At 42.9% G+C, this 72089-nt stretch overlaps 1 protein-coding gene and 1 pseudogene across 1 annotated transcript; one reads left to right on the top strand and one right to left on the bottom strand.

Annotated features, from left to right (window-relative positions):
• Positions 1–4572: 4572 nt before the first annotated feature.
• On the bottom strand, positions 4573–27658 carry FBXW12 (F-box and WD repeat domain containing 12). Its single transcript, XM_007984109.3, has 10 exons — positions 27409–27658; positions 26921–26958; positions 26576–26733; positions 24581–24699; positions 21856–22065; positions 20808–20966; positions 19462–19672; positions 18466–18644; positions 18259–18389; positions 4573–5516 (listed from the first exon to the last, which is right to left on the bottom strand). The coding sequence occupies exons 1-10, from the start codon at positions 27496–27498 to the stop codon at positions 5420–5422; spliced, it is 1392 nt and encodes a 463-aa protein (XP_007982300.3). The 5' UTR covers positions 27499–27658; the 3' UTR covers positions 4573–5419.
• A 40506-nt stretch (positions 27659–68164) lies between these two features.
• LOC140709758 (uncharacterized) lies at positions 68165–69576 on the top strand (annotated as a pseudogene).
• Positions 69577–72089: the final 2513 nt, after the last annotated feature.

A 72089-nucleotide genomic window follows, 5' to 3' on the forward strand; every position in this document is an offset into this window, starting at 1 on the left:
TCCATCTTGGGTGACAGAGCTAGACCCTGTCTCAAAAAAAGAAAAAAAGCAGCAGCTACTGAGTTGCAGTAAAACCATGTGCTTCTGATTGAGTGTGTGTGTGTGTGCTTTTATGAGGGGATAAAGTATTTACTTGTAACCCAGGAAAATATGCTAGTTTCCAGATTAACATATTTTGCTGCTTTTCAAATTATGATTTCTAAATATTTCCTTTTTTTCAAGTTTATGCCAAAATAATTTGAGGTATTGCTAATCTTTCAAATGTGAGATTTCCAACAATCACAAAGGAAAATATTAATTCTCCTGAAAGCAGCATTTTGGTAATCGTATTATATGAATTTATTTGAATTATTTTATTTCCCCTTTTTATTGAGATGGAGTTTCGCTCTTGTGGCCCGGGCTGGAGTGCAATGGCGCGATCTTGGGTCACTATAGTCTCTGCCTCCTTGGTTCAAGCAATTCTCCTGCCTCAACTTTCCAAGTAGCTGGGATTACAGGCGCCTGCCACCATGCCCAGCTAATTTTGGTATTTTTAGTAGAGATGGGGTTTCACCATGTTGGCCAGGCTGGCCTTGAACTCCTGACCTCAGGTGATCCACTCTCCTTGGCTTCTCAAAGTTCTGGGATTACAGGCATGAGCCACCATACCTGGCCTCTTACTGAGTTTCGAGAGCTCTTTATATATTTGGGATACAGATCTGTAGGGGTTTGAGGGACCTGGGAGCTGATCAAAGAAAAATATGTGACCATGGGAGGCAGCAAACTTTACTGAGTGGGGCTTGGGTAGGGTTGTGTGAGAGCATGAGACCGTCTAGAGGCTTGAGGTGCAGGAGCCACCATCCAGAAGGGGAGGAGAGCAAGGGAACACTTGGAGAGGAGATGGGAGTGGGGACCTTTGTGTCTAGGTGATGTTGCTCAGCAGCAGGGGCGTGGGAGCAGATGGGAATCTCTGGGTCAGAGAGCTCTGAATGGCTGTAGCAGCCTAGGGTGTTATAACCAGAAGGCACTATCTTACCAAAGGGCAATAGCTGTCAGATGAGGTCTGTGGGGAGGGATGGCATGGGAGATAGCATGCAAAGCAGGCAGGCTCTAAAGGACTAAAAATCTGCTTGTTTGGGCCATTTTAAAAATAATTAGGTAGGTAAAAATTTGAGTTTGTCCCCAGAATCTTAGGCTAATGGGCCTCAGCCTGCATCAGACAGTCCAGGGCCGGGCGTGGTGTCTCATGTCTGTAATCCCAGCACTTTGGGAGGCCGAGGCAGGCGGATCACGAGGTCACGAGATCGAGACCATCCTGCCCAACATGGTGAAACCCCGTCTCTTCTAAAAATACAAAAATTAGCTGGGCTTGGTGGCATACGCCTGTAATCCCAGCTACTCAGGAGGCTGAGGCAGGAGAATCGCTTGAACCTGGGAGGCGGAGGTTGCAGTGAGCTGAGATTGTGCCACATACTCCAGCCTGGTGACAGAGCAAGACTCCGTCTAAAAAATAAATAATAAACAGTCCCGGAGTCAATACTTGGAGGCTGTCTTTGGCTCATTTTTAACAATTGATCCCATGGTCTGAGATTCTTTCAAAATTGTGGCCAGCACTGTGGCTCACGCCTGTAATCCTAGCACTCTGGAAGGCTGAGACAGGATGACTTGAGCCCAGGAGTTTGAGGCCAGCCTGGGTGGCATAGTGAGATCTTGTCTTGATCTCTTTAATAATCATAATCATAATCTACATGGTATGTTATTTTGTAATGCCTGGGCTTGGAGTCAGTGAAAGCATCTTTAGGACCCAGAATACTGCAAGGGTACAAACTACAATTTCAAAGCCTATTCACAGCCAGTCTATGTATTTAGTGGGAAGAGCCAGGCAAAGGAGAAGATTTTGATATATCTGTTTAGCAGAATGATATATTCTGGCCCTTGGCTGTATGTCCCTGGCTATCTATAAAGCTTGCTGTAGACATCCACATACAGTGAAATGTGCTTACAAGCACAGAGACCCCTCTTTTAGCAGCCAGAAGGTAATGTCAGACTAGGTACAGTCAACACCAGTGAGGGTAAGACAGCCAGAAGGTAATGTCGGACTAGGTACAGTCAACACCAGTGAGGGTAAGAACTTCTCAGGTAAGGAAGAGGCACAGCGGCAGAGGAGGGGTTAAAATCATAGGCCGTCTGGAACCAGCACCAGAGGATCCATTTTTCTCCCAAGTGTCACCCAACGGTGCTACCTGGTCCAGGGGCAATTAGAATTTTATCTCCTGGGCATCAGAAGCAGGTCTAGGTTTGTCCCAAGTGCTTTCCATGGAACACATATGTGGGTGGTGATAGGGATGCTTCCATCTCCTGTGAAATTTTTACTGAATAGAACATGTCAGTCAAATCTGTAAACAATTCCCATGTTATCTTGAATGTCATCCATTAAAGTGATGCCATCTGGTAGAGGTGCTCTCATAAAGGGAATGGCCTTGTGTAATTCTCTGGAGTCTAGAGTTAGCTAACCTCCACTCAGCAGTAGTGACTAAGCTCAGGCCATACTGGGAAATGGAAGAGGCGAGATGGTAAAATTCAACACCCCTTCTTTATGCCAGCTACAACCAGCCATTATCCTTCAGTGCCTTGCTGTGCCCTAGTGACCTATTTATCACCCTCACTGGTAGGGGATGGTTAGCTAGTTCCCACTGGATGATGCCTAACAAGTAGTGCTTCCTGTGTCTGAGGAAGAAAGAAAATCAAACCTGGATTACTGAGTCCAAGTCAGAAGTGGGTGGCCATAGCCACCTAGGACCAGAGGGATGGCCACTAAAGAGGTGTTAGAATAACACTAGATTATTTCTGTGGCTTCTCTTAACTTTTTCATTCCTTTTTTTTTTTTTTTTTTGAGAGGGAGTCTTGCTCTGTCACCCAGGCTAGAGTGCAGTGGCGTGAATTCGGCTCACTGCAAGTTATGCCTCCCAGGTTCATGCCATTCTCCTGCCTCAGCCTCCCGAATAGCTGGGACTATAGGTGCCTGCCACCACGCCTGGCTTTTTTTTTTTTTTGTATTTTTAGTAGAGACGGGGTTTCACTGTGTTAGCCAGGATGGTCTCGATCTCCTGACGTTGTGATCCGTCTGCCTTGGCCTCCCAAAGTGCTGGGATTACAGGCATGAGCCACTGTGCCCGGTGCCCGGCTTTTTTTTTTTTTTTTTTTTTTAACAGATGCCTAAACCCTCTTTCACACAGTTATGCAAATTGTGAGGCCAAGGATATGACTGCAAACAATTAAAGTTTAATTTACATGAATAAGCTTTCTTCCCCATGAAAATACTATGTGTTGCTTCACACTTGGTCTAACACACACACAAAATCCCCACCTTATCTGACACCGACACACTCAACATCCAGTATTAAGTACAATTTCCATTTTATTTTTCTCCAGAGAATAGTCTTCAGTCTTGAAGGACTCAGCTGTTTACGTGGGCTTTGGTGGGGGTCATGGGGCAGCACCCGCAGGTCTAAATCTGGGTGGGGCTTTTCGGTCCTTGTGGCCTTCATGAGATTGATTCCTGACTAGTTTGCTGTGAATTGCACAACTCACACAGTATTATAGCTTCACATACAGCTTGGGAAGCACATAGGCATCGAAGACGCTCGCTTCAGTAATGTCCCTGACTGCTGTGGCCTCCACTAGGTTTTGAATGATGAATTTCTTTTTGTTTTTTGAGACAGAGTCTCACTCTGTCGCCCAGGCTGGAGTGCAGTGGCGCGATCTCAGCACGGGGTTTCACCGTGGTCTCGATCTCCTGACCTTGTGATCCACCCGCCTCGGCCTCCCAAAGTGCTGGGATTACAGGCATGAGCCACCGCGCCCGGCCTGAATGACGAATTTCTTAATGGCCTTGTCACTGGGCACGCATCAGGCACAGTTTATGCAGCGAATAGGCTGCACGTGGTCATGGCCCTTTTTGGCATGACTGTTGTTCCTTTTCTTCGTCATCTTGGAGGCACAGACTGGAGAGAGCCAATTCATCTACTCAAAAAACAAAAACCAAAAAACAAAACTGTGCCCCAAATTATAATAGTCCCTTTATTAAACCTTCCTCAAATTACCTTAATTTGTATGTGACATCTTTATCATCCTGGGACCTTGACTGATATAAATCCCAAATGTGAGTTTTTTGTTATGGTTAGGAATTCTTTGAAGATAATTGTTTTTCTATCCTGGTTTCACCCATCTCTAAAGTTGAGGGAGGTAGCTGTTCACTCTTCTCTAATGAATAGATTTTCCTTCAGTTTACCTACAAGGAGTGTTACTTTTCTGAGGGTCCCGGATCTTGTAGATTTCTGATCTCACCACCAATTTGGTGGAGGCCTGTATTTCATCATGTAGCCTTTGGAATTCTATGAAATAAGACATTAACTTCAGCATTTCTTGAATTTTCTGGATTTTTTTCATTCTCCAATTTTGGAAGTTTGTATTCTATTCCAGCCATCTAACCATGGATTTTTTTAGTTTTGTTTTGTGTTTGTAGTTTTTTTTTTTTTTTTTTTTTTTTTTTTTGAGACAGAGTCTCACTCCATTGCCCAGGCTGGAGTGCAGTGACGCAATCTCGGCTCACTGCAAGCTCTGCCTCCTGGGTTCACGCCATTCTCCTGCCTCAGCCTCCCGAGTAGCTGGGACTACAGGTGCCCGTCACCATGCCCGGCTAATTTTTTGTATTTTTAGTAGAGATGGGGTTTCACCATGTTAGCCAAGATGGTCTCAATCTCCTGACCTCATGATCCACCCACCTCGGCCTCCCAAAGTGCTGGGATTATAGGAGTGAGCTACCGCACCCAGCCTTGTTTGTAGTTTTGAACAATGCTGAGGTGCTATACATGCTTTGCTCTGGGCCACCATGTTTCTGGAAAATGAAAGCCCAACAACAATTCAATTTTACCCACCTTTTAACCTAAGTTATCTGGGAATTGCAGATCCTTGTGGGATCCTACTTATTCCTGTTCCCTTTGGCAAGTGACATTTTTTGTACATGATTCTACACATTTCTCTCCCTCTGTCTTATCTTCTACCTTGGTCTCCACTGCCCATGTATTACCTTATAGAATCTGTTATCTCTTACAATCAAGAAAATGGTTTAACCAGATCTCTTCAACCATGTCATATGACCACTTCCATTGTTCTTTAATTTTCATTTTCTTCTAAGGGTCTCACTCTGTTGCCCAGGCTGGAGTGCAATGGCACAATCACAGCTCATTGCAGTCTCAAACTCCTGGGCTCAAAGGATCCTCCCACCTCAGCCTCCCAAGTAGCAGGGACTACAGCCATGTGCCACCACTTCAGGCCACAACATCTAAATTTCACTAAAATAATCATTCTGGGCTTGCAAATGAATTCTCTTTACTACATTGCAGAAGATGATGCAAGGTCAATTTTGTTAGTTTCCATATTACGTGTTCAAAGAATACATCACCAGCATGCTGTATTCACTTACTGTCACCGTAAGTACTATGCTTGCATTATCACACATCACACTGGAGATGCAGCTGTCAATGGAAAAATAAGATCATCAGTGAACAAAAGAGAAAGTAGGTATATCCATTGTTAATACTGAATTGGAACTTGACTAAGATATCAATATTCTTTCCAGGGAAAGTTACACTGGTTATTTGCAGGAATAGCAATCTCAACCTGCTCTCAAATATTATTGCCAGAATTGTCAGTATCTGATTTGACAGATTATCTGGTTTAATGATGATTGGAGAGGTTTTTTTTTTTTTTTGATACAGGGCCTCGCTGTGCTGCCCGGGCTGGAATGCAGTGGCACCATGTCAGTTCACTGCAACCTCCATCTCCTGGGTTCAAATGATCCTTCCAACTCAGTCGCCCAAGTAGTTGTGACTACAGGCACACGCCACCATGCCCAGCTAATTTTTAAAAATATTATCTTGTAGGCCAGGCATGGTGGCTCATGCCTGTAATCCCAGCACTTTGGGAGGCCGAGGTGGGTGGATCACGAGGTCAGGAGATCAAGACCATCCTGGTTAACACGGTGAAACCCCGTCTCTACTAAAACTACAAAAAATTAGCCAGCGTGGTGGTGCATGCCTGTATTCCCAGCTACTTGGGAGGCTAAGGCAGGAGAATTGCTTGAACCCGGGAGGTGGAGGTTGTGGTGAGCCGAGATCGCGCTACTGCACTCCGGCCTGGGCGACACAGTGAGATTCATCTCAAAAAAAAAAAAAAAGTATATAATATATATATAATTATATATATATAATATAAAATTATATATATATTAGATATATATGTATATATATATTTTCTTGTAGAGATGGGGTCTCAGCATGTTGCCCAGGCTGGTCTCAAACTCCTGCACTCAAGCGATCTGCCTGCCTTAGCCTTCCAAAGTGCTGGGATTATAGGCATGAGCCATTGTGCCCAGCCCTGGATTTTTATTTTAAAATAGAATTCTGCTCCCTTTTGAGTATACCTGTTCTACTCCAATAGAATATCATAAGAGATGCCATGCTTCCCTCCCCACTGTGTGATGAGGGAATGGTGGGAGCATAGCTCTGTTGTTGATTCTTATTCTGCATTAATGAAGTGACAGTTTTACCCCTTTCCACCAGGAGCCCAGAAACTGTAGGGTTAGTACCCTGTTGACCACTCCTGCCTTGCACTAACTCAAGTAAAGGTGACACTTCTTCCCCTCCCCACCAGGCCCTGAAGACACAGAGATGGAATCCTGTTGACTATCTCCCCGAGTGCACTGACGTGAGTAGAAATGGTACCCCAGACCAGGTGTGGTGGCTGACTTCTGTAATCCCAGCACTTTGGGAGGCCAAAGTGGGTGGATTACCTCAGGTCAGGAGTTCTAGACCAGCCTGACCAACATGGCGAAACCCCATCTCTACTAAAAATACAAAAATTAGCTGAGCACAGTGGTGCATGCCTGTAGTCCCAGCTACTTGGGAGGCTGAGGCAGAAGAATTGCTTGAAACCAGGAGGTGGAGGTTGCAGTGAGCCGAGATCGTGCCACTGGCACTCCAGCCTGGGCAAAAGAGTGAGACTTCGTCTCAGGAAAAAAAAAAAAAAAAAAAAAGAAATGGTACCCCTTCCTCTGCCCACAAAGCACTGCAGAGATAATAGCTGAAAACGTCCCCAAATTCATAGACCTATAGATTCAAAAAGTTAATCAAACCCAAACAGGTTAAACCCAAAGAATTTCATTCCAGACATATCCTAATCAAATTTCTGAGAATTAAAAACAAAGGAAATAACCTGTACTCAACCAGAGCAAAATGACACATTATCTAGAGAGATACAAAGATTTGAATGACAATGAATTTCTCATCAGACATCATGGAAGCCAGAAGAGGCAAAACATTTTTCAAATGCTAAAAGAAGTTAATACACCAATTAAAACAGAGTATCCCTGGTCAGCAGCAGAATGTTATAAACAAACAACAAATAAAGCACACAAAGTGTAGAAGGACCCCAAATAGCCAAAGCCATCTTGAGCAAACCTCATTACCACATTTGCTGGAGGCATCACATTACCAGATTTTAAAATACATCACAAAACTATAGTAATCAAAACATCATGGTTGTGGTTTTTTTGTTTTGTTTTTGTTTGTTTGTTTGTTTGTTGAGACTGAGTCTTGCTCTGTCACCCAGGCAGGAGTGCAGTGGCATGATCTTGGCTCACTGCAAGCTCTGCCTCCTAGGTTCACGCCATTTTCCCACCTCAGCCTCCCAAGTAGCTGGGACTACAGGTGCCCGCCACCACGCCCAGCTAATTTTTTTTGTATTTTTAGTAGAGACAGGGTTTCACCATGTTAGCCAGGATGGTCTTGATCTCCTGACCTCGTGATCCGCCTGCCTCGGCCTCCCAAAGTGCTGGGATTTACAGGCGTGAGCCACCACGCCTGGCCGGTTCTTGTGTTTTCATCCCCAGAGACAAACTGTAAACAAACAAAAAATCCAGCATGGTACTGACATACATACAGATACATTGTCCAGTGGAATGGGATAGAAGGCCCAGAAATAAACCCTCACATTTAAGGTCAATTGATTTTTGTTTTAAACAAAAGTACCAAGAACAGTCAATGGAGAAAGGACAGTCTCTTCAATAAATGCTATTGGCAATGAAAAAGGAAAACTACAGACTAATATCCCTGATGAACACAGATGCGAAAATCCTCTAGAAAACAGTAGCAAACCGAATCCAACAGCAAATCAAAAAGCTAATTCACCATGATCAAGTTGTCTTCACTCCCGGGAGCAAGGTTGGTTCAACACATGCCAGTCAATAAACATGATTCCCCACATAAACAGAATTAAAAACAAAAAACCATATGATCATCTCGATAGACACCGAAAAAGCTTTCAATAAAATGCAGTATCCCTTTGTGACAAAAACCCTCAGAAACTAGGCACTGAAGGAGCATACCTTGAAATAAGAGCCATCCATGACAAATCCACAGGCAATGTCATAATGAATGGGCAAAAACTGGAAACATTCCCTTTGAGAACTGGAACAAGACAAGGATGCCTACGCTCACCACTCCTAGTAAACACAGTAGTGACTAGTAGTGATAGTAGTGATAGTAGTGATAGCTCTAGCTAGGAAGCCCTAGCTAGAGCAGTCAGCCAGGAGAAAGAAATAAAGGGCATCCAAATAGAAAAAGAGGAAGTGAAACTATCTCTTTGTGGACAATATGATAATATGATTGATTTTGTGTGTGTGTGTGTGTCTGTGTGTGTGTGTCTGTGTGTATAGATATATATAATATGTATTTTTAAAATCTCCCCAGAGAGGGTCTTGTTGTGTCACTCGGTCTGGAGTACACAATCATGGCCCATTGCAGCCTCAACCTCTGGGCTCAAGTGATCTTCACACCTCAGCATCTTGTGTGGCTGGGACCACCAGTGCACACCACCATGCCTGGCTAATTTTTTTTTTTTTTTGTAGAGACAGGGTCTCTGTATGTTGCCAAGGCTTGTCTTGAACTCCGGGGCTCAAGTGATCATCTTGCCTCAGCCTCCCAAAGTGCTGGGAATACATGCATGAGCCACTATGCTCCATGACAATATGATTCTATACAAAGAAAACCCTAAAGACTCTGCCAAAATGCTCTGGGAACTGAAACCAACTTCAGTAAGTTTTCAGTATACAAAAATCAATGTACAAAAATCAGTAGTATTTCCATATACTGATACTGTTTAAGCTGAGAGCCAAATCAAGAATGAAACCTCATTTACAACAGCACCCCACAAAATAAATTACCTAGGAATACATCTACCCAAGGAGGTAAAAGATCTCTATAAGGAGAACTACGAAACACTACTAGAAGCAATCATAGGCCAGATGTGGTGGCTCACGCCTATAATCCCAGCACTTTGGGAGGCTGAGGCGGGCGGATCACTTGAGGTCAGGAGTTCGAGACCAGCCTGGCCAACATGGCCAAACCCTATCTCTACTAAAAATACAAGAATTGGCCAGGTGTGGTGGCACGTGCCTGTGGTCCCAGCTACTTGGGAGGCTGATGCAGGGGGATCTCTTGAACCCGGGAGGTGAAGGTTGTAATGAGCCGAGATTGCACCACTGCACTCCAGCCTGGGCAACAGAATAAGACTCTGTCTCAAAAAAAAAAAAAAAAAAAAAAAGGAAATCCTAGGTGACATAAAAAAAAAATGCAAAAACATTTCATGCTCATGGAGTAGAAGAAGCAGTATCATTAAAATGGCCACAATCAACAGATTCATTGTTATTCCTATCAAACTACCAATGTCATTTTTCACAGAACTAGAAAAAAACTATTCTAAAATTTATATGGTATCAGGAAAGATCCTGATTCCATGTTGAATAGCCAAAGCATCTGGAGGAAAAAGAAGAAAGCCAGAGACATCAATTATCTGACTTCAAACTATACTATAATGTTATAATAACCAAATTAACATGGTATTGGTACAAAAACAGAATAAAGATTCAAGGAACAGAATAGAGAACCCAGAAATGAAGCCATACACCCACAGCCAACTGATCACCAACAAAAGTTGACAAAAAAACAATGGAGTAAAGACTCCCTATTCAATAAATGGTGCTGGGATAACTGACTAGCCAAATGTAGTAGAGTGAAACTGGACCCCTACCTTTCACCATACACAAAAATTAATTCAAGATGGATTAAAGGTTTAGATGTAAGACCCCAAACTATAGGAGTCCTAGAAGAAAACCTAAGGAAACACTATTCTAGACAACAGTGTTGGCTTCGGGAAAGAATGTATGACTCAGTCCTCAAAAGCAATTGCAATGAAAACAAAAAATTGATAAGTGGGACCTAATTAAACAAAAGAGCTTCTGCACAGGCTGTACACGGTGGCTCACACCTGTAATCCCAACACTTCGGGAGGCTGAGGCAGACAGATCACTTGAGGTCAGGAGTTTGAGACCAGTCTGGCCAACATGGTGAAACCCTGTCTCTACTAAAAATACAATTAGTTAGGTGTGGTGGCGCATGCCTGTAATCCCAGCTACGCAGGAGGCTGAGGCAGGAGAATCACTTGAACCCAGGAGACGGAGGTTGCAGTGAGCCCAGAGCCCAGATTGTGCCACTGCACTCCAGCCTACGTGACAGAGTGAGACTCCATCTCAAAAACAAAACAAAACAAAACAAAAAAGGTTTTGCACAGCAAAAAAAACTATCAACAGAGTAAACAGATAACCTATAGAATGGTAGAAAATATTCACAAATCGAGCATCTGACAAAGGTCTAATATTCAGAACCTCTAAGGAACTTAAACAAGTCAAGTAAAAAACAAACCCATTAAAAAATGGGCAAACATGGACAGCTCAATGCAGCCTTGAACTCCTGGGCTCAAGCAATTCCCCAACCTTGGCCTCTCAGAGTGGTGGGATTACAGGCATGAGCCACCATGCCTGATGATCTCACTTATACATGGAATCTAAATAAGTTAGACTCATAGATGTAAAAGATAAAATGGTGTTTACCAGAAGCTAGGCAGGGTCAGAGCAGAGGGTTAGACAGGGAACAGGGAGGTGTTGGTCAAAGGGTACAAAGTTTCAGTTCGTCAAGAGGAATAAATTCTGGTGAGCATGGTGGCTATAGTTAATAACATATTGTATATTTCAGAATAGCTCAAAGAAATTTTAAATGTTTTCACCACAAATAAATGATAAATATTTGAAGGGATGGATAATTAGCCCAATTTGATCATTTCAGTGTATACATGCAAGAAAACATCATATTGTACCCCATAAGTATATACAAGTATTCTTTGTCCGTTAAACTTTTGTATTTAAACTTAAAGGACAGATTAGCATAATGGATAAAAAGCGTGACCCAACCAGATTCTATCTACAAGAAACTCACTTCAAATATAATGATATAAGTAGGTTGGAAGTAAAAGAATGAAAAACAATATAACATGCAAATATTAACCAAAATAAAGCAGGAGTAGCTAAATTAGTATTCAATAAAGTAGACTTCAGGGCAAAGAAGATTATCAGGGAGAAGGAAAGACATTACACAAAAACAAAAGGGCCAATTAACCTAGAAGATATATTAATCCAAAATGTGTATGCAGCAAGTTACAGAACTGCAAAATACATGAAAACTAATAGAACGAAGAGGAAAAATAATCCATAATAGGAAATTCAACAGTCTTTCAATTGATAGGATCACTATACTGAAAAATCAGAAAGGATAGAAAAGAACTGAAGAAGATCAACCAAGGTGATCTAATTGTCATTTATAAAACATTGTGCCCAACAGGAGAAGAATACACATTCTTTTCAAGCTCACATGGAAACATGGAGCATTCACCAAGATAGAGCATATCCTGGGTCACAAAACAAATTTTAACAAATATAAAAGAATGAAGAAAATATGGAGGATGCTCTCTGGCCATAACAGCTTTAAATTAGAAAATCATGATCAAAAAGATCACAATAAAATCTCCAATCTTAGAAATTAAACATATTTTATAATAGTCCACGGCTCAAAGAGGAAAAGGGAAATAAAGTATATGGAACTGAATGAAAATAAAAATAAAAATATGAGGATTGCAGCTAAAACAGTGTTTAATGGAGAATTTAGAACACCAAATGCTTATATTTCAAAAAGAGGTCAGAAATCAATGATCTAAGCATCCACCTTAAGAAACTAGAAAAGGTCAGGCACCATGACTCATGCCTGAAATCCCAGAACTTTGGGAGGCTGAGATAGGCAGATTGCTTGAGCCCAGGAATTCAAGACTAGCCTGGGCAAATTGGCAAAACCCCATCTCCACCAAAAAAAAAAAAAAAAAAAAAAAAAATTAATTAATTAAAAAATAGCCTGGCATATAGGTGCACCCCTGTAATCCAAGCTACTCTGGGAGGTTGAGGTGGGAGGATCACTTGAGCCAGAAGGCAGAGGTTGCAGTGAGCCAACATAACACCCCATTGCACTCCAGCCTGACAGGTTCAGATGGTGTCTAAAAACAAACTAGAAAAAATAGCAAAATAAAAGTAACCAGAAGCAAGAAAATAAAATTTAAGAGCTGACATAGACAAATCCAGAACAGCAAAATAGAGGTTAAAAAAATAAAATAAAATAAAAAGAGACCAAAAGCTGTTTCTTTGAAAAAACAATTAAAATTAATAAGCCTCTAGTAAGGTTGACCAAAAAACAAAACCAAAACAAAAAACACAGAAATGGCACAAATTACCAATATTACAAATTAAGGAGTTCGTATTACAATTTTTTTTTTTTTTTTTTTGAGACGGAGTCTCGCTGTGTCGCCCAGGCTGGAGTGTAGTGGCCGGATCTCGGCTCACTGCAAGCTCCGCCTCCCGGGTTTATGCCATTCTCCTGCCTCAGCCTCCCGAGTAGCTGGGACTACAGGCGCCCGCCACCTCGCCCGGCTAGTTTTTTGTATTTTTTTTTAAGTAGAGACGGGGTTTCACCATGTTAGCCAGGATGGTCTCTATCTCCTGACCTCGTGAACTGCCCGTCTCGGCCTCCCAAAGTGCTGGGATTACAGGCTTGAGCCACCGTGCCCGGCCTCATATTACAAATTTTACAGGCATTAAGAGGATTAAAAGAAACAAATCTACACACATTTCACAAGTTAGATAAAATGACTGATTGCTGGAAATTCAAACTATAAAAACTCACCCATCATGAAATAGGTAATCTGAGTTGTACTATAACTATTAAGGAATGTATAGTTAAAAGCTTTTCAAAAAAGTCATCTCCAGGCCCAGATTATTCTACTGAAGTTTACTAAACATTTAAGGAAGAAATAACACCTTGAGGCAGGAGAATCACTTGAACCCAGGAGGTGGAGGATACAGTGAGCCAAGATCGTGCCATCACTCTCCAGCCTGGGGGACAAGAGCGAGACTTCATTTCGAAAAGAAAAAAAAAGGAAAAAAACCCTACAAACCAATATCCTTCATAAACACAGAAGCCAACAATCATCAAGTATTAAACTCAATTCAGCAATATGTAAAAAGAGTAATAAAAAATGAGTAAGTGGGGTTTAGTCTAGGAATGCAAGGCTGATTTAATGTTCAGAAATTCCATATATCCAATAAAATAAATGAAGAAAATCCACTTACAACAGCACCCAAAATTGAAATACTTGAGTAAATTGAACCAAGAAGGTAAAAGATGTGTATACTGAAAACTATGAAACACTGATAAAAGAAACAGAAGACATAAATAAATGGAAAGCTATCCCGTGTTCATAGATTGGAAGAATTAATATTGTTAAAATGTCCATATTCCCCAAGATGATCTACAGATTCAATGCAATTCCTATCAAAATTTCAATGACCTTTTCCACAGAAATAGAAAAAGCAATCATAAAATGAATATGGAACCACAGAAGACCCCAAATACTCAAAGCAATCTTGAGAAGGAATAAAGCTGGAGGCATCATATTATCTGATTTCAAAACATATTATAAAGCTACAGTTATCAAAACAGCATATTGGCATAAAATCAGGCACGTTGACCAACAGCTCAGAATAAATGATCCCAGAAATAAACCTGCACATTTATAGTCAATTGTTTTTCAACAAAGGTACCAGGAACACATGATGGAGAAAGGATAAGCTCTTCAATAAATGGCATTGGGAAAACTGGATATTCACATGAAAAGAAAATAAGTTTGGACTTTTTCTCACATCACATACAAAACTCAAAATGGATTAAAGACTTAAATATAAAACCTGAACTACAAGAAGAAAGTTCAGGGGAAAAGCTCTGTGACATTGATCTGGGCAATGATTTTTCGGATATGACCCCAAATGCACAGACAACAAAAGCAAAAATAGGTAAATGGGATTGTATCAACCTAAAAAGTTTCTGCACAGGAAAGAAAACAGATCAAAGAGACAACCTATGGAATGGGAGAAAATATTTGCAAATTATACATATAAGGGTTAATATCCAAAATATATGAGAACTCAATAGCAAGAAAACCACCATATTAAAATGGGCAAAGGTTCATTGCCAATTGTCCACAGAAAACATAAAATGGCCAACAAATACGTGAAAAAATGCTCAACATTATGAATTATCAGGGAAATGCAAATTAAAAATGCAATGAGATACCACCTCATTAGAGGTGTTAGAATGGTTATGGTCGAAAAGACGAAAGATAAACAAGTGTTGGTGAGGATATGAAGAACAGGGAACCCATGTATGTTGTAGGTGGGAATGTAAATTAGTACAGCCATTATGGAAAACAACATGAAATTTCCTCAAAACACTAAAAATAGGATTATCATATGATACAGCAATCCCACTTCTGGGTATACATCAAAAGAAATTGAAATCGGTACGTTGAAGAAACGTTTGTACTCTCATTACTCCCATGTTCACTTCAGCACTATTCACAATAACCAAGATATGGAATCAACCTAAGTGTACATCAATGGATGAATGGATAAAGCAAATGTGGTATATGTATACATATATATACACACACACACAATGGAACACCATTTAGCCTTAGAAAAGGGAATCTTGTCATGTGCAACAGCATGGATGAATCTGGAGGTCATTATGTTCAGTGAACTAAGCCAAGCACAGAAAGACAAATACTGCATCATCTCACTTATGTGTGACAACTTAAAAAAAAAATTGAACTCACAGAAGCAGAGTAGAATGGTGGTTAACAGAGGCTGGGAGAGAGGGGGAATGAGGAGATGTTGGTCAGAGGGCCCAGCGTTTCCGTTAGGCAGGAGGAATAAGTTTCAGAGATCTGTGGCATGGTGACTGTAGTTCATAATAGTATATCATATTGACAAATTTGCTGAGAGTAGATTTTAAGTATTTTTTTTACCACAAAATACTGTATGAAGTGATTGATGTATTAGCTTGATATAATCATTCTATAATATATACATCTAAGAAATCACATTGTACCCATAAATATGTAATTGTTATTTGTTAATTAAAAACTAATACAATACTCTGTCCTGACCACTAACAAAAAAAGAAAATCAATATAATTCACCTTACTAAGAACCTAAAAAAGGAAAATTATATGCTCTTATCAATTTATGCAGAAAATGCCTTTGAGAAAATTCAACATCTATTCATGATAGTAAAAACCTCTCAGCCATCTAGGACTAGAAGAGAACGTTTTCAACCCAGTAAGGGGCATCTACAAAAACATACAGTGAATATAATAATAATAATGGTGAAAGACCAAACACTTTTCATCCAATGCAAGGATGTTGGCTCTCCATTCCAGTGCCACCCAGGAGGTTATAGCCAGTGCAAAAAGGGAAGAACAACAAGGCATACATTTGAAAAGAAAGAAAGAAAGCTGTTTGACAAATGACATGATTGTCTACATAGAGAAAGCACAAAGTCTCTACCAATCTATGAATAAAAGCTTTTAGAATAAATGAGTTAAGCAAGGTTGCAGGATACAAAATCAGTATACAAAAGTCAGTCATATTTCTATATACTAGTAATGAAAAATGGAAATTGAAATAAGACAGTACTCTTTATAATAGCATCAAAACCATGAAATATTTAGGTATAAATTTTACAAATATGTGCAAAATCTTTGTCCTAAAAACTACAAAAACACTGATAAAATAAATTAAAGATGGCCTAAAACAGTAAGAGACATTCAGGTTCAAGTATTGAAAGAGCCAAAATAGTAAAGATGCCAATTCCCCCTAATTAATCTCCAGATCTACAAATTCCAATATAAATCTCAGCAGAATTTTTGTAAAAATTTACAAACTAATTCTAAAATTCACTTGGAAAACAAGGGAACCAGAATAGTCTGAATAATTCTGCAAAAGAACAAATTAGTGGACTCATTATGTGATTGCAAAGTCTCTATAAAGTTACGTTTTCAATGTAGTGTGTTATTTGATAAGAGATACATATATAGATGATTGGAACAAAAGAGAAACTTTCAAAATTAACCCATGTAAATATGGTTGATTTTGGACAAAGGTACACAGGCAATTCAATGGAGAAAGAGTTTTTTCAACAAATGGTGCTGAATCATTAAATATTCATATGCAAAAAAAATACACCTTGATCTTTATCTTTCCCTTATAAGATTTAACTCAAAATATATCAGAGACCTAAATGAAAAACCCAAAACTGTAAAACTTTTAGAGGAAATCTTAGAACATCTCTGTGATCTTGGGTTAGGCAAAGATTTCGTAAGTACAATGCCCCAAGCCCAGTCATTTTAGAAGAAAAATTGTACTTCACGGTTAACACTTGCTCTTTGAAAGACACCGTGAAGAGAGTAGAAAGATGAAGCAGAGTGGGAGAAAGTATTTGCAAACCCTTATCTGATAAAAGACGTGTATTCCAAATATATAAGGGACTATCAACACTCAATATTAAGAAACTCAATATTAACAACCCAATTAAATGGTCAAAAGATTTGAAAAAATGTGTCAAAGAAAATATGTGGATGGCAAATAAATTGCTCAATGTCACTGGGAAAAGGCACAATAAATATCACAATGAGGTATCACTATACATCCATTCAAATGTAAGACAGAAAACAAATCCCGGGAAAGTATTTGAAGTTATTGAAAGGAAATAAGTATTTATGATTGGTGTAGGCTAAAATTTATTAGATACAGAGAGCAAAAACCATGAAAGTCTGCTAAGCACGATCACAGATATTCAAAGTATTTTTGCCTCAAAACACTGGAAAATAATTATCTGAATGTAGACATTTTCCTATTCTTATAAAAAAGTTAATAACAGCAGCATGATACTTCCTAGTGTGGACATACGATGGTAATTTAAACAATCTCTTATGTTTGGGCACTTAGGGAGTTTCCAGCTCTTGACTATCACAACTGCTGTAACGAACAGCCAATGTACTTGAATGATCGGAGGTATAGCTTCACAGTAAATTCTTTTTAGTGGTGTTGGCAGTGCAAAGGATATATATATTTTCTTAGATGTCGCCAAAAAAGCACTATAAGCAGTATAATGACTAGCAATAATCTGGAAGAAAATGTCTGCAAAGACTTAGGAGTCAAGACTTCTACGTGTACTACGTAAAATCTCAAGAAAAACAATTTAAAGGCAAGCAAACCAGGGGCAAAAATCAACAAAATGGAGGGAAAGGCAGCTCACTGAAGCAGCCACCAAGTGGCTAATGAACTCACAAAAGGTACAACTTAGCAAGAAAACACAGGGTATTGAGGACATAATCTATCCACTGTTCGTGGGAATATAAATTGAGAGCCACTTTGGGAAGACTTTTAACATCTATTGCAAGTGCCGTGACTTCAAGAACTAGTTATTCTCTTTTCAGGCATGAGTTCATTGATATCTATCCTCAAAGAATCTTAAAAAAAAAAAAAAAAATCCCTGTTCTCCCTTCATTCATCTTGATGTAGAAATTAGAAGTTTTTGGCCGGGTACGGTGGCTCATGCCATAATCCCAGCACTTTGGGAGGTCGAGGCAGGCGGATCACGAGGTAGGAGATCGAGAGGTCAGGAGATCGAGATCATCCTGGCCAACATGGTGAAATCCCTTCTCTACTAAAAATACAAAAATTAGCCAGGTGTGGTGGCACCATGCCTTTAATCCCAGCTAGTTGGGAGGCTGAGGCAGGAGAATTGCTAGAACCCGGGAGTCAGAGGTTGCAGGGAGCTGAGATCACGCCACTGCACTCCAGCCTGGTGACAAAGGGAGATTCCGTCTCAAAAAAAAAATAAAAAAAGTGTTCAGGGAATGTTTAGGTCACAAAACAGAACTTACTCATCTGTTGTGGGATCATGCCATATGTTTTCCAGGTGATAGCAGCTCCTCAGGTATGGATGGCGGCCTCCTTCTTCCCACATGTACACGTGCACAGAGTTCTTGGATGTGGTGAGCACATAGCGAGGATCCTTCCAAGGATAGCCAGAGTGAGTGGCCAAGGAGTCAAAGTCAGATCAAAAAGCAGTGGAGGAGAATCATACATACCACCCAGAAGTTGTCGATGGCTGCCTGGTGGTCCTCAAATCGTTGCAGCAGGAAGCCAGTGATGCTGAAGAGTAACAAGTATGGCCCATTGGTAAAGACAATCGTATATCCATCATTGGCTCCCATCCAAGCAGGGGACTCCAGATGAGCTGCCAACTGGAAACTTGCAATCTCATGTACTGTTTTCATGTAAAACACACATATATACACACACATAAGGAAGTAAATATCAGATCATTGAATAAGAACAATATCCTCACACTGAATAAAAAAGCATAGTCCCCACTTCCACAGACTTCATTCCAGGGAGGAAAATGAAGGGTAGTCCAGTGGCCTGACAAATACATATCACTGACTGTGGTTAACAGGTGCTAGGACACACGAACAGAAGTTTGTGGACAATAAACAATCCCCTGGGCATTGAGGCAAAACCTGTAGTGGGAAGGAACATTGGAATGCAGGCCCTAAAACATGATGGAAATCTATATGTGTTCACCCAAGAGGGCAGGGTCGGGGTAGAGATCAGCATGGGTATTAGAGCCAAACTGGGGAGGGTTCACCCGCAGCTAAAGAAATCCCCTACTCCTGGCCGGGCACAGTGGCCCACACCTGTAATCCTAGCACTTTGGGAGGTCGAGGCAGGCTGATTTTGAGGTCAGGAGATCGAGACCATCCTGGCTAACATGGTGAAACCCTGTCTCTACTAAAAATACAAAAAATTAGCCAGGCGAGGTGGCGGGCACCTGTAGTCCCAGCTACTTGGGAGGCTGAGGCAGGAGAATGGTGTGAACCCGGGAGGCGGAGCTTGCAGTGAGCCGAGATTGCGCCACTGCACTCCAGCCTGGGCGACAGAGCGAGACTCAGTCTCAAAAAAAAAAAAAAAAAAAAAAGAAATCCCCTGCTCCCTTTTTTACAGACTGACCCATTTATTATAGCTAAACATGAATGACTGTAATGAGGAAGAGAAACAAGCATTTCTAATGTGGCACAGCCTACCTTGGATGACTGTTTGGCTTCCAGTCCTCTTGGTTGTTAGATCGAAGGTGATAAATTCTGTCTTTTTTTCAGGGTTACTTTGGGACATCAGTGTTAGCCTGTTTTTCACCTTTGGGGTCCAGCAGGCGCTGACACATAATTTATGTGGGAGAGAGGTAGACAGAGGAGCACTGCCTTCTGATGGTCTCAGTAAGGACTCTGTGAGGAATACCTAAAGAGAGCATCGCGTGCGCGATCAGGGGAAGGGAACTTATAGCCTCTCAGTACAGGAGTGACTCCAGAAGAGCCTTCTTAGAAATTCTCATCTTGTGGCTAAAGCTTTGTTCAACATCTCAGGAGTGATGAGGGGTCACTGCTTACCACTCCAGCATACAAGGAACTCACTGTCTTCGTATCCTTCCTGTCCCATTCACAGAACAGTGTCCCTGAAGCATGCCAAGGGGTTACAAAACCCATCTCACCATGTTGAACCCTTGGTCAAGTTGAGGTTGGCTAAGCAGATTTTCCCTTCTTGGGGAACAAGTCAAGGACTGTGTGGCTTTTACTACCTGCCTTCTGAACTCCTTCCTCTTTGGTGCCCAGTCCACCAGTGCCCCCCTACAAAAGGCCTGCTCAAAGGCCAAAGCCTTCCTCAGAGTGATATTCAGAGGCTGTTGCACATTCAGTTACTTTTGGACTTCTCTATACTTTCCAGCCAACATAGATAAAAGTAAAGAAGGCAAAAGAGAACAAGGTCAAAGATATTTTTGTAAAAAACAAATTTCTTTTCTTTTTTAAGAGGTAGGGTCTCGCCATGTTGCCCAGGTGGGAGTGCAGTGGCTATTCACAGGAGCAATCCCACTACTGATCAGCATGGGAGTTTAGACCTGTTCTGTTTCTGACCTGGGCCAGTTGACCCCTCCTTAGGCAACCTGGTGGTCCCCTGCTTCCAGGAGGTGAACGTATTGATGCCAGACTTAGTGTGGACACCCTATCAGCATAGTACTCTATGGCCTGGAACTCCTGGGCTCAAGCGATCCTCCCGCTTCAGCCTTCTGAGTAGGTGGGACTATAGGTGTACGCCACCATGCCCAGCAATCCCTATTTCTTGATACCTGTCTCGCCCTCCTCCATTTCTTTGGCAAATTCGGGCTTCATGAATGAGTTTTCGTTAACATTTGCCACAGCAACTGGATGTTGTTGCTTCAAAGAACATTGCTTCCTGATCATCACAATGGATTCCCCTTGTGATGTGGTCTGAGAGAGGGAGCAGTGTGCCTGGTCCTCACTGAGCTCTGCAGTTTCTCTGCATGCTTCCTAACTTGACATTCCCATCCTGAAGTTCAAATACACAGAACAGCACCTACCTGTGGCAAGGTACGACGATATGTCCCACATGCAAATACCCATTTCTTGTCAGGAGAGCAGTGTAGAAATACAATACCATATTGAAATGCAGTAACTTTAGAAACATCCCTTAACCCAGGCAGTGTAAATGTGTAGATGTCACCTGCAGCATCACCAACCTGAAACCAAAACATCCCCACCACATCAATAGGAAGATACGTGAAATCCTAAAGTACAGAGGAGGCAGCACTGTCAGCTGCAAGATATGCCACCATTTCTTCAATCACATAATGGAGATCAAAACCTCTGACCAGTCTAGCTTGAGACACTGTTGGGATAATCCCATGGAATAAAACTTTCCAAGCCCCAAAGCATTCTTCTCAAGGACGGTTATTCATTAGCACATCAACACTATGCTTTTTCTCAATGTCACCCAAAGCCATCTCTCTCCCTCGACTGTCCCCAACCAAGTTCATGGACTGGACAATAATACACACTTGAAAGAAGAGGCACATATAAAGTAATTCAGAAAGTTTTTGGCTTTTTGTTTTTAGAAGAATGGCTGGGGAAATGTACTTGAGGCAAGTCAAGGGCCAAGATAGCATGGAGGTTTGTATAACATTCATTGATATATTGTGATTGACTCACAGGGCATGTGGAAGGGATGACTACAAGAGAAATAGGCTGGGTGTGGTGGCTTATACCTGTAATCCCAGAACTTGGGAGGCTGAGGTGGGCAGATCATGAGGTCAGGAGTTCAAGACCAGCCTGGTCAGCATGGTGAAACCCTGTTTCTACTAAAAATACAAAAAATTAGCCAGGCATGGTGGCGTGTGCCTGTAGTCCCAGCTACTCAGGAGGCTGAGGCAGGAGAATTGCTTGAACCCAGCAGGCAGAGGTTGCAGTGAGCAAAGATCGCACCACTGCACTTGAGCCTGGGCAAACAGAGTGAGACTCCATCTCAAAAAAAAAAAAAAAAAAGGGACAGGACAGTAATGTCACACGGATGCCTGACAAAACAGCAGGCATTTGATTTTTTGGTCCCCTCTAAATTCAGGGCTCACTTACCGTCAGGAATGGGCCATCCTTTGTGAGATAGGCTTCCATGCTATAACAGGACTCTGGCATGCGGAGAATGGCCAGAGCATCCCTGTCCTGACAGTTCCACACTTTGATAGTTTTTTTCTGATCCATAGTGATGACAAGATGCATCTGAGGAAGGGTTACCAGATTTAAGAAACAGAACTCCTGGACTGGGCTTGACCAGATCATGGTGCCCTAGAGAACAAGAGTAATACAATCTGTGTTCAAGGAACTCTTACATCTACTGTGCTTTCATTCTGTCCATGTTTATTTGGAAGTCTCTTCCAAATCAGATCTTCTTGCTTCTGGCAAAAGATATGAAAATTCTCCCCATCTCAATATTTTGGAGGAGTGAACACGAAAACAGGAACTACGCACTATGCTCAGAGACAAGAACTTGGTACATAAGAGGTGCAAAGAATGATCAGACTTCCTGAGTTCAAATCACTTCTGCCTCCTACTAACAGTACAGCTTCAGCAAGTTGCTTTCTATCATGCCTTCTAATGAGGCTGTCATTACGTTTCACAACTCATGAAACATACTTAGAATTTTGCCTAGGACACAGTAGGAACCCAGAACATATTAACTATCATTAAAATTGTTATTCATTCATCAACCTTGTACATTACATATAAGATAGTTCTTTCTAGATGATTCTTTAGCCTTTAAAAAAATTGTGAAGTATATCATACAAGAAAAGAGCACGAAGTTTAATAAATGATCACAAGTGAATGCTAATGTACCACTTCTAAGCCCTCCCAAAATCCCCTTTGCATGTGCTCTATTTAACAACTCCCCCATGGCTCCCCACACTCAAATGTAATCACTATTTTGATTCCTCACACTATAACAAGTTGCCTATGCAGTGATATCTATGGCCACATAACCAAGCATCCCAAAATTTAGTGGCTTGAAACAGGCTTTTGCTAACTCAGTTTCTTTTGATCAGAAATTCAGGGGCAGCTTGACTGGGTAGTTCTGGCTATAGGTCTCTTGAGGGTGAAGTCAAGTTTCACTTCCAAGATGGCTTCTCATATAGCTGTGTAAGTTGATGTTGGCTACTGGCAGGGGTCCTCAGTCCCTCACCACACAGATCTTCTCTGGAGGGCTGCTTGAGAGCTCTCATAACACTGTGACTGGATTTCCAAGAGCTAATGACCCATGAGTGAAGAATTGTCTTCTGTGACATAGCTTCAGAAATTATACATCATAATTTCCACAATATTCTACTGGTTCCACAGGTCAGCCCTATTCACTGCGGCAGTGGACTACACAAGATTGATCATGATTATTGTTGGGCAAAGATATTTGGGCCATCTCAGGAGACTGGCAGCTGTAGCCTGCCCCATAGCCTCCAGTGATTCACTTTCCCCTACATGAAAATATATCCACCATCTCCCAATGCTCTCAAATGTCTCATACCATGATAGTATCATTGCAGAATCTAGGATCTCATTGTTTCTAGGTCCAGGTATAGATGAAGCTCTGTAGATTCAGTTTATCTTGATGTGAAAATCTTCGAACTAAATATACAAGTTATCTGTCCCTCACCATCCCCAAAGTACAAGTGTGGGGTAAGCACAGGATAACAGTCACTGTCATTCAGAAAAGGTGAAAATGGAAAAATAGGAATCACTGCTACAAGAAATTTTGAAATCCAATAGAAAACATGCTGGCAATTTGTTGATTAGGACTCAAGGCCCAAGAAAGATTTTTGATGACTCTTGGTTCTACTCTCTAGGTTCTTGATTCTGTCTGAGTCATCCTTTACTTTCTATATATGGTGGCCCAATTTTTCAGCTAAATTGTTTTGGTAGTCTGCTTCGTGCCAAAGTTCTGAAATCCAAAAAACCTCTTTTCCTTTTGTGTGTTTTGGCCCCTTTAAATCCAAGCTGGCAGTGTTTCTGCCAATGTAATTCTCTTTAACAAAAACTTTGTGGGTCTAAGAACCTCACTGCAGTTTATACAATTAGACAAAAGCCACACTCAATTTTGAGATAAATCCTTTGTGCGCCTTGGAGATCATCTGAGCTAGAGACTACTTTCTGAAAAAGCCAATATAACAAATGCCAATTATTGACAAAGAGGCAATAGAACAGGTAATAAACATGCACAAAGACCAAACATTATTTCACAAATGCACTCCATGTTATTGATAGAAAATAAGACCTTACACAAATTTATAGATAGAAACACAAATTAAAAAGTAAATTCTCAGCCAAGCTCAGTGGCTCACGCTTGTAATCAAAGCACTTTGGGAGGCCGAGGTAGGCAGATCACGAGGTCAGGAGATTGAGACCATCCTGGCTAACACGGTGAAACCCCATCTCTACAAAAATACAAAAAAATTAGCTGGGTGTGGTGATGGGCATGTGTAGTCCCAGCTACTTGGGAGGCTGAGGCAGGAGAATGGCGTGAACCCGGGAGGCGGAGCTTGCGGTGAGCCGAGATTGCACCATTGCACTCCAGCCTGGGCAACAGAGTGAGACTCCATCTCAAAAAACAAACAAACAAACAAAAACAACAAAAGTGAATTCTATGTGTGTCTATGGTCCAAATGAAAAGGTCACAAATTACATGATAGAAAACCTGATTTGACACTTTGTTTTTGTTACCACTTCCGAGTATTTTCCTCTCAGCACTTCCATTTCACATACAGAACAGGATGGATGCAATGCAGTACTTTTGCTACATATTGGCCAGACTCACCTCTTGCACATCCCAGGCGCAAAGCTCTTGCTTTGGAGATACACCACAAATGATTGATTTCTCCTGTTCATCCATTGTCAGGCTATTTCCTGAGAGATAAGCCAACTCCATGTCATATGCTAGAAGGAAACACAGAAGACTTGGCCACTAGATAGTTAAGGGGTGATCCAAACCAAAAGAAGATAATTTAAAATATTTCTGTACCCTCTTAGGAAGGTTTGGGTAACAATATGGAGAAGATAGAAATTGGGCTCCAGATAGGCCGGGCGTGGTGGCTCACACCTGTAATCCCAGCACTTTGGGAGGCCGAGGCGGGCGGATCACAAGGTCAGGAGATCGAGACCATTGTGAAACCTCGTCTCTACTAAAAAATAGAAAAAAATTAGCCGGGCGCAGTGGCGGGCGCCTGTAGTCCCAGCTACTCGGGAGGCTGAGGTAGGAGAATGGCGTGAACCCGGGAGGCGGAGCTTGCAGTGAGCCGAGATTGCGCCACTGCACTCCAGCCTGGGCGACAGAGCGAGACTCCGTCTCAAAAAAAAAAAAAAAAAAAAAAAAAAGAAATTGGGCTCCAGAGTCATCCAAACACAGGTTCCCATGGCAGACTGGCCATTTGAGAGATGTTGGCCAGCTTGCTTTTCCTTTTCATCCTCAGTTTCCAAAGATATAAAAGGCATATTAAAATATCTCCATCAGAGAACTTTTCTGAGTTTTAAAAGAGTTATCAAGTCCAGGCACAGTGGTTCACGCCTGTAATCAGAGCATTTTGGGAAGCTGAGGTGGGCGGATCACTTGAGGCCAGGAGTTCGAGACTGGTCTGGCCAACATGTTGAAACCCTGTCTCTACTAAAAATACAAAGATTAGCATGGTGGCAGGTGCCTGTAATCCCAGCTACTTGGGAGGCTGAGGCATGAGAATTGCCTGAACCCAGGAGGCAGAGGTTGCAGTAAGCCAAGATCACGCCACTGCACTCCAGCCTGGGTGACAAAATAAGACTCTGTCTTAAAAAAAAAAAAAAAAAAAAAAAAAAAAGTTATCAGGATTAGGTCAGGTACAATGGCTCATGCCTGGGAGGCCAAGGTTGGAGGATCGCTTGAGCTCAGGAGTTCAAGACCTGCCTGGGTAACAAAGTAAGACCTAATCTGTACCAAAAAATTAAAAAATTATGGCTGGGCATGGTGGCTTATGCCTGGAATCCCAGCAATTTGGGAGGCCAAGGCAGGTGGATCACTTGAGGTCAGGAGTTCAAGACCAGCCTGGCTAATACGATGAAACCCTATCTGTACTAAAAATATAAAAATTAGCTAGGCATAGTGGTAAATGCCTGTAATCCCAGCTACTCAGGAGGCTAAGGCAGGAGAATCACTCGAACCCAGGAGACAGAGGCTGCAGTGAGCTGAGATCGTGCCATTGCCCTCCAGCCTAGATGACAGAGCAAGACTCAACCTCAAAAAAAAAAAAAAAGTTAGCTGGTTGTGGTGGGGCACCCCTGTAGTCCCAGTTACACAGGAGGCTGAGGCAGGAGGATCTCTTGAGCCCAGGAGGTTGAGGCTTTATCTCTATAAAAAATTTTTAAAATTAGCCTGGGTGACAGGGCCAGACCCTGTCTCTAAATAAATGCATACGTAGGCTCTACTGCTACAGCCTCAACCTCCTGGGCTCAAGAGATCCTCCTGTTTTTTAAAGTTTCCCATTAATTTTTTTTTTTTTATTTTTATCCTGGGAGGGATGAGAAGCCTTAGGAAAAAGGGAGTAACAGGACCTGATTTTATGTTGTGAAAAAAATCACTCTAGTTTGTTCATTCAGCACAGATGGTGGGGACAAGAGAGGAAGCAGGGAGACATCGCATGGCTATCACGGCAAACCAGTCTGGTTCAATTTTAATTCCTTTTCCCTTCACTGAATGAGAACACACAACTGCACACAGCAAAAATCAAATAGAGTGGACCTCTGAAAACAAGTTGCTCATGTTCCTCTAGGGCACCTGTCCCCATACCAATGTTCTTAGTGGCTTTGTAGATAAAGTTATGCGGCTGTGCCAATGCCAACCGAAGCTCCTTCCTTCTTTGATGCAGGAAAAATTGCTTCCATGTGTGTGTGCCCAGGCGTTGATTGGTGAAGTTGCTGCAGTCCCATCTCTGCAGAGATAGCGACCTGGAAACAGAGTCACAGTCCCATCAGGCTGTTCTCAGTCAGTTCACCTCCTCAGAGCTCTGGTTATATCACAACCCCCTACTCACACTAACTTTCCTGTGTATATCTCACAACACAGCCACACACAGGCCTCAGTACACAGCACGGGTGCGCAGTCAGATGATCTCCTCTCCCCTTCCCTCCTTACCTCCACAGGAAATCGCTCTCTGCAATCCTATTCCAATGCTATGGGAGAGAAAGGAAGAGACAAGCAGGCAATCAGTTACATCAGAGAGCAGGGGCAATCCTCTGCTATTATTTGTTCTGGGAGCTGGGCCGGCACAGGTTAATCAGCTGGGATTCCAGCTCTCAAAGCACTCCTCAATGCAGGGAGATAAGGAAATGGTAACAACAGAGACCTGCCACTGCTCATACAAGCACTGGGTATTCCCATGAGTTCACAGGAAGACGTTCTGATTTCCTAGGGCTTGAAATGGGAGCCTCAAGGACTGTTTAGTCAGCACAACTTCTGGATGTCAGCTTGTCCTTTCCGTTTAACAGAATATGAGGCCTTTAGAGTGAAGGATGCTAACCCCCAAAGCCTCAATGTAGCCCTCTGCTATTCTGCAAAGTGGTGCTCAAACTGGTCAAGAGAAGCAGCTGGCATGGGGGCAGTGGGAGGTGGAAGGCCTTTACCTTGTTCACCTGGGAAGCCTGCAGCAAGCCGAACAGGTCCAGGAAAGAGAAGATTTGCTTCAAAGCTAAGTCAGGCAATTGGAACTCCATTTCACACAGCCTGAACCCACATCCACTTTCCTTTCTCCTCTCTGGGCTGCTCTGAATTTAAAGGCTTTGCCAAAGTCTGCAGCACTTGTAAAGATTTTCACCCGTGCCCATCTGTGTGCGGTAGAAACAAGCTGCAGGTGTGCAGACTCCTGGGCTGACCTCCACCCCGGCCTCTCCCCTGGGGCCTCATCCACACAGCTGGCGGCATCCCTACCTAAACCCACGTGTTACTGCTGTTCATTGTTTACAGGAGCTCAGCAACACCTGTGCACTGTGAGCTGGAGGTGCAGAACCTGGGGCAGCCCCAGCTGCAGATGAAGTTGTCAGGACCCTCTAGGAAATGTTATCGAATGCACTCACTTTGATCAGATCCCAGTGTCTCTATGACTCTATTTTAAAGTTCCAAACTCCTGGAATTGGAGTCAGCTTGCCCCGTGTCTGTGCCTATCATGAGATCTTGAATCTGGTGAGTGGGGCTCATCTCAGCGCCAGCACGGCCTCTGGGTTTCTACCTTCTCACATTTAAATTTGCAGTGGAGGAGAAAGAACGTGCCAAGCCGGCTTCTCCACAGAGGTCCGCGCAAAGGGAGCAGGCCTTGCCGGGGATGGCTCTCCCAGCCGGTGGCTTTCCCTGGGATGTGACGCTTTCCCACAGTTACAGATCTCCCAAGAACCTGACAACTCATTCTGGGATTGTCTAAAGACCGTGTCATAGCCTGAGTGTGTCCTCTCAAAATTCCTATGTTGAAATTCTAACCCTCAGTGTGATTGGAGGTGGGGGGCCTTTGGGAGGTAAGTGGGTCACAGGCAGTGAGTCCTTATGATGGGACCAGTGCCCTAATAAAAGGGACCCCAGAATACTCTCTAGCCCTGTTTATGTCATATGAGGACACGAGAAGGTGTCAGCTGCAACCTGGAAGAAGGCCCACACCAGAACCTGACCATGCCAACAGGTGAATCTTGGACTTCTCACCTCCAAAATTTTGAGAAATAAATTTGTTGTTTGTAAGCCACCCAGTCTATGGTACTTCACTGCAGGATAAGACGGGGGTCCCTCTGTGAGGCTCAGCGGCCAATCCTTCTTAAAACTGCTGCCTCCAGGCAGACACACGGGAGTGGTTGTCGGGAGTCCCATTTATGACACAGTAGTAAAAGAGAGGAAAATTACAAATTGATATAGTGAGGAATTAAAAAGGAAAAGCAAAGATCAAGAAGCACCTAAAGGGGCATGGGGAAAGGCGAGACAAGGGGTGTATGGAGTGAAGTGAGAGAAATACAAGGGGAAAAGATTTGTATTTCATTAAAAGGAAATAATGCAGAGAGCCAGGGCCGTGGAAGGACACAGAAAGAGAGAAAGCTTAGAACAGACTCTACTGTAGAGGAACAGAATTAATGCAAAGATATAGAGGTCTGAGAAATAAAACACTTTAAAATATGACAAGGGAAGAGAAGAAACAGTAAAATAAAGGATATTTTAAAAGTATTAAAACACAAATATTATAAAACATGCAGATAGGAAATATAAGTGTAAGTGAACTGTGAGACAAGACAGAGGAGGAATAAAATGGAAAAGAAGACTGATGAGAAAGAAGGCAAACGTAAGGAAACTGAAGCAAATTGCCGAATGGTGAATGAATGAATTTGAAATAGAGGAACGGGGGCCAGGTGTGGTGGCTCACGCCTGTAATCCTAGCACTTTGGGAGGCCGAGGCGGGTGGATCACCAGGTCAGGAGCTTGGCCAACATAGTGAAACCCTGTCTCTACTAAAAATACAAAAAATTAGCTGAGCATGGTGGCGGGCGCCTGTAATTCCAGCTACTTGGGAGGCTGAGGCAGGAGAATTGCTTGAAGCTGGGAGGTGGAGGTTGCAGTGAGCTGAGATCGTGCCACTGCACTCCAGCCTAGGCAACAGTGCGAGACTCCATCTCAAAAAAAAAAAAAAAAAAAAAATGGAGAAACGGGAAGGTGTGTTGGGGGGTGGTGGGGTGGGGTGCTACCAGAAAAGGGCAGAGAAAGACACATTGCAACAATAAAGACAAATCTAAATGTCACAGGAGTTAAGAGATGTAAAATTTGAGAGAAGTGAAATGGTAACTCCGTAATAGTCTAAGCACAAGATAAGATGTAGGTGAGAGAATGGCCCGGACATTGTCTAGGAGAATGTAGATTAAAGCAGGCAGCTGGGGAAACCTGAGAAGAGGGATCGATAAGGAGTCGGGCAGCCTGAGAATAGGACAGAGAGGGAGGGACGGCACAGCACGGGAAGTAAAGGGGGCATAGCAAGGGGAGAAGTAACAGCAAACCTTTCATGGTGCCTTCTGCAGGCGAGGCACCTGTCTAAACAATTTACATGGGCCGTCTATTTAATCCTCACAACGACTAGACGAGGTAAGTCCTATTACTGGCCACCTTGCAGGGTGCTCCGTGTTCTCTTAGATTCTGAATTTGTCTAGCATCCATTCGTCACAGGGCCAGTTGTATTCTCTCTATATTTTTAATTTTCTGTATTCTTGACGCTCTGGCATTTGTGATCTTGCTAACTGGGGAGAGACTCACCCTCCCAGGCCTAGCCAGATAGCAAAGGGGAGTGCCTTTTAAGCAAATGAACCAAGCTAGAGCCCACACCCCCAATCATCTCCTTTACCAAACTCTCACACAGCAAGTTAATATTCCTCCTGCCCTAAATCAACCCAGGGCCAGGTACCAGACAACTAGGGACAGCCGCTATGCCTCAAAGCCAGCCAGAACCATTTAAACTAGCCCATTCTAAAAGGCTTACCCTATTCTGCCCTCTGCCTTTCTTACAGAAAACACAAAAAAGGATCAGGCCTATGCTGCCCCGCTGCCTCCTGATTGCCCTTGGTGCTCTCCATGTGGCCCTGCATGGGGAACCAGGCCTCTTGTTTATAGGGATCCATTAGTATAAACTTCTTCCTTCGTGACAATCATTGCTGTGTCTGCACGCTTCGCCACACCTGATTAAAACCAATATCAGGCACCAGTTTTAGAACACATAGGTGGGGGCCAACACATACAGAAGTTAGGTGACTTGCCCACAGTGACACCCCTGGGAAGTGGCACCGGGTTTGAACCTCAGCAGTCAGCCCCAGAGCCAGTGCTCTTAGCTGTTATGCTCTAATGGCTCAAAGAGAAAAGGGAATTGGGAAAACTTGGAATGATTAGAAGAATGAAAGTGGATATATTTTTAGCCTTGAGTTTAAAATGCTAAACAACTGAACAAAACATGGTCCGGTAGTCCCAGCCACTCAGGAGGCTGAAGCATGAGAACTGCTTGAGCCCAGGAGGTGGAGGCTGCTGTGAGCCATGATCACGCCACTGCACTCCAGCCTGGCAACAGAATTAGACCCTGTCTCAAAAAAAAAAAAAAAAAAAAAAGAAAAAAAAAAAGATACAAAATGTGTTCAAAGAAATGAAGTAAAGAGAATGCTGACTAAACAGGGAAGAACACAGAAGATACATTTTTTAAAAATGGTGACAAAAGGAAACACCAAAGAGAGGAAACATGAAAGAGATTTTTAAGAGAAATAAGGACGGACCACAGAAGTCAGCCTGTTGTCCCTGGCTCAGCCTGGGGGACTCAACTGTCCCCAGTGCAAGCAGGGCGTGACTGACTGCTGTCTGGCTCCAGAGGTATGGGGCTCAGGTGGGCAATCTCAACCCACATTGGGGTACAATTATTGTGTCACATCCACTGGCCCTGATACATTCCCTGATGGGAGTCACTGGAGACAGTGCAAAAGGGTAACAAATTATGCTTCCACTACAAAGTAGCTTTGGGACAAATTTATAGTTCCATTTATACAGAGAAGTAAAATGATAGACTTGGTACCCTGACTCTTCCAGAGGCACGTTTTGTGTTCATGGGAACCTCAAGGATGTAAGAAGCCAGGGACGGGGACTGAGCGCTGTAAGCTGTATAGTGACTCTGCAGAAGCCAGGGACGGGGACTGAGCGCTGTAAGCTGTATAGTGACTCTGCAGAGCCTATCAGTTAATTTGTAAATGTGAGACATCAGACTTTGTGAAATATGAGGAAACTTTTAAAAATCATGATTGGGAACCCATGTGAAATTTAAAATGTAAAATTTACAGTTAAATGCTATCAAGTAGATCCTAAATTGGTATTTTAAATTTGCTCACAATTATTTAAGTAAATGTTCATGCACATGGATAATGATGGAGGAGAATATATTCAAATGAATATATTCCTGCTATCGGTTCATGATTCTGTTTATCTAAAACTTCCTTTTAATATTTTATTTTTGAACTGGAAAGGATAACAGACAAATCTTGATACAAATAAACATATATAATTCTGTCTCCAGAATGCTAGGCTAAGAGGATTTTTTCTTTCCTTCTGTGGTTGCTGGGCCTAATGTAAAGAAATAGAGGCAACTTTGATTAAGATTCATGCAACTGATAACTTGTTATAATGGAAATAAAAATCATAATTTTATAAGGTTGTGCAAATGGTCTCATAGGAGACTAACATGTTTACAGGGATGACACTGGCTTCCAGTTCAAGGGAGTCCATGGGTAAGCCACCCACGGTCCCCAAGAGAAGGAAGCACAGCCATTCATGTGAAAGAACAATTTTTCCCGATTCTCAATTCTTAAAGCAGGTTTTTTTTTTTGGTATATGAAATATTAAAAAGCACTCCTACATGGCTACCACTGTAGCTTTACTGAGAGTGGGGCTTAAAACACACCCCAGCCTCTCCCAAAACTGAGCTCACTTCCTCCAAGCGGGGCAAGGAAGGTTTCCTTTCAAATGTGGGTGTTGTAGTTGAGGTGCATGATTTCAGGTGTGAGTTTTGTTCACTGCCACTTACACAGGTTTGCTCAGTCATGGTGAGGAGGCCCTGCTCTAAGGGGTCCCTGCAGGGGGAAGGAGCTAGGCTTGCCCATCGGAGGACGGTGGGAGTTCAGCCCAGCTGTGCCTCTCTCTGGGTGGGAGTCTCTGAGAAGATTACATAATTTCAGTGTATCTTGGCTCTTTATCTGAAGAATGGAACTCAAGTGGGTTTGCTGAAAGGAGTAACTTTAAAAAGAAATGTCTAGCATGGTTCTGGCCTTATGGTAGACGCTAAAGTCTGTGAAATTCATATCTCTGAGCCAGGTGGAATTTGGGGAACACTTTCCCAGAAAGTCTGGTCACCAGTCCTTCAGGTCCACCAATGTACTCCCTATAACAACTCTGAGGGGGCAGTGACACAGGGCAGTTATCACCTGGCCAAAGGCACACAGCTGTTGGTGGCAGTGTCAGGAATCCCACCAGGCTATTTCACTCCAGAGCCATGCTCCTAACCACTAGGCAATCCTGCCTCTGCAATCCCCTCAGTTACCAAGAAACAATGGTTTTCCCGGGAAGCAGGGGCATGTGTGCAGCCCTCCCAGTGCCTGTGCTACTGGGAACCCAGCCAGGCCTCCTGGCCTTTTGCTGCTGTGGGTGGGGCCTATCATGGTCATTTGGCCCTGAGCTCTATCACTGAAGAAGAGATGGCTGAGCTAAAGAGAGCAGCACAGCACCAGCAGAACTGATGGTGGGACCGTTCTGTGGACCCCACTCTGTTACCACTCAGTTCAGATATCTGTGTTTATAATTCCACGTCCTCAGGGAAACACTGCTTTCCATTAGTTTGAATGGGAAAAAGCTTAGGAAATTTTTCATCTCAAATGTCTACAGTTAATTTTTTTAACTTTTTAAATTTTAAGGTAATTATATAGTCATAGGAAGTTATAAAAATAGTACTGGCTGGGCGTGGTGGCTCACACCTGTAATTCCAGCACTTTGGGAGGCCGAGGCGGGTAGATCACAAGTCAGGAGTTCAAGACCAGCCTGGCCAAGATAGTGAAACCCTGTCTCTACTAAAAAAATACAAAAATTAGCCGGGCGTGGTGGCAGGCGCCTGTAATCCCAGCTACTCAGGAGGCTGAGGCAGGGAATTGTTTGAACCCAGGAGGTGGAGGTTGCAGTGAGTTGAGATTGCACCACTGTGCTCCAGCCTGGGCAGCAGAGTAAGACTCTGTCTCAAAAAAAAATAGTACTGAGAAGCCCCATATAGCCATTACCCAATTTCCCTCAATGGTTACATCATACGTAACGATAGCATATGGTTGGTGCACTGTGTCTGTATAGTTCTATGCCAGTTCATCAGACACATGAATATCTGTAACAACCATCATAATCAAGACACAAAACTATTCCATTACCACATCCAACACACAGCTGTTCATTGTCACATGAACTCCCTTCTCCCTACCACCCCTAACCTCTGGTCACCACTCATCTGTGCTCTATAATTTTGTCATTTGGAGAATGCTATATAAATGGAACTCTATGGTATTTGACTGGATTTTGTTTCACTGAGTGTAATGTCCTTGAGGTCCATCCTAACTGTAGTGTGTATCAATAGTTAGTTCATTTTTATTGCTGTGTAGTATTCCATGGTATGGCTGTACTACAGTGGATTTAACTATTCACCTATTGAAGGACATTTTCGTTGTTTCCACTTTTTGGTTATTGCAAATAAAGGTGCTCTGAATAGTTGTATACATGTTTTTGTGTGGACACAGCTTTCCTTTTTCTCGGATAGACATCAAGGAGTTCAGTAAGTTCTATGACAAGTTATGTTTAGTTTGTGAAGAAATCGACAAACTATTTTCCAGATTGATTTTACCATTTTACATTCCCAACAACATAGTTTCTCCACATCTTTGGTACTTAGTACTGTCAACATTTGGTATTGTCATTAAAATTTCAAAACATACAATTTACCATTTCAGCCATTTCTAAGCATACAGGTCCGTGGCATTATTTTCACTCTTTTGTGCAACCGTCACCACTACCCATTCTTCAGAACGTTTTCATCATCCCAACTGAAACGTGTACCCATTAAACAATAATTCCCTGTAACCCCTTCCCCCCAGGCCCTGTTAACCACTACTGTTTTTTAATTTAGCAGTCCAATAGGAGTGCAGTGATATCTCACCATGGTCTGGATTTATACTTTTATAATGATTAAGGATGATGAATGTCTTTTCTTCCCCTTCTCCCTGCCCCTTCTCCTCTTCTTTTTGCTTATGCCAATTTTTAGAGAACCATTTGTTGAGAAAGCTCCCTTTCCTTTGTTGAATTGTTCTTATACCTTTCTAAGGATGCAGCTGGCATATTTGTGGGAGTTTATTTCTGGATTTTGTATTTTCTTCCAGGTGATCCACCTGCCTTGGGCTCCCAAAGTGCTAGGATTACAGGCGTGAGCCTCCGCACCTGGCCATAAATTTTAGAATAAACTTGTCTACATTTACAAAAAGCATCCTGGATTTTTGATAAAAATTGCATTAAATCTATACAGTGTAGCAGTTTGAGGGAGAATTGACATCTTTATGATGTTGAGTTTCTAATGAATTAACATGGTCTGTCCATTATATAGGTCTTTGATTTCTTTCATCAGCATATGTTCACTTCAGCATGCTGGTTCTGTCATGTTTTGTTAGACCTATTCCTAAATATTTCAATTTTGGAAGCAATTGTAATAGTCTGTGTTTTTAATTTCAATTTCCATGTGTTCATTGTTAGTATATAGAAATATGATTTATTTTAATATATTGATCTTGCATCTCATGACCTTACTGATCTTACTTATTAGTTCTGGGAGTTAATTTTGAATATTCCTTGAAATTTTCTACATAGAACATTTTTATCATGTTACTGGCAAATGACAATTTTATTTTTTCTTTTCTGATCTATATGACTTCCATTTTCTTTTCTTGCCTTATCATGCTGGGTAAGACTTCTAGTACTGTGATGAGACACAGTGGTAAGAGCCAACATCTTTATTTTCTTCCTGATTTTAGGGAGATATTGGCTGTAGGTTTTTTACAGATATTGAAGAAATTCTTCTATACCTAGTTTGCTCAGGGTTTTCTTTTTTTCTTGTTTATCATAAATGGGTGTTGGATTTTCTCAAATGCTTTCTCTGTATCAATTGATATAATCATGTCACTTTCTTTAACCTGCTAATATAGTGGGCTACATCAATTGTTTTGAAATATTGAACAAGGTTTTCATTCCTGGTATTCCACTTGATCATGATGTGTAATTATTTTAACACTTTGTTAGATTCAATTTGCTATTAACTTGTTGAGTGTTTTTGTGTCTAAATTCATGAAAAATATTAGTCTGTAGTTTTCTTTCTTTTTTGTACTGTTTGGTTTTGGTATTAGGGTAATACTGGTTTATTAGTCTCTTTGCACACTGCTTTAAAGAAATACTCGAGACTAGGTAATTTATAAAGAATACAGATTTTTTTTTTTTTTTTTTTGGGACGGAGTCTCGCTCTGTCCGCCAGGCTGAAGTGCAGTGGTGCGATCTTGGCTCACTGCAAGCTCCACCTCCTGGGTTCACTCCATTCTCCTACCTCAGCCTCCTGAGTAGCTGGGACTACAGGGGCCCGCCACCATGCCCGGCTAATTTTTTGTATTTTTAGTAGAGACGGGGTTTCACCGTGTTAGCCAGGCTGGTCTCGATCTCCTGACCTCTTTATCTGCCAGTCTCGGCCTCCCAAAGTGCTGGGATTACAGGTTTGAGCCACCGCACCCGGCCTTAAGAATATAGGTTTAATTGGCTCACATTTCTGCAGGCTGTGCAGGAAGCATGATGTTTCATCTGCTCGGCTTCTAGGAAGACCTCAGGAAACTTACGATCACGGTGGAAGGTGAAGTGGGAGCAGGCCTGTTACATGGCCAAAGTAGGAGTGAGAGAGAGGGGAGAGGTGCTACACACTTTTAAACAACCAGATCTCATGAAAACTCCCTCACTGTCACAAGGACAGACCAAGTGAATGGTACTAAACCTTTCATTCATGAGAAATTTGCCTCCATGATCAAATCACCTCCCACCAGGCCCCACCTCCAGTTTTGGAGATTACAATGGGACATGAGATTTGGGCAGAGAAACAGGTCAAACCATATCAACTGGCCTTATAAAAGGAGTTGGGAGATGTTGTCTCCCATATTCTGGAAGAGATAGTGTATAATTGGTGTTAATTATTCTTTAAATGCTTGGTAGAATTCTACAGTGATACTATTTGGACCTGAAGATTTCTTTTTTAGAATTTTAAAGTTATAAATTCAGTATCTTTAATAGTAATAAGGCTACTCAGATTATCTATTTCATATTGAGGAAATGGTAGTAAGTTTGTGATTGTCAGTAAATCTTTCCATTTAATCTGAGTTATCAAATTTGTGTGTGAAGAGTTGATCATAATATTCCTTTATTATTATTTTGATGTCTACAAGGTCTATGGTTGGTATTCCGCTTTATTATTGATATTGAGTTTGTGTCTTGTCTCTTTTTTCTTTGTCAATCTTGGTAGGGATTGTCAATTTTATTTATCTTTTTTTAAAAGCAGCTTTTTATTTCATTTATATTTCATTTTTCTGTTTTTAATTTTTGTCATTTTTGTGTTTTCTTAAGACTAGAACTTAGATTATTGACTTGAGACTTTCCCTCTTTTCTGAAGTAAAATATTTGCTATTTATTTTCCTCTCAGCATTGATTAGGCTGCACCCCACAAATTTTGATATGTTGGATTTTCTTCTTCTCCTTCCTCTTCTTCTCCTCTTTCTCCTCTTTCTCCTCCTCCTCCTCCTCCTTCTTCTTCCTTCTTCTCCTTCTCCTTCTTCTTCCTTCTTCCTTCTTCCTTCCTTCTTCCTTCTTCCTTCTTCTTTCTTCTTTTTGACATGGAGTCTGGCTCTGTAACCCAGGCTGGAGTGCGGTGGCACAATCTCGATTCACTGCAACCTCTGCCTCCTGGGTTCAAGCAATTCTTGTGCCTCAGCCTCCCAAGAAGCCAGGATTACAGGTGTGAGCCATGACACCTGGCTAATTTTTGTATTTTTAGTAGAGACAGGATTTTGCCATGTTGGCCAGGCTAGTCTCAAGCTCCTGGCCTCAAGCAATCTGCCCACCTTGGCCTCCCAAAGTGCTGGGATTATAGGCATGAACCACTGTGCCTGGCCTAAATTTAGTTTTAAAAATTTCTCTTGAGACTTCTTTTTGGCTCATGAGATATTTAAAAGTATGTTGTTTAGTTTTTATGTAGTTCTTAGTTTTTATGTAGTTTATGTAGTTTGTAGATTTTATTGGTATCTTTTTGTTATTGATTTCTAGTTTGACTTCATTGTGGTCAGAGTACATACTCTTGATAATTTCAATGCTTTTTTTTTTTCCCAAGACAGGGTCTCAGTCTGTCACCCAGGCTGGAGTACAGTGGTGTAATCGCAACTCACTGCTGCCTTGACCATGGGGCTCAGGTGATCCTCCCACCTCAGCCTCCTGAGTAGCTGGGACTATAGATGCGTGCCACAATGCCCAGCTATTTTTCATATTTTATTTATTTATTTATTTGTAGAGATGGGGTTTTGCCATGTTGCCCAGGCTAGTTTCAAACTCCTGAGCTCAAGGGATTCACCCACCTTAGCCTCCTAAAGTGCTGGGATTACAGGGATGAGCCACCATGCCCAGTCTATAATTTCAATTCTTTTTAATTTGTTGAAGTTTGTTATGCGGCCCAGGATATGGTCCATCTTGGTAAATGTTCCATGGGAGCTTGAAAAGAATGTATATTCTATTGTTGTTGGACAGAGTGTTCTATAAATGTTGATTAGATTATGTTGGTTGATAATGTTGTTGAACTCTTCTGTGTACTTGTTGATATTCTGTCTAGTTATTCTGTCAATTGTTGAGAAAGCAGTGTTGAAATTTCAACTATAATTGTAGATTTGTCTATTTTTCCTTGCAGCTCTATCCATTTTTGCTTCATGTATTTTCCAGCCCTGTTATTTGGTATATATACATTTTGAATTATGTCTTGGTTAATGACCCTTTTACTATTAGGTAATGTTTCTCTTTGTCCCTGGTAATTTTCTTGCTCTGAAATCTAATTTACCTGATGTCAATATAACTACTACTGTTTTCTTTTGATTATTACTTGCACAGTATATTGTTTTCCATCCTTTTACTTCCAATCTACCTGTACAATTATATTTGAGGTGAGTTTCATGTATACAGTACATAGTTGGGTCATTTTAAAAATACACTGTGCCAGGTCTTTCAATTGATGTATTTGTACCATTTACATTTAGTGGAATTATTGATATTTTAGGTCTTAACACTGTCATTTTATTTATTTTTAAGTTTTCTATGTGTTCTTTTTCATTTCTTTGCCCTCTTTTCCTTGCCTTCCTGTGGGTTACATGAATATTTTTTAGAATTCTACTTTGATTTTTTTATAATGTTTGTGAGTGTATTTCTTTACATAGATTTTTAAAATGATAGTACTATGTATTACATTATATGTATATAACTTATCACAATCTACTGAGGCCCACATTTTATAAGTTTGAGTGATGTTTAGAGACCGTATGTCCCTTTAAGTCTATTTATTCTCTTCTATTTATAATATAATTGTCTTAAATATTTCATGTGTATCTCTCTAGAATAATATCAATGTTATAATTTTTGCTTCATCTGTTCAAAGAGAAGAAAAATATATTTACCCATAATTTTACTCTTTCTGTTATTATTTCTTCCTTCCTGATGTTCCAAGATTCCACATGAAGTAGGATCATGCTGTATTTGTCTTTGTGCCTGGCTTATTTCCTTTACATACTGTTCTCTAGGTGCATCCATGTTGTTGCAAATCACAGGATTTCCTTCTTTTTAAAGGCTGAATAGCATTCCCTTTTCTTTATCCATTCAGCTGCTGATGGACCCTGTGGTTGTTTCCATATCTTGGCTATTGTGAATAATGCTGCAGTGAATATAGGAGAGCAGATACCTCTTGGACATAACTGATTTCAGTTCCATTGGATATATACTCAGAAATGAGACTGCTGAATCTATGGTAGTCTTGTTTTCAATTTATTGAGGAACTTCTATACTGTTTTCCGTAATGGCTGCACCAATTTACATTCCCACCAGCAGTGTACAAGAGTTCATTTTTCTCCATATCCTCATTAATACTTTCTATTTTTTGTCTTTTTGATAATCAAATAGCCATCCTCACAGGTGTGCGGTTATATCTCACTGTGGGTTTAATTTGCATTTCCTTAATGGTTATTGATGTTGAGCATTTTTTCCATATACCTCATGGCCATTTGTATGTCTTCTTTGGAAAAATATCTATTCAGGTCTTTTGTTGATATTTAAATCAGGTTATTTTTTTCTCACTAGCGAGCTGTTTGAGTAGTACCTTACATATTTTTTATATTAACCATTTAGATGTGTCATTTGCAAATATTTTCTCTTTTACATAGGTTGTCTCTTCACTCTATTGATTGATTTTTTTGCTCTGCAGAAACTTTTTAGTTTGATGCAATCCCATTTGTCTATTTTTGCTTTGGTTGCGTGTGCTTTTGGGGTCATATCAAAAAAAAAATCATTGCCCAGGCTGGGCGCGGTGGCTCACGCTTGTAATCTCAGCACTTTGGGAGGCCAAGGCGGGCGGATCGCGAGGTCATGAGATCAAGACCATCCTGGCTAAGACAGTGAAACCCCGTCTCTACTAAAAATACAAAAAATTAGCCGGGCGTGGCGGTGGGCGCCTGTAGTCCCAGCTACTCGGGAGGCTGAGGCAGGAGAATGCCGTGAACCCAGGAGGCGGAACTTGCAGTGAGCCGAGATCGCGCCACTGCACTCCAGCCTGGGCGACAGAGCGAGACTCCGTCTCAAAAAAAAAAAAAAAAAAAAAAAAAAAAAAAATTCATTGCTCAGACCAATGTCATGGAGGTTCCTCCAATTCTCTTCTCTTACAGTTTTCCAGTTTGAAGTCTTACATTTAAATCTTTAATCCATTTTGAGTTGATTTTTGTATATTGTATGAGATGATGGTATGATTTTGTTCTTCTGTCTGTACATATCCAGTTTTCCAACACTCCACTCAACCTCATATGACACACACATGCCAGGGTTGGGGATGCAGTTAGTTGTTACGGCTCCCCACTGACAATGTGGAGCAGAGTACATGTTTGTTACTGTTTGGCAGTGATCAAAATTCTGCTTTCCATTAGGTGTCTTCTGATAGCACCCCAATAGGGATGAGGAGAGGTGTGTCACTACCACCAGGTAGGGGTGAAAATCCAGAACCCCCATGTGGTTTCCAGTAATACCATGGGGAAGATCTCATTACTGCTGGGCAGGGATAAAAAGTTCTGGTTCTTCACTCAACCTTCTGTGACATCCTTTTTGGAAGAGCACCTTGTTTCACCTTGGTGAAGGTGGAAGTCTAGGTTCCCCATTAAATTTTTGCTGGCATGGAGAGGGGTGAGGCCACAGCTTTTTTTCTATAGTGTTTGGCTGCAGTAGAGCTGTTATTGTGTAAATGTTTACTGTCTTGGTAGAGATGGTAGCAGTGGTCCATCTAGAGTGGCTACTGCCAAGACACTGGCAGAAGCAGGGAGGTGGACTGGGGCCTCTAATTCCACATAGGAGGCAGGAGCTCTGCCCTCCCGCCCCCCGCCCCGCCATCCTCTACAGGGCTTCCAGCTCCATGGAGCAGGCAGTAGCCCTGTCCTTCCAGGCACAGCTGCAGCAGCCCAAACCGCACTGCAGACCTAGGCCTCCCACTCCACAGAGCAGGCAGGAGCGCCATCCTCCCAGATGGGGCTACAGCTATCTAAGTCATGGCTGCTGCTTCCCAAGTCATGGCTGTTGATCAAGCCTCCCTGTGTCTTGCAGATCTGGAAGCAGGCAGGAGGCCTGCTCTCCTGGGTGCAGCTGTAGCTGTTCAAACCCTGGCTGTAGACTCAGGCATTCTTACACTCTTGGGGGCCCAGGAAGGCCCCCCTACCCTCACAGGCTCACAAGTGCCTGCTCCTACTGCCTGGTCTCTTCCCGCTCCCAGCACCAGCTCTGATCTTGGAGCAAAGTCAAGGCCAAGCCCGGGTGCCATGAATAGTAGCAAGAGGCAGACAGATTCCTGGGTGGAAGGGGGGAGGTTCCCAGGTAGGGCCTGAAGGGTGGGGGCTGAGCTGCCAGTCCCACCAACCAGAGTGGGAAACTGTGGTGCCTTGTCTGGGCCTACCCATGGCCACCCATGGACCAACTGGCATGCACTTCTTCCCCTCTGAGGCCCATAAAAGCCCTGGGCTCAGCCAGAGCTGAGGAGATGACAGGATGACCAGCTGCAGAGAGGAGCTACCCTCTTTGCTGAGAATTTCAGAGACCTGCAGAGGCATCAGGACTACAGCTACAGAGAGGAGTGACCCACTCCAGTGCCTCCTCTCGGCTAGGTGCTGGGCAGGCGTCAGGATGACTAGCTGCAGATTGGAGCTACCCTCTCCAGGACCTCCTCTCTGCTGAAAGCTACAGATGACAGGACGACTTGCCAGCAGAGAGGAGCCACCCATACAGGGCCTCCTCTCTGCAGAGAGCTGAACACTTGATGGGACAACCTGTCTGCAGAGAGGAGGTACCCAATGTGGGTCTCCTTTGAGCTGTTCTAACACTCAATAAAACTCCTCTTTGTCTTGTTCACCTTCCACTTTCTGCATACCTCATTCTTCCTGGATGCAGGACAAGAACCCAGGCAAAGGCATCACCAGATACAGAAGTTTCCAGCCAGAAAAGCAACACCCCAAAGATCCTGTAACACCAGGCTGCCCCTTTCTTAGTTACTTGGCTGAAGGAGGCTTTTCCAGGAGCTTTTTTTCTGCATGCCTGTTGGTGTTTTGGGGTTGCCAGCTTCTCCAGCACACAATCCAGAAGATATGAGGCAAAAAGAAAATCCAGAGAACTCACAGCTGTGTTGTTCCTCAGGTCCTGAGGTCACTAGCTGGCCTGACTTCTTCTTCCCACCTTTCAGAGTTGTCTTATATTTGTTTTATAAACAATGTTCAGAGTTAGTGCAGGAGTATAGGGCTGAATGTCTCTTCTCTGTCTGGTCCCTATGGTTAATTTTAATTGTTGATGTTTAGAGAGGTGAACATTAAATTCTATGAGTGCTGTATACATTGAGATTTACACATTCACTTTCTATGCTCCTGAGAAACAAAAGCAGAAGCAAGTCCCCTGTTCTCTCAAACCTTCAATTTCCTCAGTCTCTCCTGTGCCTCCAAACGGCATCCCTCTGGTCAAAAATTCAGCTCTGTAATTTATCATTTATTCAGCAAATATTTAGTGTGTACCTACTCTTTGTATTTCCTTATATAAGCCCTGGGGCTCACCAGAGAAAGAATTCAGGCTTTACTTTTCCTGTTCTGTCTGACTAGCTCAGAAGATTCCAACGAAGCAAAAGAGCACAGGTAATGCTAGGTTGGCAAGCTCTGCCAATCCCTGTTGAGTTCCCAGCCTCTTGCAGTTTCCTCTGACCAGTCCACAGACCTGGCCCAGTGCCTGGCACATAGTAGGTATTTAGTTAATATTTGTTGAATGTGTAACTGATTGAGTGGATGAATGAATATCTATATGAGAGAGAAAAGTTTGGAAAGATGAAGAAGAAATAAAAGGACAAACAGAGACTATGAAAGATAAAAATAATGGCAGAGACAGAAACTTGGAAGCAAGACAAAGCGATCCAGGAGCCTGACCCAGGCTCCTCTGCTCACTGTTCTCAGTTGTAGGGATCTAGGCAGAGTGGGAAGAAAATTCTGTTCCACCAAAGTGCAGTTGGTTGGTTTTGAAGCCACCAGATAATCCTGAGCATCTCTGCCCCAAGATGCTTGGAGGAGACCTATCCATCCTGAGTGTCAGGAAGAAGGACCACACAAGTACTTGCCTGGGCCTGGCTGAGGGTCCCACCCCTGTTCATTGTACCACACGGTGGCACTTATGAACTACCACTCTTAGTATTCAGGGAAGGCTGAAGAAGGGGACAATGACAGTACAACGGAAATTTGCATGGGTGGGCAGCCACCTACAACTCATGCCAGCCTGTAGGGCTGTCTGTGGGTATCAGGAAGGCTTGGAGACCCAGGGCTAACAAGGAGCCCTGCCTCTACCCAGTCATGTCCTGGGGAGGCCACACAACCTGAGAGTCTCCTCCTTATCTATGTGAGGAATCTGGGGCTGTTTCATGCCAGAAGGGGTCTTAGCACGTCCACAGCCAGCAAACTCAGGCCATGAGTGTCACTACTTCCCTCCTCCCGTCTCTCCACACCCCATCCCAGGGACCATGACTTGGTCCTTGTACTCTGCCATAATGAGCCCTGAGCACCCCATGGTCTTCCTCCACCCTGCTCTCTGCCTGGGCGTGGGATGAAAGTGTTCTCCCATAATGAATTTCAATTTACAGGATGGGCATGGATCTGCCAAGGCCACACAGGAGCCAGAGGAGACAATGTAAAGGGCAGGCCCAATGGGCAGAAATGAGAGCATCTGGAAATGTGGAATGGGAGAGAAGTCTGGCCAGGAGGTCTTGAAAGCTGCACTGCCAAGTGGAGTCATGAGGGTCCTGAGCAGTAAATAAAATCATGTGGCCAGAGGGTTTGGGAGGGCCCTCAAATGATCCTGTGGGACATAGGGTTGCTGTGGACCAAGGCAAGAGCATTGGGAATGGAGCGTGGGGTTGGGACCAAGAGTCTCAGCAGAGAGGGAAAGGGATTTATAGGTTCCAGTGCTTTCATGCAGGACATGGGGGCCACAGAGAGGTCCATGGAAAGAGGTGTCTAGGCTGGGCAGATAGAAGGCAAGGTGATGAGACATTCTTGAAGACCAGGAACCCAGCAGAAAACATGAGTCTGTGGGGAGAGGAGGACATCACTTTGCATGCATTGAATTTAGAAGCTGCCTGAAGGGCTGTGAAAATGGAACTTCATGTGCTCATTGAATAACCATGTGTTTGGCGCCCTCAGGTGCACTCAGAAGGTACATGGCTAGAACAGGTCTTCACAGATTCAGAGCCATTGTCTTGGGTGAGGTGACAGGCACATGGGAAGGAGATGGTTCGTATGGCATCTGCCATGCACACTGGGGCACTCGATACAAACCCAGGTGGTAAGGGAAGCACCAGAGCCATGGCAGTCTGACAGTAGAACTGCAGGCCAGGCACAGTGGCTCATGCCTGTAATCCCAGCACTTTGGGAGGCTGAGGCAGGCGGATCATGAGGTCAGGAGTTCGAGACCAGCCTCGTCAATATGGTGAAATCCCACCTCTACTAAAAATACACAAAGTAGCTGGGTGCGGTGGCACACGCCTGTAGTCCCAGCTACTTGGGAGGCTGAGGCAGGAGAATCGCTTGGACCCAGGAGGTAGAGGTTGCAGGGAGCTGAGGTTGTGCTACTGTACTCCAGCCTGAGCAACAGAGCGAGACTCTGTCTCAAAAAAAAAAAAAAAAAAAAAAGGAGGCCGGGCGCGGTGGCTCAAGCCTGTAATCCCAGCACTTTGGGAGGCCGAGACAGGCGGATCACGAGGTCAGGAGATTGAGACCATCCTGGCTAACACGGTGAAACCCCATCTCTACTAAAAAAAGTACAAAAAACTAGCCGGGCGAGGTGGCGGGCACCTGTAGTCCCAGCTACTCGGGAGGCTGAGGCAGGAGAATGGCGTGAACCCGGGAGGCGGAGCTTGCAGTGAGCTGAGATCCGGCCACTGCACTCCAGCCTGGGCGACAGAGCGAGACTCCGTCTCAAAAAAAAAAAAGAAAAAAGTAGAGCTGTGGGCCCATGGCGGGGCCAGAGCTTTCCCTGGACCTGCACAAAGAAAGAGAACTCATTGCTCATGGCTTGTTCCTTTCTTTACCCACTAGATGTCCAGGAACTTTACCATACTTTGGACACTTCCTACCTTACTGCCATTGTTCCAAGTACTAAATCCTCAAAGTTACCAATGAAGACATTTCTATTCTGTTTCCCTCCTAAAAGAAGAAAACTCTAAGGCCCAGAGAACTGCGACACACTGAATATTCAACTTCCAGTCTTGCTGGCACATGTTGAACAGGCCCTGTAGTTCCTTTGTGGTATAATTCCTCTCCTTCCTGAATATGGCCAGTATTTCTCTGGTGGAGAATATTGTGAATTAACATAGTTAACCCTACGGTTGTGTAATGACACCATAATTGAGGTATAGAACACTTCCATTTCCCACCTCTCCTCCCAAATTCCCCTGTACTCCTCTGTGGTGGCTTTTGATAAATTGAAGTTATTTTACGAAATCCAATATATCAATTTTGTTCTTTAATGGACTGTGTTTCCTTTTTCAGATACATTTGCCCACCACAAAGTCACTTATTACTTGAATCTTTATTCTTTTCACATTTCATATGTAAACCTGTGATTACTATGAATGACTTTTTCCGTAGGGATAGCCAATGGACATGGCACCATGTGTTGAAAAGATCATTCTTCTTTCTTTTCTCATCCTCTGACTCTCAAGACTGTTCTTTATTATATTTCTCTGACCTCTTTGCTTAAAATCAAGTGATTGTATATATGTTGATCTGTTTCTGGATTCTCCATTATGCTCCACTGATCTATGTAAGTGATTAATTTATTCACTTCTTTATCAAGACTGGGGTAAAATTATGTTAATCAGACAAGGCACTGAGATGACAGGAGACCAATTTGCAGCATTTTAAGATGACTTTTTTTTTTTTTTTTTTTGAGACAGGGTCTCGCCATGTCACCCAGACTGGATTGCCGTAGTGCAATCTCCGCTCACTGCAACCTCCGCCTCCTGGGTTCAAGCGATTCTCCTGCCTCAGCCTCCTGAGTAGCTGGGATTACAGGTGCCTGCCACCATGCCCAGCTAATTTTTGTAATTTTAGCAGAGACGAGGTTTCACCATATTGGTCAGGCTGGTCTTGAACTCCTGACGTCAAGGGATCCACCTGCCTTGGCCTCCCAAAGTGCTGAGAGCTGAGATTACAGGCGTGAACCACCATGCCCAGCCAAGATTGCGCTACATTTAAGATCTACTTCTGGATTGCCTTGATGTTACCTCAGGTGTGCACCTTGAGGTCACCCAGCCCAAAGCGTAGTGTATTTACTAAGGGGGCTCTTGACTTGGTTGGGCCTTGAAATTCAGTGTTTTCCTTTTTAGCCAGGAGAGACTGGGACATATGTTAGGAGCTTTCTGCCTACCTTCTTATTCCCCTACTCAATGTAATGCCTGAAATGGAAGGAAAAACCAAACCAGGTGTTAGGGTCTCATCCTTCTACCTCCTTTCCCTGGGATATTGGCCACCCACATCCTGACTGCTTGCTATCATGTATTCTAATTTTGTCACTTTGTTTTGTTCACCTCTTGGTCTCTTAGCAGCAACTCTGCCTAGACCTCCTTGTGCCCGGGTTTTCAGGCTCCTTCGTGCTATTAACAGCCAAACGCCCATAGGCAAAAATCAGATAACGAATTCTGGCTCACCACACCAGTTCACTTCCTTTTGCCATCTGCCCACTCAAATCCATGTTGCCTAGGCAGCTCTCTGAAGGTTTCATACAGATTAATTTTTAAAAATCTTATTTCCTTCTTAATCTGTTTTTCATGGGAGCATGAGTTTTCCACAAATCACTCCAACAGCCAGAAAAGGAAGTCTGGATCCCTGGTTTCAATGAGGTCTATGTACTGATGACTCCCATTATCTGTATACCCTTCCCTCTCTCACACTACATGTGAGTTAAAAACTGTACAACTAGTTGTCTTCTTAGCATCTGTACTTTTGTGTTTAAAAGGCAGCTGAGAGTTTGCATGTTTGAAACAGAATTATCTCCGCTTCAATAAACATACATTCTCCCTGTGTTCCCACTCACAGTAAAGGCCACTAACATTTATTCCCTTGTTCAGGCCAGAAATCTCAGTGTTTTTTTGGATTTCTCTTTGCTAATGAAGCTAACTGCCCTCATCGTCTCTGTAGTCCTTCATCACCCCCTTCACGGCTCAGCTCAAACACCATCGCCACATAAAGTTCTTCCTAAAATAACACTTCTCATCCAGCTTGGTCCTTCATGCTACTTTGTCATTACCCTCAACAGCCCCTGTAATTAGATTGTAAATAAATTATTAAGTAAATTTATTTATTTATTTGCTTATTGTCTGTTTCCTTCTGCGGAATATAATTTCTTTGATGAAAGGAATCTGCCCCTCTGATTCACTTCTGAATAAACATAGCCCAGGCTTGTTCTGGTGCATGTGATTTAATTATAACCTGATGAATGATGGGATGGATGAATAAATTCTAAGCTGATGAGAATTACGAGTACTCTAAACATGGTCACTAGCAACTATGGTTAACACAGAAGAACTCTTGCTTGATGCAAGGGCAAACACAAATTTAAAATGAGGCTTACTTCTGGTTGAAAAAAAGGGAAGAAATTTCCTTCCCTTCCCTTTTCTTGGAGTATTTACTTTAGAAAATTTGTCACTGTAAGTTCTTTTTCTGTCTCAAAATGCATGTAGGCTGAGTACAGTGGCTCACACCTATAATCCCAGCACTTTGGGAGACTGAGGCAGGTGGATCGCTTGAGCCCAGGAGTTTGAGACCAGCCTGGGCAACAGGGAGACTCCGTCTCTACAAAAAATGCAAAAATTAGCTGGGTGTGGTGGTGCACACCTGTAGTCCCAGCTACTCAGGTGGCTGAGGTAGAAGGATCCATTGAGCTTGGGAGGTCAAGGATGCAGTAAGTCATGCTCGTGCCACTGCACTCCAGCCTAGGTGACACAGTGAGACCCTGCCTCAAAACAAAACAAAACAAAACAAAACAGAAACAAAACAAAACAACAACAACAACAACAGCTTTTAAGAAGCTAAATAAGCTTCTTGCCAACTTTATGACCCAGGGGTGTCTTTCTCAAAGACCTAGGAGCCATAGGGACACTGTCTCCCTTGATGTTTACATTTCATTGAAGCATAAGAGCACCCTTATCTCCCAGTTTCCATCAGGGGTAGGAGTCTAACTCCACTGGGTGCCTTGCTCCCAGTTACAAAACTACTTCCTGTCATAAAGATCAAAGTTTATTTTAGTTTTGTATGAAACCATTACTAACACAGATGGATACCCCAATTACCAGGTGAATTTAGGCTGAACTATATGCAATAAATGGTGCTATCAAGTTATCTTACTTGAAGACTAATTAAGGACTAATTACTATTTATTTTTGAGAACATGTATGTAACAGATCGTATCTGCTTGGCTATATGAAAGGGTGAGGTTTCTTTCTGTCTCTGCAGTCTCTTAGTGGATCGCCTGTGATGCACATTGCATTCTGGTTGAGTGCTTATTAAAACTATTTTATTTCTCAGCCGGGTGTTGGGGCTCACGGTGGTAATTCCAGCACTTTGGGAGGCTGAGGTAGGAGGATCGCTTGAGGCTAAGAGTTTGAAACCAGCCTGGCCAATGTGGCAAAACCCTCTCTGTACTAAAGAACACAAAACTTAGCCGGGTCTGGTGGTGCATGCCTGTAATCCCAGCTACTTGGGAGCCCGAGGCACGAGAATTGCCTGAATCCAGGAGGTGAATCCAGTGAGCCAAGATCATGCCATTGTACTCCAACCTGGGTGACAGAGTAAGACCCTGTCTCACAAAATTAAATTAAAAATAAAAATGAAACTATTTTATTTCTTTTACCTTTGTGAAGAGGTTTTCTGAGTTGGGAGAATATTTTGTTTTTAATTATGTATTTCCACAACACTGGCAAAGATAGAAAAAAAAATATTTGTCTTGAGATTACATAAATTTCAGATGTATTCTAAACATGTTCATTTGTCCCCAAAGCAATATTCCAAAGGGCTAGATAAACATGAGTCATATCCAACATAAATGAAGATGAAGTCACAATCAAAGATCTAGCTACATGAGCTGGAAGAGGGTTAGTTGTGTTTTATATTTTCCCACCCTTTTATGAGGAAAAATATAGTAGAATTATAGAATTAGTTTTCTCAATAGAAAGAAACACAATATAAAAAAATACATAATATGTATTGCTGGACAATCCCAAACTGCCACCTGCCTTTTTCTGAACAGAGTTACGTTTTTCAGGTACATGCTTGATAGACCCATGGAGTTACAGATGAGGCCCCCAAGGGGCTTTCTCAAGTGACAATTGACATTGAATATCTTGATAAAGATAATAGATTTTTCTTGTTCTAGGGGAAGATATGCAAATTAGGAGAAGGCTTAATTATAGACGATTGATACAAATTTGAATGCTCATGGGTAGTTTTTTCTAGGGAGAGAAAGAGAAAAATCTAGACTTGGAGTAGTTGCAAAAATGGGTACAATTTCCCATGCCTCCTGGTGTGTGTGGTCCTTTACAATGAGACTTTGTAGCTCCTCCCAAGATGAGTCCTACTTCTTTACCTCTTGAATCAGGTCTGGCTTTGTGACTTCCTTTGGCCAATACAGAGCCCCCAAAATGTCACTGTGTCATCTCAGAGCCTATGCTTCAAGAGGACAGGCATGCTTCCCCTCTCTCTCTGGGAACCATGCCCATGCCAAGCAATCCTGGGCTAGCCTGTTGGTTGGCAGAGATGCACAGCCTCATTCCTCCTGTCATAGAGTGGACCATCACCATCCTCCAGCCACGTAAGTGACGCCACTCAAGACAAGCAGCACCTGAGTGACCTGCTGCTTGGCTGCAGATGTGTGCATGAGCCCAGCTGAGATGCAGCTAAGTCAGAAACGGATTAGAAGAACAGCCTGACTGAGCCAGGCCCACAAAAGAATGAGCTAAATAAATGGTTTATTTAAAGCAGCAAAGTTTTAGGGGTGGTTTGTATGTAGCAATATAACTAATAAAACAATGCACAGTCAAATACTTTTGACATCAGGATGCCTCTTGAATGAACTTCATATTCAAATGTATTTTCTAGCTAAGTCTTCATGATTTTGAAAGAGTTGTATTTCTTTTTTTTTTTTTTTTTGCTGGAAGAGCTGTATTTCAAAAACCCATTCTGTTTACATGGAAAATTTAAACATTGCTGAAGATTTGCAGATACGTAATTTAAGAAAAGAGAAAATGTATTCTGCTGATTAGATCATGACGATAAATATAAACCTGCAAAATAACAGAAAAAATCACATCATAGGTCAGGCACAATCATTCCAGTCTAATATGAAGAAATCTGATGTTTCCCTTGCTCTCTTCTACACATGGGGATCACAAGGACCTTACTGAATCTCTGCCAAAGTCATATCCCAAGAGCCATTATTTAGGTTGAAGGTTGATATTTGTCATATCAATGAAGGTTATTCCAGTTTCTGGAATAAGCACCACAATTTTTCAGTGAGATGAACTGCCTGAATCCAGAGATAACACGTGAAGTTTATCTGCCACTGGCACAGCAGTCTGATGTGGCTCCACCATCCTGTGTGGCCTCAGAGCCCACTATATGCAAGTGGGATGAAAAACAGTGGAGACACAACCATGCCTTAACCACCCCGGCCTAGCAGTCACCCACAGGACTTGGTGTCTGGCAAGTGTGGCAGCCCATGGGTAGTGGGTCCTCAAAAGACCCCATCCAGATGCAAAGAGGATTGACACCTCTACGTGAAGGACAAACATGTTTTTTGCCACATTCCACCAAATAGCATCTATTCATCTAAGTTTAATTTCACTGTTTTTCTCGTGGAAAATTCTTCCCATTCATTGTAAATTAGTATTTAAATTTTTCTTTGTAAGTACCCGTGATTATATAAAAATCTCAGCCTTTGAAAAAGTGTATTTCAGGCCGGGCGCGGTGTCTCATGTGTCTCATGCCTGTAATCCCAGCACTTTGGGAGGCCGAGGTGGGCGGATCACTTGAGGTCAGGAGTTCGAGACCAGCCTGACCACCATGGTGAAACCCCGTCTCAACTAAAAATACAAAAATTAGCCGGGCATGGTGACGGGAACCTGTAATCCCAGCTACTCGGGAGGCTGAGGAAGGAGAATCGCTTGAACCCAGGAGGTAGAGGTTGTAGTGAGCCACAATGGTGCCACTGTACTCCAGCCTAGGTGACAGAGTGAGATTCCATCTAAAAAAAAAAAAAAAAAGTGTATTTCTACTTCATGACTATTTTCTTTCATTTAGGAAAATCCATAATTTCTCCCCACAATTAGGTGTCTCAGTGGCTCTGAATTTGGTTATCCACATCCTCCTAGTGAGAGTAAATCAGCAACTCTCAGACCACATGAGTGTAAGATGCCCATGGCTGATATTTATAATCTTGAAATCTTAAAGACCCCTGTTAAATGTCTTCTAATGAGAAAATGTCTTTTCCTGAAATGAATAAGGATTTAGAGAAAATATGATTCTCTGAACTTGCGCTGTGCTTTGAACACATTTATAAGCAATTTGGCAAGTTTCTCAGGTCCTCAATGAAGAGGAATAGAGTGGTTCCACTGATTGTCCTGGGGATGGAAGCTCTGATTCATTCACTAGATTGCACTGAGATGTGTGTCAGACACTGCTGGTGCTCCCTTGGCCCACCTGAGTTCACCTGCAGCCGTAGGGCAGGATAGCTTCCCGTGTGCTATCATCTTCATAATATCTCACATCTGGGCATCTCTTCTCTGCCTGAGGCTTTCTCTGGTATCACGTGAGCTTACTTGTTCGAACATAGGCAGGTACCAAGGCTGTGAGGGTAAAAGTCAAACACTGGGCATGGGAGCTGATGGACAAATGTTGCAGCTTTACATACTCAACCGGGAGGATTCCAAGTTTGTTTTACAGCATTTCTCAGCGATTCCCCAAGTGGGAGTGAGCAGAAACCTCACCTTGGATGGCTTTTCTACCTTCCTTGTCTCATTTCCCCACTTCCGCACTTTTGTTTTTCAGGACCATCTTCCAAGTAAAGGTTGGCTTTGCAAACTGGGGGGCCTTGATCCAGAAGGATTTGTGGCAAAAGGCAAATAGGTCTTCTTGTTCCTAGGGTTGAGATTGGATGGGCAGCCAGTGATGATACTGCTCAGCTTCTATGACCAGAAATGACAAAGATCAGGCGTACAGAAGATTCATGTCAGCCACCAAGCAGAAAATGATGACCCTTCCCACAATTTTGATATCCGAACGAGTTCTTACACATAGGGCCCATTGTTTGAATGGGGACCTGGGTGTCATTGAGAATGCAAGCAACAGAACCTCTGCAAATACAGAAAACTTGTATCTACCTAGTCTTTGCAGTGGGACCTCAGGCCATGGACCCAAGTAATAAACACTAGGGAAGGGAATATGCCTAGATTTATTGAGGACTGTTGGATATGGATAATGAGCTCACTCTGATACTAGCATGATAAAAATGTTAAACTGGGGCATGTGGGCACCAGAGGATACATGGCCGAAGTCTATCTTTTTTTTTTTTTTTTTTTTTTTTTTTTTTTTTTTTTTTGAGACAGGGTCTTGCTCTGTCACCCAGGGTGGAGTGCAGTGGTGTGATCTCGGCTCACTGCAACCTCTGCCTCCCGGGTTCAAGCCATTCTCCTGCCTCAGCCTCCCAGGTAGCTGGGACTATAGGAATGTGCCACCACGCCTGGCTAATTTTTTTGTATCTTTAGTAGAGATGGGTTTCGCCAGGCTGGCCTTGAGCTCCTAACCTCAAGTGATCCGCCTGCCTCAGCCTCCCAAAGTGCTGGGATTACAGGTGTGAGCCACCGCACCCAGCCCCAAGTCCATCTTCTGTTGGATCCAGTGGTTCTGCAAACTTACCCTATTGTCAGCTCCCTGGTCTATAATTATAAAATTACAATGGCAGCTGGCAGAGCACACATACTGGTTTTATGACCCATAAAGTAAAATTCATTACAGTAAGTAGAAGTAAGTGATTATTCCCAAAACTGCCTTGACTGATCAAAGTATTGTAAAGCAGAGTCATACTTCACTTAGGTAGAATTGCAGCCATGAAGATAAAGGGGATATAGGACCCATCATAGCCCAAGAATGGCTACTGCAAAAACAAGATGGATCAGGGCAGATGAGAGTCAACTACCCTAACCTTGTGGTTGTTTCATAAGCAGCTGCGGTGCATATTGTGTTAACCTTACAGGACTAGATCAACAGGCTCTGGCAGGTGGCATGTGCCTATTTATCTGGAGAATGTGTTCTTTTTCTTCTTTATCAGCAAAGATGATAAAAAATGATTTTCATTTACCTAGATAAGAAAGCAGTTCATGTTTCTCTCTCTCCACAGATGATGGCAACTTTTCTGTACTATGTCACAATGTATCTGAAGGGATCCTGATCATTTTGACATTTTACTATACTAAGAACATCATGCTAATTGAATCTCGTGGATAGGAAGTAGAAGGTTCTCTGCGTGACATGGTATGACATATGTGTATCAGAGGATATGATAAATGCTAAAAACCCTTCCTCTTTTCACTTTTAAAAGATTTAATAGAGTTTCTTACATAACAATGTTTGCCTCCACTTCCTAGACTTCTCCAAAACCACAGTTTAAATGAGGCTGCTATAGCCATCAATCCCTCAAAAACTTCCTTCATGCTTCATTCAGGAGTTACTCCTATAGTGTTACATTAAAGTCTCTCTTAATAGTTTTGGACAAAATCAGCATTTCCTCTTTGTTGAGATGGCATTGGTGGGAGAAAAAAAATGGTCTTTATGTATTTCTATCTCCTTGGCAGTTCCACTCTTTTTAAAATATATATCTAATTTTCTTTTGTTAGTAAGAATCTTCACTGGGAAGTTCCACTCTTTCTTGTGTTTCTATTTCACTATTTCTATCATAAATGTCGGGGTATTTAATATTTGTGAGGAAGTATGTGGAATCACACATTCAGGGAAATTTATCCCTCAAAGGAACCGTAAGTCTATCTGGAAAGTAGAATTCAATTCTCTACACTCATTTATTGCATCTGAGGCTATCTGCTTCCCATCACTCTGGAAATTGCTGGAAAGTTTCTCTTCTAATTACTTTTGACAGTCTCTTTGGGTATTTTCATTAACCACTAGTAGTTGTTTACAATAATTAATACCTTGGATGAAACGTTTTTAGAGAATTAGCGTGATGTCCCTTTAGCCACTGTCATTACTGCTGCAGATGACATAATAATCACAGCTCTGGAAAGAAATGAGGTCAGAGGTTCCCAAAGTTATAACCCAGAGTTTAGCTGCTCCTGACCACACAGAGAGAGACTGTCATCCCTGAGCCACAGTCCTAGCAGCAGAGGTCAGTTAGATGAGTATTCATATATTTCAGGCAAGAGGAAATGTCGGAAGAGATGCCAACTTGGCTCTCCAGTGAAGACAAAGAGTTCTTTCCTGGAATTGCAGTTCTGATCAAGGCGCTTCCTCTTGATCAGCCTTAGCTATATCGCTTCCTAAGTCTTCCAGCCAAAGTGCTGTCTGAATTTATCTACGTATTCTTGCTGATAAAAGTACTTTTATCATCTTAATCTGCAAAATAAACATTATAGCACACACCTCAAGATATTTTAATACTGTCATGCACGGCATAACGTTTCAGTCCACAATGAACCACATATATGACAGTGGTCCCATAATATTATAATGGAGCTGAAAACTCCTTTTGCTAAGTGACATCTTAATGATGCTGACTCCATATAGGCCTAAGCTAATGTGCTTGTGTCTCAGTTTTTGTTTTGTTTTGTTTTTTTGAGACAGAGTTTAACTCTGTTGCCCAGGCTGGAGTGCAGTGGTGCGATCTCAGTTCTCTGCAGCCTCCACCTCATGGGTTCAAACAATTCTCCTGCCTCAGCCTCCAGAGTAGCTGGGATTACAGGTACTCCTGCACCATGCCTGGCTAATTTTTGTATTTTTAGTGGAGATGGGGTTTCACCATGTTGGTCAGGCTGGTCTCAAATTCCTAACCTCAGGTGATCCACCCACCTCGGCTTCCCAAAGTGCTGGGATTACAGGCGTGGGCCACTGTGTCTGGTCTGGTGTCTTAGATTTTAACAGAAGTTTAAAAAGTGGAAAAAAAAAAAAAAAGAAAAAAAGAAAAAAGCTTATATATAAGGATATCAAGAACATATTTTTGCACAGTCATATAATGTGTTTGTGTTTTAAGCTTTCTGTTATTACAAAGTAGACAAAATGTTTTTAAAAAATTTATAAAGTAAAAAGTTAAAGTAAGTTAAGGTTACTTTATCATTGAAGAAAAAAATTTTAAATTAGTATAGCCTCAGTGTTCAGTGTTAAATTTACCAGAGTGTACAGTAATGTCCTCAGCCTTCACATTCACCCACCACTCACTCACTGACTCACCCAGAGCAACTTCCAGTCCTGCAAGCCCTATTCATGATAAGTGCCCTATACAACTGGTACCATTCTTGTCTTTTATACCATATTTATGGTATACCTTTTTTTATGTTTAGATATGTTTAGGGTACAGAAATGCTTACCACATGTCACAATTGCCTACAGTACTCAGTACAGTAACGTGCTATACAGGTTTGTAGTCTGAGAGCCATACGCTATACTGTAGTAGGTTGTACCATTTCGGGTTGTGTAAGTACACTCTATGATGTTCACACAGCGATGAAATCGCCTAATGACGCATTTCTCAGAATGTATCCCCATCATTAAGCGACGCATGACTATAGTTAGATGAGATCATCAAAGCAATTATCGCATGAATTATATTTAATACATGTTCATCTACCACCTTCCCTCTGGGCGCTGGCTGGATGAGCCTGATGTATTTTTTTCATTGAGAAAATGATTCACTTGAATGCTCATGAACAGGCTTACAGTCCCATTTGTATTGTCTTCAGTTAAGCATTAGTGGGCCTGAGAAAGCGTCCATCAGTGTGGAGTCTGAGCCTATCACTGTATGTTGAACATCATGAAATCACTGGCTTAAGAGAAGAAAGCAGTGACTTAAGAGAAGTTCTTAAGAGAAGAAAGCAAACTAAACACTTGCCAGTAACATTGGAGTTGCTGGATTTATTTTCGTATAGAATATAAAGCTGAGACATATCCCCTCATACTTGACTTTTATGATCACCTTTATCCCATCACACATCCAAAATGTGACCTTGTCATCTTCTCTAAGCTCTAGGAGACTCTAAAACATTGCAACACGAAAAGTGCCGTGTCAGTAGTAATGCCAAAATGGCAGTGCTGCGTTGCTTGTGCAAAAAAAATTGTCAAAGTTTGGAGAGTGAAAGTGTACATGGATTTTAGGGAGACTGTCTCCTCAATTTTTAATCAAGTCCAGAGGCCAATGGATGATAATAAATCCATCCAGGCTTCTTCTGAGCTGTATTTATACTGCATTGTGCTTTTCCTCTTAAGCAATCAACTCTTTTTAATAATCTCAGCTCATATCTGTGTTCAAAGACCTACTGTTTTAGAGAAGTACATGTTTTATATAACATGCATGCATTGTATATAATTGACATATATGTATATATGATACATATTATATATATATATAAAATATCATTTTTTGAAGCACGTAAGCATTCCAAATCAATCCCTTTGGAAATTAAGCTTATATAGTGAGTTGTTATCTTTCACTTAATGATTATTGCCTATTTTGTTAGTCTTCAGCTTTTCTGTTTCAGATTCCTGCCCACTTTTATTGTTTGTTTACTTTCCTTAACTCCTTTTCTCTTATTTATTTGAGTGCTGTTATCCTGGCTTCTATCTTTATCATAGACCCTTCTGTAGATTTTAAAAAATACTTTTTAAATACTATTTTCATTCGTCATTTTTCATTATTTAGTTTTTAATGTTAGTCAAGCATTGATTCACTGACGGAAAAAATCCTTCAATAGAAACATGTAATCAAACATCACTCTTATGTTTATAAAAAAACAAAACTTCAAGGCCTGGCACGGTGGCTCACCCCTGTAATCCTAGGACTTTGAGAGGCTGAGGCGGGCAGATCACGAGGTCAGAAGTTTGAGACCAGCCTGACCAACTGGTGAAACCCTGTCTCTACTAAAAATACAAAAATTAGCTGGGTGTGGTGGCAGGTACCTCTAGACCCAGCTACTCGGGAGGCTGAGGCAGAAGAATTGCTTGCACCTGGGAGGCGGAGGTTGCAGTGAGCCGAGATGGTGCTTCTGCACTCCAGCTTGGGCAACAGAGTGAGACTCTGTCTCAAAAAACAAAAAACAAAAAACAAAACAAAACTTCATATTTCATCTCTACTATTACTATTCTGTGGCGCTCTAACTCCATTTGCTCACTTCTTTTCTCTCTCTCTCTCCCCTTCTTTCCCCACCTGCTCATCTGCTTATGTTTCTCTCTTTTCTTTCTTTCTCTCTCTCTCTCTCTCTCTCTCTTTCTTTCTTTCGTCTTACTCTGTCACCCAGGCTGGAGTGCAGTGGCGCATCTTGGCTCACTGAAACCTCTGCCTCCCTGGTTCAAGCGATTCTCCTGCCCCAGCCTTTGGAGTAGCTGGGATTACAGGCACGTGCCACTATGCCTGGCTAATTTTTGTATTTTTAGTAGAGACAGGGTTTCACCATGTTGGTCAGGTTGGTCTCGAACTCCTGACCTCAGGTGATCCACCCTACTCAGCCTCCCAAAGTGCTGAGATTACAGGCATGAGCCACTGCGCCCAGCATGCTTGTCTTTAAATATCTTAAAAATATACTGGCTTTCTATAATATGGCAAAATCTAGGTTGCTTGATTCCATGCCTTTGTGTTCTACGTCTCAAACTTAAATGATTTTCTAATTCAGACTCTCTTGTCATATTAAATATTCCATTATATGTGTACTTTGAAACTGGGATAATTTTCTTTTCATAAACACACACATTTAGCATTTTATATCTTACCACTTTCTGAGAACTTGGAATGGAATATTCTGCAGTATGGGTTAGATTTGGAAAGGGCTCAGAATTCTGAACCTTTCTGTCCCTAACTACTTAGATTTCATTTAGGATAATCTTCTAAGAATACCCATTTGTTGTTTAACACTGATTCTAATTAAAGTTGATTTTTAAAGTGTTTTATTTTATTTTATTTGGAGATGGAGTCTTGCTCTGTCACCCATGCTAGAGTGCAGTGGCACCATCTTGGCTCACTGCAAACTCTGCCTCCTGTGCTCAAGCAGTTCTCCTGCCTCAGCCTCCTGCGTAGTTGGATTACAGGCCCACGCCACCATGCCCAGCTAATTTTCATATTTTTAGTAGAAACAGGGTTTCACCATGTTGGCCAGACTGGTCTTGAACTCCTGACCTCGAGTGATCCGCCCACCTTGGCCTCCCAAATCCCAGCGCTCCCTCCCAAAGTGCTGGGATTACAGGCGTGAGCCACCACACCCAGCCAAAGTGTTTTAGAATTCTAAATGTTCCTGTGCCATCTTCCATAAAATGTTATTTCACATACAAATACTACAAACAATATTAAAAATTTTCTATTTATGTGTGACCATGTAGTCCTCTACCAACGTCCTATTTCTTTTGAGAGAGTCTCATACTGTTGCCCAGGCCGGAGTGTAGTGGCTCACTACATTTTGGCTCACTGCAACCTCCATCTCCTGGGTTCAGGCAATTCTCCTGCCTCAGCCTCCCAAGTAGCTGAGATTACAGGCGTGTGCCACCATGCCCAGCTAATTTTTGTAATTTTAGTAGAGATAGGGTTTCACCATATTAGCCAAGCTGATATTGAACTCCTGGCCTCAAATGATGTTCCCGACTTGGCCTCCCAAAGTGCTGGGATTATAAGCATAAGCCACTGTGCCCGGCCTAACGTCCGATTTCTAAGAGATGAATTCAGAGTTTTTCCTGGAGATTCTAAGTATTAGCATAGAGATGATTCTTAACCACATCTGTTTAAGTGAGATTCTGAAGCGTGGCCCGCACTATCTTAAGTCCTAACCTGGAGGTGCCTACCATGCCAAATGAAGATAAATTAAGATTTTTCTACGATTCATTGAAAGCTGTCCACCTGTAAGGGAAAATTAGTCTTTTTTTTTTTTTTTTTTTTGAGACGGAGTCTCACTCTGTTGCCCAGGCTGGAGTGCAGTGGCCGGATCTCAGCTCACTGCAAGTTCCGCCTCCCGGGTTCACGCCATTCTCCTGCCTCAGCCTCCAGAGTAGCTGGGACTACAGGCGCCCGCCACCTCGCCCGGCTAATTTTTTTTGTATTTTTTAGTAGAGATGGGGTTTCACCGTGTTAGCCAGGATGGTCTCGATCTCCTGACCTCGTGATCCGCCTGTCTCGGCCTCCCAAAGGAAAATTAGTCTTTTTTTTTTTTTCCTTTTTGTGGAGAACAGGGTCTCGCTATATTACCCAGGCAGGTCTCGAACTCCTGGGCTCAAGCTATCCTCCAGCCTCTGCCTCCCTGAGAGCTGGGATTACAGGCATGAGCCACCGCGCCCGGCCGGAAAATTAGTCTTAATATTTTCTTTCCAGTGCCCCATCAGTAGAGCCTCACTTTGTTTTTATGTGTCAAATGACTGGTTTGGATTAGATTTCAGCAACCTTCAGGGTCTGACATTCTCGATTCTCAGTGATTAGTACTTGGGGAATTTAAAGTGATTGTTTAAAATATTAAATTTTAGTAATAATTTCATGCATCATGTTAAATTTTATTAAAATATATGTATGCATACAAAATATTTTTGTATTTTTCATGCATATGAAATGTACTTTTTTGCATATATTTTGAAAATAATATGAAAATGTACTTTTCATGCATATATTTTGTATACATACATATATTTTAATAAAATTTAACATGAATATATATATATATTTTTGAGACAAGGTCATTTTCTGACACCCAGGCTGGAGTGCAGTGGTGTGAGCTCAGCTCACTGCAGCCTCAAACTTGTGGGCTCAAGCAATCCTCCAACCTCAGCCTCCCTGAGTAGCTGGGACTACAAGCACACGCCACCACACCTGGCTAATTTTTTAATTTTTTTGTAGAGACGGGGTATTGTTATGTTGCCAAGGCTGGTCTTGAACTCCTGGCCTCAAGTGATCTTCCTGTCTTGGCCTCCTAAAGCCCTGAGATTACAAGCATGAGCCACTGTGCCTGGCTTAAAAAATATTTAAATATATATGATACATATAAACATTTACGATACCATGCCCATTCCAGAGTAGGCACTGAATAAATGTTTTCTTCAACTCTCTATATACTGCCTTTGTTATTATAATTATTATTATTATTTGTAATTTAATAAGCTAAGTAAGCTCTTGACTATATCATTCATTTGGAAAACCAGTCAGGCAGCACTGACTAAATTGCCTGTAAACTGAGGCAAGCATTGTCTTTCTGGGCTTCTACCTGCTTGCCTGTTTCATTGGATATGCAGATAAAAGGGAAACTGTGCTAAGAACTTTTCTTAAAAGGACCTTACCTGGTTTTGAGGAATCCACAAGCATTCAACCTAGCACAAGTAAAATATGCGCTGAGTTGGGTAAGGATGCACACAAATTTCAATATGTTTCAGAAGGGTAAGAATTAGGGCATGAATCCTCTACCATTGCCACAGTTCGCCTATAGGTCACCAAACTTTTGGTGTCCTAATTTCTTTTTCTTTTTTTTTTTTTTGAGACGGAGTCTTGCTCTGTCACCCAGGCTGGAGTGCAGTGGCCAGATCTCAGCTCACTGCAAGCTCCTCCTCTCGGGTTCACGCCATTCTCCTGCCTCAGCCTCCCGAGTAGCTGGGACTACAGGCACCCGCCACTTCGCCCGGCTAGTTTTTTTTTTGTATTTTTTAGTAGAGACGGGGTTTCACCGTGTTAGCCAGGATAGTTTCGATCTCCTGACCTCGTGATCCGCTCGTCTCGGCCTCCCAAAGTGCTGGGATTACAGGCTTGAGCCACCGCGCCCGGCCCGGTGTCCTAATTTCAAACCTCAAGATAAGATGCCTAGAACAGGAGTAACAACAGAGTTTACTCCTTTCCAGAGCTTACCATTCATCTAAAGGTGGAAATAATCACTCAACGAATGAATGCATTCCAAATAACATTTTTGATGGAGATCATTGAAATGGAGATCTATAAAGCAAGATAAGGGAATCAAATAATGGAATAAAATATGTATTAAGTCAGGGAGAGTTTCACTGAAGAGGTTAACTCAGCAGAGAACACTTCTTACTTCCTCATGTGATGATCTGTCCTGGAGAATGGTCCACGTGTGGTTAGGAACATGTATTCTGCAGTTGTTGAATGGAATATTCTATAAATGTCTGTTAGGTCCATTGATCTATAGTGTAGTTTCAGCCCAGTGTTTCTTTGTTGACTTTCTGTCTGGATATTTCAACTGTTGTGATTGAGGAAGTGGGCTGGCTAGCTGCCATGGGCAAGACGACTAGGTGAGTGCCTGTGACAGACGCTCTCTGGTGGATCAGGGCCACCTCCAGACCAGCTGTCAATCCTGGAGTGCGTGCTTGGGGCCCAATGGCTGCAGGGGCCTCCCTGCAGTGTAGATCAGCCAGTGTCCCTGGGTGATAGGGTGCCTTGTGGGTTTGGGCTCAGGATCCCAGTCATTCCTTTGGACCTACACTCCAGGCATCCAGGGTTTTGGTGCTGTAGGTACCCATGTGAATTTAGTGGAATTATGGCAGGGCCTCAGGGATGGAGGGGTTTTGCAGCTACCGGTCCCCAGGTAGGCCTCACTACAGATATGGGTCCCGTTTCAAGATGGCCCCATGCTAGCCGTTAAGGTCATGGGGATTGAGGATGTCAAGGGGGTTCCTGCTCTGGAATAATGTAGCCAGGCAGACTCCTGGCAACTGTTCACATTGAACTCTGCACCGTGAGGACAGGGGCAGTTGGGGGATGCTCCTGTAGCAATGACTTCTGGCATCTATGGTGGTGTTAGGGACAGCCAAGGGTCTTCAGCTTACCTTTTTCCTGGAAGAAGTCCTCCCTGGCTCTCATCCAATCCCAGCAGGGGAGACAGTATGCAGAGGCAGATGCCTCAGTCCCCACCCTATGGCACTATCCTGGGCTCCTGTGCTCTGCAAGAGTTTTGCTCTTCTCCTCGTGCTCTCCCTTGCACTTCTCAGCCACTCTAGACAAAATATAGTTGGTTATTTATTGTTTTGCTTCCTTTTTTGGGGCGGGAAGTAGGGGAGGAACAAGAGCTAGGCAACTCTAGTGTAAGCCATCTTGCTGACCTCACTCGCCTATCACAGTGTTATTTCTGGTATAAAATTTGGAAGAACTTCCAAGACTAAGTAACACTGCTATATAAAACTCTTTCCATTCCCATCTACTTACTTATTGTAAACATGATTTTTCAGTGTCTGGAAAACAAAGAATAAATGTAGAACTGATGTGGAATCCTGAGTCATTCTAGCAACAAGTAATATTCAAGGGTAGATATTTAAACTAACTGAAAGGCATTAGCAAGCATCAACCATGTATTAGTCTGTTCTGGCACTGCTTTAAAGAAATATGTGCAGCCGGGCACGATGACTCATGCCTGTAATCCCAGCATTTTGGGAGGCCAAGTGGGTGGATCCCTTGAGGTCAGGAGTTCAAGACCAGCTTGGCCAACATGGTGAAATGCTGTCTCTACTAAAAATACAAAAATTTGCTGGGTGTTGTGGTGCATGCCTGTAATCCCAGCATTTTGGGAGGCCAAGTGGGTGGATCCCTTGAGGTCAGGAGTTCAAGACCAGCTTGGCCAACATGGTGAAATGCTGTCTCTACTAAAAATACAAAAATTTGCTGGGTGTTGTGGTGCATGCCTGTAATCCCAGCTACTTGGGAGGCCGAGGCACGAGAATCACTTGAACCCAGGAGGTAGCAGTTGCACTGAGCCAAGATCACGCCACTGCACTCCAGCTTGGGTGACACGGTGAGACTCTGTCTCAAGAAAATAGAAAGAAAGAAAGTAAGGAAGGAAGAAAGGAAGGGAGGGAGGGAGGGAGGGAGGGAGGAAGGAAGGAAGGAAGGAAGGAGGCCGAGCGTGGTGGCTCAAGCCTGTAATCCCAGCACTTTGGGAGGCTGAGACGGGCAGATCACAAGGTCAGGAGATCGAGACCATTCTGGCTAACATGGTGAAACCCCGTCTCTACTAAAAAATACAAAAAACTAGCCTGGCGAGGTGGCAGGCGCCTGTAGTCCCAGCTACTGGAGAGGCTGAGGCAGGAGAATGGCATAAACATGGAAGACGGAGCTTGCAGTGAGCTGAGATCCGGCCACTGCACTCCAGCCTGGGTGACAGAGCAAGACTCCGTCTCAAAAAAAAAAAAAAAAAAAAGACAGAAATACGTGAAACTGACCGGGCGCGGTGGCTGAAGCCTGTAATCCCAGCACTTCGGGAGGCTGAGACGGGCGGATCACGAGGTCAGGAGATCGAGACCATCCTGGCTAACACGGTGAAACCCCGTCTCTACTAAAAAAAATACAAAAAATTAGCCGGGCGAGGTGGCGGGCGCCTGTAGTCCCAGCTACTCGGGAGGCTGAGGCAGGAGAATGGCATAAACCCGGGAGGCGGAGCTTGCAGTGAGCTGAGATCCGGCCACTGCACTGCAGCCTGGGCAACAGAGCGAGACTCCGTCTCAAAAAAAAAAAAAAAAGAAAAAAGAAATACGTGAAACTAGGTAATTTGTAAAGAGAAGAGGTTTAATTGTCTTATGGTTCCACAGGCTGTATAGACTTCTACGTTTGGGGAGGCCTCAGGAAACTTACAATCATGGCAGAAGGCAAAGCAGGGAGGAGGCATCTTACATGGCCAGAGCAGGAGGAAGAGAGAGAATGGGGAGGTGCAACACACCTTTAAACAACCAGTTATTGCAAGAACTTGCTATCAGGAGAACAGCATCAAGGGAGATGGTGTTAAACTATGAGAAACCACCACCATGATCTAATCACCTCCCACCAGGCCCCACCTCCAACACGGGGGATTACAATGTGACATGAGATTTGGTGGGGACACAGATCCAAACCAAATTAATCCATCACATTAAGAAATGTATAATTAGGCTGGGTACAGTTGCTCATGCCTCTAATCCCCGCACTTTGGGAGGCTGAGGCAGGTGGATCATGAGGTCAGGAGTTCGAGACCAACCTGGCCAACATGGTGAAACCCTGTCTCTACTAAAAATACAAAAATTAGCTGGGCACGGTGGCATGCGCCTGTAATCCAGCCACTCAGGAGGCTGAGGCAGGAGAATCACTTGAATCCAGGAGGTGGAGGTTGCAATAAGCCAAGATTGCACCACTGCACTCCAGCCTTGGGGACAGAGTGAGACTCCGTCTCAAAAAAAAAGAAATGTACCTCTATATTAAATAACTATCGAATTTCATAGTATACCTATGTTTTGATCAACATGTACTACTAACTGTGATAATAACTCAGTTCAAGAGAAACAGATTAAAACTGTATATCCTATCATCCCAGGAAATTTGAAAAATCCGTTTATTTGCATATTTCTGCTGATGAAAAGTAGAAAAGCATGATCAGTAATGCACCATCAAGCATAACATTGAAATAAAAGTTATGTGGAGAAAGCAGAATGAAACGTTCATTCAAGGAGAAAAAGAAATGACGTAAATTTCTAACTGAGTTCATCTATGTGGTTTTCAGATATACAATGTGAAATCAAATTGCCATAGAATGTAAATTCCATGGGATATATCTAAAATAATGATTTTTTAAAAAAATAGTAATATTTAAACTAGGCCAGTAATTGAGTTATTTGTAACTATTTAAACTTTTTTTTTTAAAGACAGTTTTACAGGCTTTGGGTCCCCTGCCTTTGTATAGGAGCTCTGTTTTCACTCTATTAAATCTTGCAACTGCACACTCTTCTGGCCTGTGTTTGTTCCAGCTCAAACTGAGCTTTCACTCACTGTCCACCACTGCTGAAAGCCACCATCGTAGACCCGCCATTGACTTCCACCCCTCCAGATTGGGCAGGGTGTCCGCTATGCTTCTGATCCAGCAAGGTGCCCATTGCCGCTCCCAGTCAGGCTAGAGGCTTGCCATTGTTCCTGCTCAGCTAAGCGCCTGGGTTCATCCTAATCGAACAGAACACTAGTTGCTGGGTTCCAGGGTTCTCTTCTGTGACCCACGGCTTCTAGTGGAGCTATAACACTCACCACATAGCCCAAGGTTCCATTCCTTGGAATCCATGAGGCCAAGAACCCCAGGTCAGAGAACAAAAGGCTTGTCGCCATCTTGGGAGTGGCCAGCCACCATCTTGGGAGCTCTAAGAACAAAGACCTGCCTGGTAACATCTGGTGGCCTGTATGGGGATTCTCCAAAGTGGTGAGTAATATTGGACCACTTTTGCTTGTTATCCTATCCTATCCTTCCTTAGAATCAGAGGAAATACCGGGCATCTGTCAGCCATTTAAAAACGATTAGCGTAGCCACTGGACTTAAGACTCAACTGTGAGGCTTTCAGGGAAAAGGCTTTCTAACAACCCCAACCCTTCTGGGTTGGGAGCGTTGGTCTGCCTGGAACCAGCTTCTGCTTTCACAATTTCCTGGGGGATACCAAGGGCCGACTAGAGGCAGAAAGCTGTCACCCTGAACTCCCTGCATTGGCCGGTCAAGATCATGGTGCAGCCAGAAGTCTCTACTCAATAGTCGCCCATGTGTGTGCCCCTATCTTTCCTTCTGACCTCCTGGGTCCTGACCATGACTTTCTTGAAAGTGTAGCCCCCAAAATTCTCCTTACCTCTGAATCTACTTCCTTCAATCCCTGCCTCCTAGGTACTAATGCTTCAGACTTTCATTTCCTCTCCCAAGTATTAGAGCAAGTTGTATCTCCAAAGGGATCTAAGGAAGCTCTATGCTGTGGCCTTAGGTACCTAGGCTATGAACCCAGGGAGTCTTGCCCATGGTGTCCCTCCCAATTTAGGTATACAGCTCTTGACATGGGCAGTTATGTGGGACCTGTTCCCCACCACCCTTGCCAGGGCCTCAAGTTTGTAAATGGCTAGGAGGATTGCTCTCCCATTGTGTAAGATGCTCTCCTCCCCTAGTTTCTACCCAGCTTACTCCCTGCTGCAATATAATCTCCAAGCCTTGGCTCCTTGGCCAGGACCTTAGAACTGATAACCCAGTATTTTAACAACTGGAACTGGGTCTACAACAACATAATAGATCAGGATGAAAATGAATTGAGTAAATTAAAGGGAGGCACATGTTCCTACAGTAGCAAATGGGGGCAACGAGCAAACATCCTTCCACTGTGTTTCCAAAATCCACCTAAAAGAAGAAAGAAAGAGAGAGGAAGAGACAGAAAGTCAAAGAGAGAGAGAAAGAAAAAAGGGAAAGAGAGAGGTAGTAAAGAAAAAACAGTGTACCCTATTCCTTTAAAAGCCAAGGTAAATTTAAACCTATAATTGATAATTAAAGATCTTCTCCATGACCCTATAGTACTCTAATACTACTTTGTTGTCAGTGTAAACAAGGGCGGAGCCCAAAAACACTGAGACCGCTGACAACCCGTAGCCTTCCTATCAAAAATCCTTAACCTGCGGATGGCCCAAATGCATTCAATCTGTAGCAGCAACTGCTTTGCTAACAGAAGAAAGTAGAAAAATAACCTTTAGAGGAAACCTCATTGTGAACACACCTCACCAGTTCAGAACAATCTTAAAAAAAAAAAAAAAAAAAAAAGTAGCTTACTAACCCAAAAATCTTGAAGTATGGGGCTAGTCTGTTAGAAAAAGGTGATTTAACACTAACCACTGATAATTCCCTTAACCCAGCAGATTTCCTAACAGGGGATTTAAATCTTAATAACTGTATAAATGTCCAACCAGACCTAGGAGGAACTCCCTTCAGGACACGATGATAGATGGTTCCTCCCAGGTGATTGAGGAAGAAACCACAATTGATAAGGAGACTCTTGTGGAAGCAGAGTTAGAATTGCCTAATAATTGTTCTACTTAAACATGCGAGCTGTTTGCACTCAGCCAAGCCTTAAAGTACTTACAAAACCAGCAAGCCCATCTTTTCCTCCTCGTTCTCTTTCTCATAGGAAAAAGGCACATAGGATAAACAGGATCCATCTCTCATGTTTCATACCCAAAAGGACTTAATCCGGGGCAACAAACAGCTTAAGATAGATAATTAAGGCATATTCCTACAAAGGAAAAGAAAGACAAAGGCCCTAGTGGGCAAAAACTCTATCTCAATCCTGACTCAAAATGTTACCTACACCCTCTCTGAAACAAATTTGCATAAGAACTGTTGTTTATGAAAATGCATCTTGGCCAGGCACAGTGGTTCACCCCATAATCCCAACACTTTGGGAGGCCGAGGCAGGTGGATCATGACGTCAGGAGATCGAGACCATCCCAGCTAACACAGTGAAACTCCATCTCTACTAAAAATACAAAAAATTAGCCAGGCATGGTGGCGGGTGCCTGTAGTTCCAGCTACTCCGGAGGCTGAGGCAGGAGAATAGTGTGAACCCAGGAGGCAGAGCTTGCAGTGAGCCAAGATCGCGCTACTGCACCCCAGCCTAGGCAACAGAGCAAGACTCCATCTCAACAACAACAACAAAAAAAATGCATCTTGATGGGGCAACTGGATTGTTATGAAATACTCAGAAACCCAGCCAAGCTCTAGAACTCACCCCTGAGTGCAAACGAAATATTGGGCAGCTTGGTAAAGGACCACTAGAATCCAGCAGCCCGGACCCCTTTCTTTGTGGTCCAGAAAGGCGGGAAAACAGGTGCAGGACTGCTACACTGGTGAGTGTAACTAATCCAATAAGCAGAGGTCCGTGGGTGGTTACACACCCTGGAAAGGAATATGCATTAGGACCATAGACGATGCTCTAGGACTGATGCTCATCGAAAATGACCAGGGGTGCTGGCATCCCTATGTTCTTTTTAAACATTCCCCGCCAGGCAAAAACGCCCATAAGATGTATTCTGGAGAATTACGACCAATTTAACCCTCAGATGCTAAGAAAGAAACGACTTATATTCTTCTGCAGTACCCCTGGCCACAATATCCTCTTCAAGAGGGAGAAACCTGCCCTCCAAGGGAAGTATAAATTATAACACCATCTTTTTTTTTTTTGAGTCAGAGTCTCTCTCTGTTGCCCAGGCTGGAGTGCAGTGGTACAATCTCGGCTCACTGCACGTTCCGCCTCCCGGGTTCGCCATTCTCCTGCCTCAGCCTCCCGAGTAGCTGGGACTACAGGCGCCTGCCACCACGCCCGGTTAATTTTTTGTATTTTTAGTAGAGATGGGGTTTCACCGTGTTAGCCAAGATGGTCTCGATCTCCTGACCTCACGATCCGCCCACCTCGGCCTCCCAAAGTTCTGAGATTACAGGCGTGAGCCACCGCGCCCGGCCTATAACACCATCTTACAGCTAGACCTCTTTTGTAGAAAATAGGGCAAATGGAATGAAGTGCCATATGTGCAAACTTTCTTTTCATTAAGGGACAACTTGTGATTATGTTAAAAGTGTAATTTATGCCCTACAGGAAGCCCTCAGAGTCTACCTCCCTGCCCCAGCGTTCCCCCAGCTCCTTCTCCAACTAATAAGGACCCCCCTTCAACCCAAACAGTCCAAAAGGAGATAGAGAAAGGGGTAAACAATGAACCAAAGAGTGCCAGTATTCCCCAATTATGCCCCCTCCAAGTGGTGTGAGGAGGAGAATTTGGCCCAGCCAGAGGGCATGTACCTTTTTCCCTCTCAGACTTGAAGCAAATGAAAATAGACCTAAGTAAATTCTCAGATAACCCTGATGGCTATATTGATGTTTTACAAGGGTTAGGATAATCCTTTGATCTGACATGGAGAGATATAATGTTACTGCTAAATCAGACACTAACCCCAAATGAGAGAAGTGCCGCCATAACTGCAGCCTGAGAGTTTGGCGATCTCTGGTATCTCAGTCAGGTCAGTTATAGGATGACAACAGAGGAAAAAGAACAATTTCCCAAGGGGCAGCAGGCAGTTCCCAGTGTAGACCCTCATTAGGATGCAGAATCAGAACGTGGAGATTGGTGCCGCAGACATTAACTAATTTGCGTGCTAGAAAAACTAGGAAGAACCTATAAATTCTTCAATGATGTCCACTATAACACAGGGAAAGGAAGAAAATTCTACTGCCTTTCTGGAGAGACTAAGGGAGGCATTGAGGAAGCATACCTCCCTGTCACCTGACTCTATTGAAGGTCAACTAATCTTAAAGGATAAGTTTATCACTCAGTCAGCTACAGACGTTAGAAAAAACTTCAAAAGTCCACCTTAGGCCTGGAGCAAAACTTAGAACCCTAATGAACTTGGCAACTTAGGTTTTTTTAAAAATAGAGATCAGGAGGAGCAGACAGAATGGGACAAACGGGATAAAAAAAAGGCCACTGCTTTATTCATGGCCCTCAGGCAAGTGGACTTTGGAGGCTCTGGAAAAGGGAAAGACTGGGCAAATCGAATGCCTAATAGGGCTTGCTTCCAGTGTGGTCTACAACGACACTTTAAAAAGATTGTCCAAATAGAAATAAGCCGCCCCCTCATCCATGCCCCTTATGTCAAGGGAATCACTGGAAGGCCCACTGCCCCAGGAGACGAAGGTCCTCTGAGTCAGAAGCCACTAACCAGATGATCCAACAGCAGGACTGAGGGTGCCCAGGGTAAGCGCCAGCCCATGCCATCACCTTCACAGAGCCCCAGGTATGCTTGACCATTGAGGGCCAGGAGGTTAACTGTCTCCTGGACACTGGCACAGCCTTCTCAGTCTTACTCTCCTGTCCTGGATAACTGTCCTCCAGATCTGTCACTATCCGAGGGGTCCTAGGACAGGCAGTCACTAGACACTTCTCCCAGCCACTAAGTGGTGACTAGGGAACTTTACTCTTTTCACATGCCTTTCTAATTATGCCTGAAAGCCCCACTTCCTTGTTAGGGAGAGACATTCCAGCAAAAGCAGGGGCCATTATACACTAGAATTAGGAGAAGGAAAAAGGGTAAATACAGACTCTAAGTACGCTTACCTAGTCCTCCATGCCCACGCAGCAATATGGAGAGAAAGGGAATTCCCAACTTCCGAGGGAACACCTATCAAACATCAGGAAGCCATTAGGAGATTATTATTGGCTGTACAGAAACCTAAAGAGGTGGCAGTCTTACACTGCTGGGGTCATCAGAAAGGAAAAGAAAGGGAAATAGAAGGGAACCGCCAAGCAGATATTGAAGCCAAAAGAGCCACAAGGCAGGACCCTCCATTAGAAATGCTTATAGAAGGACCCCTAGTATAGGGTAATACCCTCCATGCCGCTGTACTACTAGTAGCTCCCCTTACCAAGAGCTTCTGTGGAGAATGCGGCTTCCCAGAAATATTGAAGCCTCATCATATAGGAGTTTTTCTAAAGGTAACCCCACTTTCATCCCCACACTCATATGCCCCTGCACTTCAGGCCATACATTTCAATCCCTGTATCTTTAACCTCCTTGTTAAGTTTGTCTCTTCCAGAACCAAAGCTGTAAAACTACAAATGGTTCTTCAAATAGAGCCCCAGATGCAGTCCGTGACTAAGACCTACTGCGTACCCCTGGACCAGCCTGCTAGCCTATGCTCTGATGTTGATGACATAGAAGCCACCCCTCCAGAGGAAATCTCAACTGCACGACCCCTGCTACACCCGAATTCAGCAGGAAGCAGTTAGAGCAGTTGTCAGCCAAACTCCCAAACAGCACTTGGGTTTTCCTGTTGAGAGGGGGAACTGAGAGATAGGACTAGCTGGATTTGCTAGGTTGGCAAAGAATTCCTAAGCCTAGCTGGGGAAGGTGACTGCACCCACCTTTAAACACAGGGCTTGTAACTCAGCTCAAGCCAGACCAATCAGGTAGTAAAGAGGGCTCACTAAAATATAAATTAGGCTAAAGGCAGGAGGTAAAGAAATAGTCTAATCGTATATCACCTGAGAACACAGGGGGAGGGACAATGATCGGGATATAAACCCAGGCATTCCAGCAGGGAGTGGCAACCTCCTTTGGGTCCCCTCCCTTTGTATGGGAGCTCTGTTTCCACTCTATTAAATCTTGCAACTGCACAAAAAAAAAAAAAAAAAAAAAAAAAGAGGCCGGGCGCGGTGGCTCAAGCCTGTAATCCCAGCACTTTGGGAGGCCGAGACGGGCGGATCACGAGGTCAGGAGTTCGAGACCATCCTGGCTAACACGGTGAAACCCCGTCTCTACTAAAAAATACAAAAAACTAGCCGGGCGAGGTGGCGGGCGCCTGTGGTCCCGGCTACTCGGGAGGCTGAGGCAGGAGAATGGCGTAAAAACCCGGGAGGCGGAGCTTGCAGTGAGCTGAGATCCGGCCACTGCACTCCAGCCTGGGTGATACAGCGAGACTCCGTCTCAAAAAAAAAAAAAAAAAAAAAAAAAAAAAAAAAGACAGTTTTGATCTGTCACCTAGGCTAGAGTGCAGTGATGCGATCTCAGCTTACTGCAACCTCCACCTCTTAGGTTCAAGCCATTCTCGTGCCTCAGCCTCATGAGTAGCTGGGATTACAGGCACATGCAACCATGCCCAGTTTTTTATTTTTTGCATTTTTAGTAGAGACAGGGTCTCACCATGTTGGCCAAGCTGGTCTCGAACTCCTGGCCTCAAGTGATCCGCCTGCCTCAGCCTCCCAAAGTGCTGAGATTACAAGCTTGAGCCACGGTACTCAGCCTATTAAAATTTCTGATGAAAAATTTTACATGTCACTTAAAAAAACAAAAAAAAATATATATATATATATATGTAAAAGCAGGCACCAA

The sequence above is a fragment of the Chlorocebus sabaeus genome, chromosome 22, assembly GCF_047675955.1.
Source record: "Chlorocebus sabaeus isolate Y175 chromosome 22, mChlSab1.0.hap1, whole genome shotgun sequence".
In the NCBI taxonomy this organism is placed as follows: domain Eukaryota; kingdom Metazoa; phylum Chordata; class Mammalia; order Primates; family Cercopithecidae; genus Chlorocebus; species Chlorocebus sabaeus.

What these genes read in the sequence shown, in the direction of transcription:
- FBXW12 (XM_007984109.3), bottom strand. Translation starts at nt 27,498, where the DNA reads ATGGAGTTCCAATTGCCTGACTTAGCTTTGAAGCAAATCTTCTCTTTC. An exon ending in AGGATGGCCCATTCCTGACG is followed by an intron (nt 20,967 to 21,855) that starts GTAAGTGAGCCC and finishes TTTTGGTTTCAG; the next exon opens with GTTGGTGATGCTGCAGGTGA. An exon ending in AAGCCAAACAGTCATCCAAG is followed by an intron (nt 18,645 to 19,461) that starts GTAGGCTGTGCC and finishes ACATGAAAACAG; the next exon opens with TACATGAGATTGCAAGTTTC.